The 61506-nt window shown below is 29.7% G+C and overlaps 6 protein-coding genes across 6 annotated transcripts; 3 read left to right on the top strand and 3 right to left on the bottom strand.

Moving 5' to 3' along the window:
* Positions 1 to 4642: 4642 nt before the first annotated feature.
* LOC137809856 (precursor of CEP3-like) lies at positions 4643 to 4906 on the bottom strand. Its single transcript, XM_068610920.1, has one exon. It carries the CDS (start codon positions 4904 to 4906, stop codon positions 4643 to 4645), a length of 264 nt encoding a protein of 87 aa, XP_068467021.1.
* Positions 4907 to 10822: 5916 nt separating this feature from the next.
* LOC137810127 (uncharacterized) lies at positions 10823 to 15697 on the bottom strand. Its single transcript, XM_068611262.1, has 6 exons — positions 15219 to 15697; positions 14203 to 14438; positions 13869 to 14127; positions 11841 to 12020; positions 11611 to 11766; positions 10823 to 11298 (listed from the first exon to the last, which is right to left on the bottom strand). Exons 1-6 carry the CDS (start codon positions 15246 to 15248, stop codon positions 11131 to 11133), a joined length of 1029 nt encoding a protein of 342 aa, XP_068467363.1. The 5' UTR covers positions 15249 to 15697; the 3' UTR covers positions 10823 to 11130.
* A 7674-nt stretch (positions 15698 to 23371) lies between these two features.
* LOC137810126 (patatin-like protein 3) lies at positions 23372 to 25802 on the top strand. The gene is made up of 7 exons (XM_068611261.1): positions 23372 to 23585; positions 23691 to 23878; positions 23973 to 24159; positions 24241 to 24405; positions 24537 to 24836; positions 25354 to 25529; positions 25618 to 25802. Exons 1-7 carry the CDS (start codon positions 23454 to 23456, stop codon positions 25673 to 25675), a joined length of 1206 nt encoding a protein of 401 aa, XP_068467362.1. The 5' UTR covers positions 23372 to 23453; the 3' UTR covers positions 25676 to 25802.
* Positions 25803 to 28422: 2620 nt separating this feature from the next.
* Positions 28423 to 30595, top strand: LOC137810124 (patatin-like protein 3). Its single transcript, XM_068611259.1, has 7 exons — positions 28423 to 28648; positions 28749 to 28936; positions 29103 to 29289; positions 29380 to 29544; positions 29630 to 29929; positions 30102 to 30277; positions 30365 to 30595. Exons 1-7 carry the CDS (start codon positions 28514 to 28516, stop codon positions 30432 to 30434), a joined length of 1221 nt encoding a protein of 406 aa, XP_068467360.1. The 5' UTR covers positions 28423 to 28513; the 3' UTR covers positions 30435 to 30595.
* An 859-nt stretch (positions 30596 to 31454) lies between these two features.
* On the bottom strand, positions 31455 to 37105 carry LOC137810125 (methionine aminopeptidase 1D, chloroplastic/mitochondrial). The gene is made up of 10 exons (XM_068611260.1): positions 36656 to 37105; positions 36478 to 36547; positions 35938 to 36166; positions 35408 to 35569; positions 35291 to 35332; positions 34782 to 34853; positions 33768 to 33847; positions 32915 to 33012; positions 32345 to 32392; positions 31455 to 31670 (listed from the first exon to the last, which is right to left on the bottom strand). Exons 1-10 carry the CDS (start codon positions 36771 to 36773, stop codon positions 31525 to 31527), a joined length of 1065 nt encoding a protein of 354 aa, XP_068467361.1. The 5' UTR covers positions 36774 to 37105; the 3' UTR covers positions 31455 to 31524.
* A 19835-nt stretch (positions 37106 to 56940) lies between these two features.
* On the top strand, positions 56941 to 58636 carry LOC137810118 (cyclin-dependent kinase inhibitor 7-like). Its single transcript, XM_068611251.1, has 4 exons — positions 56941 to 57450; positions 57600 to 57655; positions 57948 to 58118; positions 58262 to 58636. The coding sequence occupies exons 1-4, from the start codon at positions 57145 to 57147 to the stop codon at positions 58329 to 58331; spliced, it is 603 nt and encodes a 200-aa protein (XP_068467352.1). The 5' UTR covers positions 56941 to 57144; the 3' UTR covers positions 58332 to 58636.
* The last annotated feature ends 2870 nt before the right edge of the window (positions 58637 to 61506 follow it).

The raw sequence follows: 61506 nt of genomic DNA, 5'->3' as shown, positions 1-61506 counted from the left end.
GCCACAGAAACATTAAATGTGGACCAAGAACAAATATGCGCGTCACTTTTATGTCTTTATTATCCTTTCCTTCAACCTTTTTGTGACCAACAACACACCAGAACTATTTTCCTGGAGTAGTGGGTCGAGAGGAATTTGCATAGTCTGCACCTGAACCTCCACAATCAACATCAGCAAATTCGTAATTCTGTGCAATTAGTGCCTCAGTTACTGTAAGTTGATCTTCTGAAGGAACAGGAACATAATGGTGGCTCTGAGTGAGGCCAGTGTAGGGTTTCCGTTTAGCAATGAGCGTTGGTCCCAGTGGTTTAATGTGCCTTCCATGCCTGAAAAGAGAACCATGGCAGGCAACTAGTACAACAAAAATGGTAAAATATTTGTGCATGCTCTGAAAGTCACCTATGTTCATTAGAGAACAAGGAAGTAATTGTGAGGGGCTTTTTAGTGAGGCTTGTGCAAATGGAAATGATATGATGATAGGTCCAGGAATCTTTGGGTATTTTATAGTGTTAGATTTTCGTGTTAATGTATTAACACCTCTTTGTATATATCGATTAAAGATGAAAATATTTCATTGTATATAAGTGGATGCAAACTTCACCTCATGAATTAGTTTTATGAGATTGAATTAGACTTAAAGTCTACTCTATAATATGGTATCAGAATCATTTAAAGTCTATTATAATTAGTGTTTGTTGGACTTATGTAATCCACTTTGTAATAACACCATTAGCTTTTGATCAGTTATGAACACAAATGTCTACTTTCATACTTCTCTAAAAGTCATGGCATTTAATTTTATTAGATAATTATTTTGAAGTTAAAATATTTGCTTATAACTCTTAATTCATTTCACATTTTTTTTAAATATTTCAAACACTTATCTTTATTTTTCAATATAATTTGTAGAAATAAATTAAATATTCATCCATAAAAATACTATTAATTTAGATCAATTAAATTTAATATCTTTATCTCTTATTTATTACCATTCAAAACAAAATTTATATAATTTATCCCGGATGGTGGGAAATAATCGACACAAACTTCGAGAAGGATGGCTCCTCGTACCGGGGAACTCCTAGTTTACTCATATTTCTCCACAGAACACATGGGATCAGCTATTCTTTTCGAATAATTAGGTAAAGTATGTTAAGGAGAAAATAATATTATAATTAATCATGCCACTGTCCCACTACTTACTCTAATGACTTATTTATTTATTCATATATAGTACATAAAGTATTTTACTTTATAAATGAGATATTTTAATATTACATTATTCTTTTCCAAAAGTAATAATTAAATGGGACTATAAGTTCGACTGATTTTTGTTTTTAAATTATTTAATATTACTATATTTGGAAAGTTATCAAATTTCAATCTTTATTGACATAAAACACAAATATTGATTAAGGATGGAATAGACTTCCTATAAAACTGTTATCGACAATATATAACTTTTTGTAGTATTTAATGATAATTAATATTTTCTTTTTAAAATATGTATATAATAATATATACTTTTTTTTATTAATAATAAAATTAATTTAGATATCAATAATTTTTTAATCTTTAAGATAATATTTAATTTAATAAATATAAAAACTAATTGTTTTTTACTTTTAAAATAAATTTTTATTTAATGATTTTTTTCATAATATTAGTTCAATAGTTGAATTGATATTTTTTTTATAAAATAATTGATGATGTAATAATTAATATTTTTACACTAAACTTAATAAAATTATATTAGTATTATTTTTTCTTAATTGAATGTTGGTTGTAGAGATTTATGTTTTAGAAATCCTCTTCAGATGCAAAGAACTTCAAATTCGAAGAACTTTGTGAAAAATCATGTAAACAGATGATTTCATTGTATAGTTTATATATATATATATATATATATATATATATATATAATATAATACAATATAAATGAAATAATATTAAAATTATTTAAATAAAATATTAATTATTACATACATTTAACTAACACAAATATTTAATGATATTATTAATAAAATTATAATATAATTAAATTTTAATATAACATAAAAATATATAGTTATTTATATTAAATAAATTATATAAATAATACTATTTATAATACAAAATTATATTATAATTATACTTTTTAAATTTATAAACATTTATATTATTTATTTCTATATAAATTTTTACAATTTGACATATATTGATAATTTTACATCTGAATATTTTTCGTCAAGTAACTCATTGTATTATGAAAATAGTTATTCAACCTATCAAAAATAATTTAAAATTTTTTAATTAACTCAAATCAATACAAAAATATCTCATATCTTATTATTCAAATATTTTTAAAGATAAAGTAAATTTATAATCTTATATTTTACATATTTAAAAAATAATTCAAATTCATTCACTATCATTAATCGACTTTCATCATACATCTAGTTTTTCAAATCCATACACATCCTCTTCCAATAAACACACCTAAAAACTTTTGAACCTGTGATCGATGTACATTTACATTGTGTTTCTTTCCATAATTTTATTATTTGTAAGGATGGAAGAGAGAGTAAGTTGGGTGTTTGTTTTCATGGGTGTAAGAGTATTTACATGTGAGTGAGTAGCTTTATGATGATTCTTTTTTCCATATGAAAAACAATGAAAGTCACATAGACAATGTGGAGTTACATCTTTACTCTAAATCTTTGCTTGAACCTTTGCACAATATAGCTTTGTTTTTTATTTTCAATGGAGTCAAAGTTTTATGCAGAACATTACACTTGCAAGACCCCTTTCGATGTGTGTTATGTATTAAATTTTATAAAATAATAATAATATTTAAAATTAATTTATAAAATAGTGATAAAAGTACAAATAATAATATTAATTAAAATAAATTTTAAATAATAATAATAAATATAAATTAATAATGATTAAATAATAACAATTATTATTTTTATTTTATTAAATATTTACTAATATTATTAATAAAATAATAATTATTATATTAATTATAAAAATAAATATTAAATATTATTATCATTTAAAGTTAATATAATTTTTTTTAATTAAATTTCATAATTATAAATATTAAAAGATTTTTTATTTTTATCTAATAATTTTTTTTCGATAATTTTACATAAATCGTATTTTTTTCCGTAGTCAGCTCTTACACCATATGGAAAATAATGTATTAATTAAAAATAATTATTCAACGCTATTTGAAAATAATTTGCAAAATTTTAATTAATTTAAATATATAAAAAAGACATTATATTTTGTTATTCAAATATTTTAAAGATAAGGGTAAATTTGTAAATTTTTATTTTAGATATTTTTTAAAAATTAAAAAATTTCTATACAATTATGAGGTGACTCTTAAATCTCAATCATTTTTTCTTACATATCCCGTTTAATATATCTCAATCTAAACATACTCATTTTTTTAAAACTTTTATTTCAAATCTCCATACTTCCACTCATATCCAACCTTATAAACGAGTATGATTATAAATTACAATCCAAACTACAGTAATATTATATTAATATTAAGGTTTAAGGTTAGTGTTAGGTGTTTAAGTACTAAATCAGATGTTAATTTAATATTATGATGAGTTAGAAAATTAATCAGATAAAACAATCATTAAAATATTAAAAATAGGCCAAGTGTTATGATATCTATTATGTTTTTATTACCTTGTCTATTTATTTGCTAACTTATCTTAATACATGAGCTCTATGAAGTTCGGACACTCCTCTTAAATGGTCTGTCGGTGTCCGATATTCGTATCGGACACCGACATTCGTATGATACTTGTAGGATACGTATCCGTGAAGTGTTCAATTCAAAAAGTATTTGTTAGATTTCTGACAATTCTAGTACGGTTCTAACACAATTTTAAAGAGGAAAAATACATTAATTTTCTTTATTGTATAAATTATTATTATGATTGTAAAAATAATAAACAAATTCTTGTGAACCAGTCATGAAAAACATCTTTCTGCTCTAAAAAATAATTTAGAACATACTTGTGCACATAAATATTTATTGTCAATTTATATAATTTATAATTATATAATATATAGATCCATGTCCCCGTATCTTACATTTTTTAAATTTTACATATCTCCGTATCTGTGTTGTATCAGTGTTTGTGCTATATAGAATAGCATGATAGTATTATTAGAGGCATACCATCAATCGGGTAACTAGACAAAAGGAAAAAAGACATACTGGAGTGTCAAAACATTAAGGAGGAAAAAATTCTAATAAATATATAAGTGAAAGAGATGATTTTGGTATTGTGAAGCAGTTTTCGCTCATTGTAAAAATAGTTGTATTTTCTCTTATGAGATAATGATATATATTCTAAAAATAATTTAAAAAACTTACAAAACTATAAAAAAAAATATTAAGGGTGAGACAATAATACTAAACATTATAAAATTAGTAATATTAAGTACATATGTAATAATAAATTTTTAGCAGCTATATCTAAATATAGAACAACAGCATCTCTAACACTAAGCCACACACGCTGCGGAGATATATATTAACCATTACTAGCTACAGTGCTTTCCAGATTTTATTTCCCTCTCCTTCTTCATAACAAAAATAAACAGGGAAATTCAAATCATCCACATACATTTAGTTGTGAACGGAGTGTCCAACTCCGGGGCTGTGACCGGGTTCGGTGGGTCGAAAACTATCAACGTCGCGACCTGGAACCGCCGCAGAGGGTGGCGTTGGTGGAGAAACATCCGCATCAAGCGGCGCCACATTTGTGGCCAAAATGCGTGTATGCATGGTTTCTTCCGATTTCAGATGCCTTCCTTCAATGGACTGCAATCCCTGCCACGAAATTATTAATGCCAGCAAAATGAAAGACACCATGAACTTGTTTTGTGCCATATTTGGAAGGCTAAAAACCAAAGTAATACTTAAGAAGCAGTGTTGAAGAATGATTTGGGGTTTGATGTATGAATTGAGTTGCTTTGACAGAATCGATCCCAAAGGAGGCCTTATATAGAGCTCACAAGCTAAAGAACAGTGCGCGGGAGACCTACGCCTGCACTTGTGGCCTCCTACGTTGTGGGCAATTTTTTAATTACCTTAGATTCTGAAGAAGAAAGAAAGAGGATTTATTTTTTAACAGCACATTTTATATAGTTTTTCTGAACAATTTTAATTTCATGTATATAAAGAAACTAGGCATCTTCAGCCTATCTGTATTTAAAAAAATGTACCAATGAGAGAAGTTAAATAGAAGAATACTAATTAATTAATAAAAAAGGTAAAAGTATTTAATGAAAAAAATTATAAAGTCTTTGGTATAATAGTTATAAATTAGGGTTTTTTTCACCTACTTAAGTAATTCACCTCAACCGAAGGGTGTTTGCTAAGAGAGAAAAATAAATAAAGGAAGAAGTGGGTTGAAAAAGAAAAAGAAATATATGTGAGAGAATAAGCCGAAAAAAATTAGAAATATAAATATTTTATACTGTAAATAATTGATTTTTATAAATATAATTTTTCTAAATGCTCAAAAACAAAAAACAAAAAATTTCACCTGATATATTTTTAATGATTTTCAATCATTGAAAAATATAAAATTTGTTCATTTTATTTGTATGTTGGATAAAAAGAATCACTACAAGAAAATCATGAAATAAAAACCATTGTTTAGAGACAAAAATAATCAGTTTCAATAGTAATTAAATTAGATACCATTTTAAAAATTAAAAAAAAAATTGTTTTTAAATTAGTTTTCATTGTTAAATAATTTCTAAATTGGTATCTAATTAGCAATCAAGATTTTAGAGACCAAATTTAGAAACTAAATAATTGGTAGTTAAAACTTTGGTTGCTAATTAAATACCAATTTAAAAACTATTTAACCATAATAGAAACTAATTTAGAAACCAATTTTGTTTTTAGTTTCTAAAATGGTTTCTAATTTAGTTACTATTGTAACTAATTATTTTGGTCTCTAAAATTTGGTTTTTATTTGATTATTTTTTTTTAGTGAATAATACTATCACTTCAATTAACCATTTTTTAAAATATTAAAAGTATCACAAACTATATTGCCATAAATTATGGATTTCAAGACTCTCACACTGTTTTCCATTCATTTCATCATGAAAGTTTTATTAAATGAGTCTTACTCTTTATTTCTTTTATAATGAAATTAGTTGAAGGTATAAAAAAAGACTTAGTTATAACTAATTTCAGAAGGTGGTGTATAAGGGTTATTATGTGTTATTTGTGGGGAGTTTTTTTTTTTTTTTGTATGTTTTTGGGATGGCTTAAGAATAAATCATGTTATTGTAATTACTGTGAGTTAAATAAATCTTTGAACATGATCAACATATCACGGGAGATGGAAATAGTTTCAATCTATTTTGTATACTGCTTAAGAGACTGATTAGTTTTCTAATTTTTTTTTATACAAATTGTAACATTCCTCAGATATTCTGTTTCCTTATATTTAGTTGGTAAAAAAAAGTAACTTAGTTACAGTAAGAATTACGCACACATTATAAAAAAAAAAAATATATATCTTAACCCAAATCTAATAATCTAAATAAGTAAAAAATTTCAAACAACTACAAAAATTTTCTTACAACTTACAAAAACTCGTCCTTAAACTAAGGATAGTTTTAAATGGCAGATGAACCAAGAACTATAATTAAATAATGTATAAAAAATCTCACCAACTTTAATGCAAGAAGAAAAAGATAAAATTCTTTTAACAACTATCTCCAATTTCAACTTTTACCTTCTCAAGTTCTTTTCATATTATAATAAAATAAATAAATAAAAAATTTAATTATAATTATTAATAAGTATTTATTAATATTTAATATTAATTTTTGTAATTTAATATACTTTTGCTGAAAGAAGTAAATTTTAAATTCATTGATTAAAATAAAATTGAATAACACATTTTTTACTTTTATTTTAATAACTATGTGTACTTTTTAATTTAAAAAATAAAAAAAACTTATGTTATAAAATATTAAAATTTATTGTGTATTTCCAGAAAACTCCAGTGGGAAGAAGTGCGTCTGTGTCTATATTCGAATGGAATAAATGTATTGGTAGAACTGGTGTAATGGGTGTCAGATGCATGGGTGAGTGGCAGTTAAGTGGTGGTGGTTATACACTTTTCTGCCTTTAATTTGTGGGTCAACACAAATTTAAATTTACATCACATGACTGCAAAAAGCTATTGTTCTTGGGCATTGAAGCCATTTTGTAATCATTGTTCAGGCTTCTGTTGAGTTCAGATCATTAATATAAAGGGACAAAAACTGAAACATTGTACTTCAAACAATTATAATATAATGTGTGCACTGCAGCTAAGGTATGGTGTTAGCAATAAACACTAAAATGCCAAGTTGCAAACTTTGTCTCCTTCCTCTGCTTCACTTTGTTATTCTCCAACTATGCTGCAACTTTTATTACTTTCTAATTTTTAATATAAAAATATACTATGCATTTCTTTATAAATTTTTAATTCAATAAAAAATGATAATTTTTTTAACTATCTTATAAAATTAATGTTTAAATATTTTTTTTCTTATATATATAAAAATGATTTTTATTTCTAGTATAAATTTTAAACACTAATTAAACATAAAATAATTAAAATATGTCATTTTACAGTAAAATTGATTTAGTTTAAAGTTTCACTTTATCAACCAGATTATATAATCAAAACAATATTAAATTTTGAAAAAAAAAATTAACAATCTTTTAAAAAACTAATAATTATTTTACATATACTCTATTCTAATTATTGTTATATTATAGATATCTTTGAATGATCTAAAAGTTTAAAATAAAATAAAAATCATTTTCATATTATTATAGTACATAAAAAAAGCATATTTAACTCATATTTAATTATGAAACTAATTATAGTTCAGGTATTAATTGTTGAAAAAAATGTTACAACTACATTTTTCAAAGACTTAATCTACTTTCAATTATTATAAATTTATATCATTAAAAAAATTTAATAAAAATTTAATTTTTAATATTTTAAATTTCATCAAATATTAATAATTGCATGTTAGTATTTTTGTCAAAAATTGGATAACATTAACAATCAAGTTGAATGGCTGAATCTTAAAATTTGAACGACTTATAATTAAATCTGTGTAGGTATTAAAATTATACGTTCAAAAAATTATGGAGAACAAAATCCATTTATGGATTTATAAAATTGTATTTAATACGAAAAAAAATTTGTATGATATTATATGGTGTTTGTGTTTTAAAATTCTCAGAGAATTTAATATAAGATAATTAATTAATTTTATGATTAAAAAAACTTAAAAGAAGGTTAAATGTTGATAATAGTAATTAACATTTTTGATCTGCAGTGAATATTTTCATACATCATAATAAATTTAAGAGTAATAATATATATATATATATATATTATTTTTAAACATCTAATCCATATTTTTTTCTTCTTATCACAGTACTAACGCTTATGAAATCTATATTTTTTTTTTATCTTTTTCAAATGTGATTTGGGTCAATGAATTTTCATTTATCATTTTTCTAAATTTAAAAGACTTAGTTTCTTTTCACCTTCAAAAAAGTACATTAAGAATAATAGTTAAGTCCATTGAATGTTTTTGTTTTGATATGTATTTCTTAAATTATCCTCAAATTTTATTTTTTGAAAATAATATTTGGGATTAGAAATAAGGATATTTTTGAAATAGAAATTAAATAAGATTTAGAGAATTCAAAGATACTTATAGCCCATTAATTGTGTGTGTTTATATTTATGTTTAGAAGGGAAATACATATAATTTAATAATTATGTCCGAATTTATTCCCTTCACCTAATTCATATTTTTTAAATCAAAGTGCAAATTTTTAGGCAAAATATAAAAAATATTTAGCTGTAATAATAATAATAATAAAAAGCACTTGATAGTAATATTAAAAAAAATAAAATTTGAGTAAAAATAATTGAGAAATTATAAATACAAGTAAACATAGGCATCATGATAAAAAATTGTTATCTAATTTAATATTTAATAAAACTTAAATATTCATGGCCACATCTGTATAAAGCTTGGGTGTTGAATAGATTTATTGTTTTATAAAAAGAAGAAAAGTGGGACGTAAATTGATGGGTTTATTATTTAATTTTATGATTAATTACATTTTGTCACCTGTTCATGGGTTCAATATATAATAAAACTGAATAAGTATATTCTTAAGTTGTTTAATGAGTTTTAATGACGAGGCAAATTACTTTTTGTGACAAGAACTATAACAGGGTTTTTGAATCAAAAGCAATGCTGATGTATATTTCAGCGCAACTTTTCTTCCATTCAAGTTTCTTTACGAGGTATCTTTTTTATTCAAATCTACGAATTACGAATAGTTACTTTTACTATTGTTTTATTAATGTTTCAGTTTTCTTTCTTTTAAGAATATATTTAGAACAACTTTTCTATAAAGCTTTTCTAAAAAAAAAATTAATTTAATCACGAACTAAAATTAACTTTTGCATGAACCTTGTTTTATAATGCGCTGCTTTCATTTATTATATCATTATAACTTTCCAATTATATAGAAACTCCCATGAAATAAAAGTTGAGAAAGCATACTTCTTTCTATACCATTCTTATATTTAAATTTTAAAAAATTAATGTTAACTTTGTGTCTAAACTCATAGTTAAAATCATAATATTTATTGTACCGGTCGGGCACCGGACGACCGAATGTATTGATAAATAATAAATAATATCAAATGATAAATACATGGCAAAAGCTCTCAGCATTAAACAAGTCAAAGGCATTTTGAAACACGTTATTTGGGGAAACCACTATGCACGACTTGGAAATCACTAGCCATGACACATGTCTTAGCAACCAACTATCCAGCCCACGTAGGAAGAGACTCAAGTCAACCTATATAAGGGAGAAAATGTACGTTTTTTAGATCTCGAGAAACTAGACTAATCACTAGCACTGACTTGAGCGTCAGAGTGCAATCGCAGGTACTCCGACAACTGGACGAGCGCATGCGCGAAGGAGAAAGAAGTTAAGGAATTAAGGAGTTACTAATACGACAACAAATTGTGGATCAACATTACTCTAGTCCTGAGATCCACACAGAGATCCACACAGGTACATTTATTATACATGTATTATTTTTTGCAAAAGTATATTTTGTGTTTTAGTTTAATTTTGTTTACCTACATGGAGATTAATTTACCTTGGAGAGTGGATCTCCGATAGGATTTCACTCAGAGTCAGCTTTCCAACTGTTAAATAGAATTTGTGCTGTGGTTGGTTAATGATTGCAAGTAGCCATGGTTGTTGCTGTAACTTTTTTTACCATCTTCACATGCAAAAAATAAAGAATGAACGTCACCTATGGTGGTATTCATTTGCTGACATATGTTCCAATGTCATTAGGGTCACTACCTAATGAACTTGACCTAATGCAATTCTACATATACAATTAGATTTTCTCAAAATTTTCCCACGAAAAATGGTTTCACGTGACGTTACCAAGATATTTTAATCAAGCACGAAGCCCGATTGGTATTTGCTTGTTCACACCCATAGAGGAGGACCAAGATCAATAGACTATTTTTTCTTAGAATCAACAACTTTTAATTTTGAATAGAGTGTCTTGGTCCATAACGTGAGTGGAAAAGAAGAGAGTTACAAAGGACTTGATGCCCGTGACTTTGAGAAGCTAAAAGCCTAAAAATGGGATGCCAAACTGCCATTTCAGAGGGTTAAAATTAACAACAAACCAAACAAATCACTGAACACAGGTTTGAACAAAACAATGATGATCTTTACTTAAATCAATTAGCTGGCAAAGACATGTACATGTTTCCCAGAGCAAAGGGAGGAAGAAAGAAACAAAAAAGACTACAAAGGAACAAGAAGCCTTTCATTTCATCAACGAGGTTAGTAGATCACGAGGGGGCGACCAAAAAAGGCACAGAACACTGAGGTAATGTTCCAGAAACCAAAGCAAAACTTTTGAACCCTGAGGCTTTACTGGGGCAAAAGATGAGCGATGTTGGTATGGTATTTACACCTTTCTCCAGCAGTCAGAATAGAAGAAGAGACTACCACTAATAGTCAGCTTCAAGAAAACTCTCATAAACGGTTCCTTTCAGCGTTTTGTTAACGTCATCCCAGTTCTGAATGTGGTCTGACAAGGGTCCTCTATGTATCTTAACATGACGGCTCGTTAACTCCATCTGTGGCAATCCTAAGAACCCTTGAACATCTTTTAGTTTCTGCAAGAAACACACACAGTGAATACCACCATGATGCAATGAAGAGTGAAAACTAGGAAGAAATGAATAATGCAGTGTTTGGTTGAGGAAAAACATATAGAAGAAATATGTTGAAAATATTGAAACATGTAATGTTTAGATGCTTGGTAGAGTAGAACTAAGTGAAAAATAGAAAAAAAAGTTCTGTGAAAATAGATAAGTATTTAGCTAAACTAAAAATTTTAAGTTATCACTGGCAGATTGTGATAGCATTACATCCAAAAGGATTTTGCAACCTTTTAATGATTTAAGATTTTATGATGAGGTCCTTACAGTGTGATTTCTCATAAGATCCTCATAGTACACAATAATATGCCGAGTGCTGTTGAAGTATTCTAAAGCTTTAGCAGATCTCATCTCCATATCCTTCAAGTCATCCAGCAAGGATGTCGAATTTATGATAGGCTTGTACTTTGAAAGAATATCCGCCTAAAAGAAACCAAATATGAGCCACATTCCATGACTACAATAAGAAAAATCAAATGAAAGATGGATCGAGAGACCTCTTCTGCAGAGTGCACATGAGCCTTGTGTGTTCCATTCAATAGCTTGGCATAACGATCATATGAATTGGCTAGCATTGATACCATCCTGCGTAGCAAGTTTCTCCGGAAAAGAAATATAACAGAAATACGCCTAAGATCGAAATACTCCGCTATTTCCTCATGGTGTTCCATCAATCCCTGCAAAATCCAGATTTCTCAGTTCTTTTATTACTTCAAGACAGATCAAACATCAACATAAACTAGATGGAAATAAACAGAGTCTGATAGGGAGGGGAGAAAGAGCAGGACAGCAGGTAGATGTGAGGTAGACAGCATATGCCAAATTCCACAATTTCATAGCCACAAGAAAACTCCAGTCCATAAATCCATCCTAAAGATGATTGCTTTCACATTTACGTTTCCTGATCCTGAAGTAACAGTAGAACTAGAAGTGCATTTTAAACACAAGATGATTCAAGGTCAAAGAAATAAGTAAAGCAAAACAAAACTATAGAGGAACTTTGAATTTTAAACATTATGTTTGGTGGAGAGGAAGGGAGGGAGATGAGAGAGTCAGTTTCGTGTTGGTGCACAAGGAGGAGACGGATTTTAAAAAATAATTTACTTTTGTATCCTTACAATTTTAAATTTCAAAACATAAGTAGGGGTATTTTAATCATTATAGATGAAATGTTTTAAAGCCTCTTCCTTTCCCCTTCAAATGCCCCCCAACATTGGAAGGGAGCAAAAATTAGATGAAGATGGATTTTGCTCCCCTCTGAAAAATTGAATCTAACAACAAAAGTTTAAAATAATCTCTTCCCTCCTCTCCATTTTCCTCCAACCAAACACTATGTAAGTAAAGATACAACAGGAAAGAAACTACAATTCTTCACACCAAACATTCTTAATACTATTTCTTGGCATTACACAAATTCTCAAGAGCACTTGAGGAGGATAAATATGTAGAACTTAGTCTTAGGGAATCCAGGAGATGCTAGAATTCCACTCGAAGCATCCAATGGTAATAACTACCAGAAATACTTGAATGGCATATTCTCATCTTTCTAAAAAAATAGGGCGATAGGTAACCTGTACGACACTCCTTAAATAGTATACAAAAATATTTAAAAAGCAAGTTTGCAGCACAGACATATGAGTAAAATCATTTTAATATTCAATGCCAGTAAGAAAAATTTGAAGAACAAGATGTTGTAGTCTCCAATCTTTTTGAAAGTACTTTTATTAATATTTTCATAAAGCTGATCAGGTCTATGAACCCAAATTTATGTAAAAATTAATCATCAAGATTTCGTGAGTCCATTCAATCTCCTTTTAGTAAAACTTGTCACTGCTGTGTAATACTTGCATTACAAATTTCACAGCTCAGATTATATTCATGTGCAACTACGTAGCCCATTTCTATTCAATGCTCATGGTGACAATAGAAATGGCTGATTCCAGATACCAAGGGTGAAATCGTAATGAAGCTAAAGTATCCAGAGGTTTTCTATATCTTAAATCCTCCCCGACAGAAAATACACGGAATAGTTACGGGTATAAATTGAGATGCAATCTAAGCCAGTGACATATAATGCAAGGCAACTATGCCTACTAAAAGAAATAGCATTATTAGTGTTTTTCTTCTTGAAGCTTCTATAACAAAACATAAGCTCAATTGTACTTCAACAGACTCTAGGAGTTCAGTTTTTAACCAATGAGTTGATAAATTGTAACATATTTTAGGATTGACATGTGATCTTCTAGTAAGATTTAAGGTGAATGGGGAATTACTTTCAAAACAATTTTGTAAAATTTCTAGACAAACATTTAGGCCAGTACATGTTCAACTGCAGAAAATAACACAACACTACAGCATAACCTTACAAAATCCCTTTGACAGATAATCAGGCAATGTTTAGTGGCAGTATCTATAGCAGGAAAAGAAAACGACATAACTTGCCCAAGCCATTAACTAAATCAATAAATGTGTGGATCTTTCGACAACTGTAACTACTAAGAAAACTTAACAAAAAGTATGTATACCTGATTAAGCATCCACTTCAATCCAGTTGCAGCAGAGCACTCGTTCTTCGAAGCACTGTTGAACCAGTCCAAATTGTAAACTTTATCTAAAGTCTGCAAAATTGAAGACACATTTTTTCTTCTCTCTCTAACAGAAAATATCTCCCCATTCGAGCTTACATTGGTGTGGCTATTCAAAAGGGTCTCAAACCACCCACTACCTGATCTCTGATTGGACAATATGGCAAAGAACAGTACAGGATTATGAGCACACTCGTTCCTGGCAAACAACATGGCAATCTATGAGCACCTAACTAAAGCCAACTGATAAAGATTGACAGAAGCTTCTCACTACCTGCTAAAGGATGCGGGTTTAGGATAATGTAGTAGGTGAGGAGTATTCATTAGCTTCAATCTACTCTGAGCATGGTTGTCAATGACTTTAAAATCCACAAATGTAGTCCTAGCTTGAGTGCTTATCTGCTTTAGACATGCAGAGAAGATAAAGACGCCACAAACCATCGAAAACATTACAACTGCTGTCCTTAACAACATCGGTGATCTCTTTGGAGGCTTCATAACGAGAACTTCCTGCAACCACATACACGGAGAAAGTTACTAAAATGCAAAGAATGAGACAACTTCCATTGCTAGGAAAGGCGTCAAATCGGTAACTTCATGGAGCCCTTCCTTCACTCAAAATCCCAGAATAACATAAATGAAAAAAAAAAACACACTGGATATTCTCAAAATGGTGCCCAGTCTAATACCATCCAGATGGATTTTTTTCCAAAAAAAAGAAGATATTATTCTAGGCTTTGTTAGGATATTAGTAATTAAAAGAAAACAACCAAAAAAATATCAACAATGAAAACTTTAGAGGCATAAAGAATTAGTCTCGGTAACGCATGAAGCAAAAAAAATCCAGCAAGGCAAGTCCCTGACACAACAGATGCACGCATTTGCAAATAATTAATAAACATTTTAGAGTATAATGAGCACCCACATCCAGATAATAACCCAGAAACATACAAAGGAGCTTAAAGTGTTCCTCTTTTCTTTTAGTGCTAAAGTGTTCCACTTTAAACCCATATATCATTTTGAATTTCTCTTTTCCCGAATCCAAACCAGTCTTCTATGAACCCGCGTGATTATTTCCTCTTCCCCTTGTAACAACAAACTCCCAGGGTACCAGAATTAGAGGATAAAGTAGCAGAAGACACTCTAAGTTGAATTTTTTAACATAGAGAAACCCCCCAAAATGGTAGAAAGTTAGAATAATTGGCAAACAAGAGAAGAAACACATTGTGCAAAAAGTACATCTGGGTTTAACAGTAGAAAGAAGCAAACACGGAACTAGAGAGCAAGTACCTTGTAGAACAAACAGATGTCTTCTACCATTGTAGTTCTGAAGAGAGTGAGAGAGAAGAAGAAGAAGAAGAAGAAGAAGAAGAAGAAGAAGAAGGTATGTGAGTGAGAAGTGAGAGAAAGGGGTCAGCTTTGGAGCTTGATTGCCTGAGAACGGAACCCCAAATGGCATTCAAAGCCCTAAAGCCAACCCAAGCGAAGCAGACGACGAGGACAACACCAGCACCAACAATGTGCCCTTCTTCACGATTCCCTATGCTTGTTGTCTTGTTTCTTCTCTCTCTCAAAATCAAAATACTTTTATTTTATTAATCTTCTTCTTCGTTCTTTCCTTTCTTTTATTTTCTTTCACTAATCTTATTATCATGACGATGGCGATGATTAGTAGTATTAACAAGTTAAAATATCAGTAACAAATTTGGCGTGCATAACGGTGGTGGTTTGGTAGGTGGGTGGAGTCCCACATGCGAGCCGAGAGGCGTGTCAATTATGAAGAAAACGAGAGAGAAAAAGAAGAAAGAGTTACTCTATTTCTTTATAATACTATCTCACCTAAATTAAAATTTAACTTTCTACTTTTAGTATATTCTTAAATAAATTACTTATTTATTTTCAGTTTTTATTTAAATAATTTATGAAACATTCTAAAAATATAAAACAGGGTATAATTAGAAAAAAAAACCCTTTTATTTTGAATTTTAAAAAATAGAAATAAAAAGGAGCAAATTTGCTTACTCGGACCAGATCTTTTGACTTTGGCTTCCTCACAATGATTTCTGCGCAAAATTTACTTTTTCTTTTCTTATTTTGCCCTATTGTTAATTTCGTGTTGGATTCTAATTTTGACGGGATTTTGATCCAAATAGAAATATAGTATTAAATAAGTAATGATTTCTATTGAGTAGATTTGGATTTCGTGTTCTTCTTTATTGTAGAAAGGTGTTACGTGGATAAGTGTTGCTCCTAACTACTATAAAGTAAAATGAAGAAAAGTATGAATATTATTGTGCTAGTTTCATATGAATGATATTACTACATCACATGGATCCTTTCACAAGTCTTCTGTGGAATTAAATCCTTCGTAAAATGCTGACACACAGAGCAAACATTAAATATAAATTTACTAGTCTTTAAAAGAAGTGGTCAGAAAAACGAGTTAGTTGAATAACACAAAAAAAAAAACAACAACAAATAATTAGTCTTCGTTTGGAGGGTGATGGATGGTGAGTTTTCTTGTGATTGATTGACCTGTAAATAAATTAAAACGAAATATGTTTCGATATGTATAGAAATATATTAAATAAAAGAACTGAGATACATTTTATATAAATTTTAAAATTATTTTTACTCGTTCTTATTAAAAATAGTTTTTCCAATTCTGATTTTCAGTTAGAAGTTGTTTAGTCTCTTTCAGTATTTTTATCAATATTTTAAAATTATTTCTATCTCTCAAATTATCTTTGCTAAAAAAACCACAAAGTGAGTTGAAGCAGTTTATTTGAAATATTCATTTTTGAGCTATGTACCAAAAACACTACACACGGATAAGAAGATAAATAAAATCTTTAAAATGTAGGATACGAAAACACAAATCTATATATTATATAATTATGAATTATATAAATTGATAATAAAAATTTATGTGCATAAATATGTTCTAGATTATTTTTTGGAGCAGAAATATGTTTTTCATGACTGATTCACAAATATTTGTTTCTTATTTTTATAATCATAATAACAATTTATACAATAAAGTTTGACTTTTTAGAAAATTATTGTATTTTTCCTTTTTAAAATTGTGTTAGAACCGTACTAGAATTGTAAAAAATCTAACAAATACTTTTTGAATTGGACATTTCACGGATACGTGTCTTACATGTGTCATACGAGTGTCGGTGTCCAATACGAGTATGTAGACACCGACACGCCATTTAAGAGAAGTGTCCGAGCTTCATAGTTTTTGAGTGATGTCTAGACCCTGGACAGTGTTTGGCTGTTTATTAACGTTTAGAAGCTCATGTGTCTTGGCATGTTAATTTTTCTTGGTTTTACTTCATATGAATAAATATTGAGTTTTACTTCATGCACCTATATTATTACTAATGCATCCACATAGAAACAGAGACAAACTAAAATATCCTTTCTCACTGGACCAAGTTAGTGTTGGCGTACCAATGTTGCTGTCTCTGCTATCGCTTTCATCATCGTTGGTGCACCTCCATTCTCCAATGTACTGTTTGAGAGGAAGAAGATAAAACTCGTTCTAGAAAAATCTCGTTCTGAAAAGCCATTCTGGAAGTTATGATATATGTTCCAAAAAAATTGTTTTGAAAATTTGTTTTAGAACGCATTTCAACTTATTCCAAAAAAAATCATTCGAGAAGGTATTATTTATAGTCGGAAAACTTTTGGAAAATTTATTCCAAAATATATTTTATGTGTTTCAAAAAGTTTATTCTAAGAATCCTGTTTTAAAACTTTTGTTCCAGTTGAAAATTCTCAAAAAAATTATTTTGGAAATTCCCAAAACAGAAAATCTGTAATTAGAAAAAGTCACTTTTTCAAAAAGTAAGAGGTTAGTTTAAAAATTATGGGAGTGTAATTAGCAATTATGAAAATACAGATAAAAAAAGCTTAAATATTTATGTGCCTTCGTATTTATACTATGTATGTATGTTTTTTTTTCTGCACTCTTATACTCAAATTATTTTTGACAGTTTTAAGTGATTCTTGAATACAATTTTGTAAGCAAAATGTGTGTCTGAAAGAAAAATTTCAGAAAATAAAAAAACCATTTCAAAATATATTTTTCAGAACATATTTTTTTACTTTCAGAGATAAATCTAGAATTCATTAAAATATGTTAAAAAAATTATGTTTAAAAAAGTATGCTACCGAAACATTTCGAAAAGAGTGAGCTGTAAGTTATTTTAAAAAAGAATAAAATAGTCTTTTCAAAAAATATAGGGTGCAAGAAGAAATGTTTTGGAGGTGCAGGAAGAAGCAAACTTGTTATTAGAGGTATTGTTCATGGGTTGAGAGAACGCTGTTTCTTCTTGCACCTCCATATATTCTTCTTCCACCTCCATAAATTTTCATATTTTCAAAAATATCTTTCTAATATTTTGGATTATGTAATTTGGAAGTCTTTTTTTAAATTCATAATTAGCTTCTGAATTACATAATCCAGAAACTTTTTTCAGATGTATGATTAATTTTTGGATTATGTAATCCGAAAGTCTTTTTTCAAATACGTGTTCGGATTACATAATCTGAGAGCTACTCTATAGGGGTGACAGAAGAAGGTTATAAAAGAATTTTAACCTTGTGTATGAAGGTGGCAGAAGAACCTATGAAGGTGCAGGAAAAAACAGTCTGAGAAGAAATGCAAGCAACTTGTTTGATCCAAGCCTCAGCTCAATAAAATGTTGGATCAATATTTTGAATTTAAATATTAATTAAATTTAAAGTGGTTCAGTATGACAAATACACAGTTTGACTTAATCTAAAAAAACTAGAACAAGGTTTTTTTTTCACTATATTTAAGAAGCTTAAAGGGATAAAAATAATATTGTACTAAAATTTTATTTGTAAAAGTCAGCTTTTAAATTTAATTATCAAATAAAACATGAGATTAAGACTTTTGTGTTACCAGTAATTTTAATATCAAGTTAATAGTAAATTAATAATTAATTAACTAATGAGGTAGATGTCACGTTAGAATAATATAGTTACGATATTTATCTTCAAAAACTAATAACAAATAATATAATTTTTGTTCTATTATTTAGAACTTCAAATTAACAATAGAATATGATACTGTTATAAAATCTAACCTAATATATTTGATTAGTGCATGGCTTAAAAAACTTATTTATTTAATGTCATGACCAATTGTTAATTTTATTATAAAGCTTAAACACATTAACAAGAATATTGATTGATTCTTTTACTAATCATTAATTTAATAAGCCTTTACTCAAATTCAATTTTTATTTGAATAATGTACTAAGACGTCAGAGGTGTGGTATTAAAGTATAATAAATATTTATTAGCTATGGTACTTTGAATTTAAAATAAATTGTTACATTTTGTTTTGATAATTTGTAATAATATTAATCATTAGAAATTTTGAAATTGAGTTATCACATTTATATGTGTATAATCTATACGTAAATTAATAAATAAATTATTTTAATATTTATGATTATCATATTATATATACATGTATATTTTGTGGACTTGTTCAATTTGTTGACATCTTATTTATAACCATTTTGATTACAACTGTAAAATATTTCTCATTATCATATATTTTACCATAATGAGAAGTCTCTAATTTTAATAAACCGTTTTATCAAATTACAAATGATTTAATTAATGAAATATAAAAAAATAGAATAAAGAATAATTTTTATTTTAGATTGATAACATCATGTATTGGGTCTTAAACGTATACATTTATCCCAACATAATGATTTTATAAATCTAATTTTTAGCTGAAAATTAATTTTTGAAGGTACTTTTCTAACTCTAACTCTAACCTTTTTATCAATTGATTTAAACCTAGCATTTCCCTCCTCTTATTAATGTTCTCAATTTATATTAATATGGTATAAAATATTAATTTATCTCTTACTTTTTTTTGTTCCTGTGCTTTTAATCATAAATAAAATAAAAATTTTATATATAAATATAATGTCTCGCGCGTTGTGCTTCTCCACCTTTAGAATGTTTGGAGTAACGTGTACTTTTGTTACACATATAAAAAGTATACAATGAAGTGAGTCAAATACTCAAAATAGTTGAGTAATAAATTAAAAATTGAAAGTAAGTATTCAACTCTTATTTACAATTAAATATATTTTTATTTATTTATCAAAGAGTCTTATTAAAGTTTATCCTATTAAAAACTATATATATATATATATATATTTGTCGAAGAGTCTCATTTAAGTTCATCCTATTAAATTTTATTAAATTCACTGTGTTATTTGTTATTGATATTTTTGTATACTTATAGTTTATACTCTCAACATGAGAACGAGTTAAATTAGTTTTGAGAAAGTAAGTTAATTTTTTTTTCCTTTTATTATTTTTGCATGATAATATAACTTCTGGTAGAAACTAGAAAACAAGTGGGTTGAAAAAAAAAGTATTATCCAAACTTTACAATGGAATTGAAATGTTCTTCTTAACAAAAAAAAGAGAGAATATCCCTTTATAGATAGCGTAAACAAAAAAGGTCTCCTTCTCCACTAAATACTTTAATATTTACTTTGGATTAGACAGAATGGATGAGTAAGGAACAATAATAAATATAGTTTTTATATTTGTGGTACACGTAAATCCTACTATAAATATATACTTATACACATGGTGATCAGAAAAAAATAATAAAAAATATTTAAAAAATACTCCAATTCTTATATAATAACACTACAAGAAAATCATGAAATAAAAATCAAATTTTTAAAAATTAAAATAATTAATTATAATAGTAACTAAATTAGAGACTAAAAATTAAAAATAATTGATTTCTATTATTGTTAAATATTTTAAATTGGTATCTAATTAGCGATCAATTTTTTCTATCAAATTTAGAAACTAAATAATTGATAGTTAAAACTTTGGTAGCTAATTAGATATCTATTGAACAATAATAAAAACTAATTTAGAAACCAATTTTGTTTAGTTTCTAAAATGATATCTACTTTATTACTATTGCAACTAATTATTTTAATGTTTAAAAATTAATTTTTATTTTATGATTTTTTTTAAATGTAAATTTTAATAATATAATTTATTTTTATATGTTCAATTTAATAAAACTTCAGAAAAAACAACTCCTCAAATATAACCTGGTTTCCGGTAGGTTGTGATAATTATATGATGTAAAACATAAATTAATACGATTTTTTTTATTAACTTTATGATGAACTGTTCATGAGGTTCTTTCATCGTGTGTAGCATTGTTATAGTTGCTATACATCTTTTATATCCACTGCATCCCAAATTTAGAGAAGAAAGTTCAGATAAACTACTGAATAAATGAATCATCATCCATTTTCTTTTGTTATGATTTTACACTATTCTTACAAATAAATAAATATTATTTGTTTACCTCTTTATCCTCTTTTTAAATATAAAAATATGATGATTGATCATGTCATATATTAAAGTGGTTGATATAAACTAGAATGAATATTTTAGAGTCCTTACATTTTCTTAATTAGATATTGTTGTTTTGAAGGTGCATTTTTGGATCCATTTGCTTAAAATTAAATAAGAATTAATTTAAATATCAAATAACTAGTGGTTATTTTTTTGTGTGTGGAGATTTTAATAATAAAATTTAATTCATGTTTGTTTACAATAAGCAAAAGTAAATTTTTTAAGAAAATAAATAAATATTTTAATGAGAGGCGGCTTTGAATAACTTCTGATTAATAACATTTTTAATTCTTTTATGTTTCTCTTTTTGGTGAGAAATTATTTTATGTTTCTGGTTATTTAAAAAATGTTATAAACACAAAATAAACAAAAATGTTATTATTATTTTTTGTAAAAAAAACTTTTAAACAAATGGACTTTTTTCACACTACTTTCTTTCAATTTGTCCTCTTTTATCTTTATTTCTAAATTAAATTCCAATAAATTTTAAAACAATTATGAATAGCTAAAAAGATATTTATATCACAATTTAAATTGTTTAATGGAATTATAAATATTCAGTTATACATATTAATTATCTAAAAGTAACACAGAAAATTATCAAATAAAAAATAATTTTTATAAAAAAAATAATTAATTATTATTAAACTAGATATGGTAACTAGTTTATATATTTTTTTAATAATAGAATTATTTTAAATATCAATAATTCCATTACAAAATATTAGGGATGGATGAAAATGCCTCTCTCAGAAATCTCACAAACATATAGGAGATCCCATGCCCCAAAGATGTACGAATAACATCTGTTGTTAATTTATAACTAGAATTTTAATCATCATAAGTTTATGACTTTAAAAAATTATTAAATAAAAACTAATTTAAAAAATAAAAAAATTAATTAAATACTATTTTTTAAAATTTTTATAGTTTTAAATAATTTATTTTCTTAATTAAATTTTAAATAATTTATAAATTGAAATATTTTTAATTAATTTTTTTTAAAATATTATTTTTATTGAATACTCAAAATAACTTTTATTTTTATTCAAGTATATGACATTTAAATTTGTTGTTAATGAGATAATTTAATAATTGTTTTCTTCGCATATCCACATTCCCACATTTCCTCTCAAATCTTCTACTAGTTGAATAAAATTAGGAAAAAGAAAGAAACAAAATGATTGGTGACTTAGATAGAAATAGAAAAAGTTAGTATTAGGTCATCTATTTAACGGTAACAATTAAACAACATAACACCAAGAAGAAAATAAAATATATTTTCAACACTTACTAAAATGAATTTTTTAATAGAAATTTAATTGAAAATTTCCTTATAAAAGCCTTAAATTTAATTAAGTATTATTATTATTATTATTATTAAACTGGAGGCTAATTATACTTGAAACGATTGTTTGACTCTGAGATAAACCATATTAAGCTACATGAAAGACTAGCTGGTAGCGTGTATGTATATAATACTACTAATTTAAGCACAGATCTGGGAAATTTTTAGGGTTTTTTTTTCACGGGATAATCTTTTAAATAGTCAATGACTTCACATAATCATTCTCTCATATTATTTATTATCACTAATTATCCCTGTTAGTTCCAATTTGCAGGACAAAGTTTTTCGTACATACTTTATAAAATTAATTATTTTATTACAAGTCATAGTTATTTATTTTAATTTTTAAAAAATAGATGAAACAACGTTTGCTTTAACTTATTTTCTTTTTCCACATATATTTATTTACGATAATATCTTTGTGTGCGTGGAATAACATGATAAACTCAACAAATACTCGCTAGGATGCACCCACCTATATACAATACAATTAAATGTTCTTATCTCTAGTCGATGTGGGATTTTCAACACAAGCAGTCATAAAATTTGAACTAAAAAACCATGTAAACCAAATTCAGAAGGTTTTTAATTGCCACTAGCTACCACATGGTTTGCGTGAAATATATATTATTAAAGTCTACACATAATCTTGCAAGGAACATCTTCACATATCCATATTGTTAATCACTGAGTTTGACATAGTTTTTCAAACAGCCATGGAAAATCCATCTCCACCCGAAATTCAGGCGCCAAAATATGATACCATCACGGTTCTCAGCATCGACGGTGGTGGTATCCGAGGAATCATTCCCGGTGTTGTTCTTGCGTACCTTGAGTCTGAACTTCAGGTTAATGTATATGTAGAAGCAAATATTTGCAGTAAGCACACACCTGCTTCATTAACTTGTTCCTAATGCTTTGGAATGTGTATCTCCATACTAATATATATGCAGGAGTTAGACGGTGACAATGCAAGACTTGCAGATTACTTTGATGTAATGACTGGAACAAGTACAGGGGGTCTCGTTGCTTCCATGTTAGCAGCTCCAGATCCAAAGGCCAATAATCGACCTTTGTTTTCTGCCAAAGATATAGTGCCATTTTACCTTAAAAATTCTCCACAAATTTTCCCCCAGAAAAGGTGCGTACTGTCACATACATATGATCATTATGCTATATTTACACATTATCATTTCCTTGTGTGTAATCTTTCATATATTTTGACGTGCATGCAGGGGAATATTCACTCCGCTGGTAAACATAGGGAAAGCATTGATGGGACCTAAGTACGATGGGAAGTATCTCCATGAGTTGATAAGAAAGAATTTAGGGGACACAATGTTGCACCAAACGTTGACAAACGTTGTTATACCCACGTTTGACGTCAAGAAGCTTCAACCTACCATCTTTTCCTCGTATCAGGTCATTAGTTAATTCTATTTCTTATGTATAATTGGCTTGTTTTTTCCTTGAAATAGTTGTAAATTCGGTCATGTTGTGCAGTTGGAAACTGAGCCAGCTTTGGATGTACCACTGTCTGATATTTGCATAGCAACTTCGGCTGCTCCAACCTTTCTGCCGGCTCACTATTTTACAAAACAAGATGCAGAAGGGAAAGTCATAAAAGAATTCAACCTCATTGATGGTGGTTTGGCTGCTAATAATCCGGTGAGATTCTTGAGTTGAGACAAAAAGAAGGGAGAAATTATTGCTATATACTACTATAATAGTAAGCAATTATTTTGTTGATGTTATTAATATAAGACTTAAGATGTTTGTTCATATATATATATCTGCAGACTTTGGTTGCAATTAGAGAAGTGACGAAGCAAACCATAAGGAAGCCAGATGAAACAACTATTAGCCCTTTGGACTATGATCGTTTTCTTGTGCTCTCATTAGGGACTGGATCAAACATGAGCGAGCACAAATACAACGCGAAGATGGTTTCGAATTGGGGAATTTTAACTTGGTTATTCAACTCTGGGTCAACACCCATTATAGATTGTTTCAGCGAAGCAAGCACTGATATGGTTGATTACCACAACGTTGTGGTTTTTAGTTCGCTTCAATCTGAAGACAACTACCTCCGGATTCAAGTAAGTTACCTTCCACACTTTCTGTGTTCAGTTTGCTTCAGTAAAATTAAGCAAATAAATGAAGTCACCATTATATTTCTCTCGTATAGTTTTGTAGAGAAAAAGGTGATGAGCATATTTGAAACATTTCATATTGTTGTTGGATATGAACTCAGAACTAATTGGATTGTATGACTAGACATCATGTTTAGTGAGTGAGCTTAATTATTGTGTCCCTTTTATAATCTTTATTTAAAGATATTATTGTACTTGTAATTGGTGTGCAACATGATAGAATGAAAATTGTACTTGTAATTAGTGTGCAACATGATAGAATGAAAACCTAATAGTTGTATGTAGGTTGCAATTGGCGACCGAGCCACCTTAAATCCTATGTTGTTTATTTTCTGCAGTTGATTCGTGATTACTTGTGTTGCTTCCGCGATAGTTCTTTCTATCAATTGTGTGGTTCTATTGTTGTATATTTAATAACGGTGGTAATTTGTTTAAAATGAATTGTAATGGTTGGTTGTCTCAGGAGAATACATTAAAGGGAGATTTAGCATCTGTGGATATTGCTACAACAGAGAATTTGAATAATCTGGTGAAAGTGGGGGAGAATTTACTGAAGAAAACAGTGACGCGAGTGAATCTTGATACAGGTCTCTATGAACCAGCTCCAGATAAAGGCACCAATGAGGAAGCACTCAAAAGGTTCATTTTATTTGTATAATCTGTTTTTAATTTGATTTATTTTGTAGCAGTAACCGCGAAATCTAAACAAATTGATTGATGTTTGCAGGTTTGCAAAATCACTGTCGGAGGCAAGAAAGAACAAAAAGTCCAACTCCACAACATGAGAATTGAATGATGAGAACAATGAATCACAATCCATGCTTCAAGCTTTTCATATATTTACTATAATTCCTATATAATTACAATATAAGTGTTAAATTTTCTACTATATTCAATGTTGTATTATTTTAATTTTTATTTGCATTTAATACTCTCTTTTTTATCAGTTATACTCTTATGTATTTTATAATCTTTAAACAATATATATATTGTGTGTCATATAGAGAGAGAAATGTATAATTATATAATCATTTTATTAAAATATAAAATTTAGTATATTTTTTATCCCTACAAAGAAAGATAAAAGAATATAATAAAGAGAATAATTATTAATCACTTCTTAAACTTAAAAGTAAAAGTAAAATTTATCATTTACCCTTAAGCCTACCTTTCGTTTAAATAACATTCTTTAAACAATATTTCCATATACATTCTAATCTTATATCAACTTCAATGAGGTTTATTAATATTTTTAGTTTTAAAATCTTAAAATAAATATGTATTATTAATGTTATATATGTGGAACATTTTTATTAAGTTGTTATCATAAATCTCAGCACACTATAAAAAAAATCACTTTTAGCGACCACCAAATTTGGTCGCTAAAAGCACTATAATCAGTCGCTAAATATATTTGCGACCGAAACAGTCACCAAATAAAGATGAAAACGAAAACTCTAGTCGCAAAGCATTTAGCGACCGAATTATAAAGTGGTCGCAAATTTGCAACCGAAATTTTGGTGGTTAAATCGGTTGTAGAAAATTTGATCACCAAAATTTAGAAACCAAATTAGCAACTGAAATTTCGCTGGCTAAATCGATCGTAGAAAATTTGGTCACCAAATTTCAAAAACCAAATTAGCGACCAAACTTTTATAAAAAAAAATCGGTGGCTATATCAGTGGCTAAAATAGAAGGTGATTGCGACTACCATTTTCGATCGCTAATGGATTAAAATAATTAATTAAAAAAAAAATTTTGGTGGCTAATTCGGTGGCTAAATGGAGACCCTTATACGATTTGATTTCGGTAGCTAAATATTTTTTTAATTACAACAACCGATTTTGATTCGGTTGCTAAATAACAACTTTGTAGATATAGTCACCAAATCAGTTTCGGTGGTTATTTTAATATGTATTATTAATATCTATTTAAAATGATATTTTGACTATTTTATAAAGAAGTTCAAACTTGCTTATAGATACTTAAAAATCAATCAAGCTAAATAGGAATGAACTTCAAATACATACTTTAATAAGAAGTTGTACTCAAATTAAAAGTAAATCGTATTACACAACGAAAACTATTGAAAACTAGTTAAAAAAGTCAAATATATTATATAATTCAATATACAACTAATATTCTTCTGAACTGTCATCTTTAATGTGATCTCCTTTATGAAATCCACTGATAGTAAGATCTGAAGAGTCTGATTTGGGATTATTCATTTGAATGTGTTCTATGATGAGTTGCAAAGCTCGATACGAAAGTCCATGGTACGATAAGGGAACCTTGAATCCCTTCATATTCACCCACAGGTTGATCCAAAATCATTCATGCAGAACATCATGGATGAACAGGTGTCATCTAGTTTCAAGGTACATAAAATTATCCCTCTTTTTGGAGTAGGTGATTGAGAACTTTATCTCAAAACTTTCCATACACAAATGCTTATCTCTAGTGGTTAAAACACAGAGTGATGGAGGATTTTTGTAAGAACCTTCCCGGGAACCGTCCTACAATGGTTGAACAACATATCTAACCACTCAATTCCCTCGTACCAAAATTTTAGCATTCAATTTTAGAATCTAATTAGTTGGTAACTAAAATTTTGGTAGTTAATTAATTTATAAACTATTTATTAATAATAGAAATCACTTTAGATATATTAATAATTTTTTAGTCTAGTATCTAATTTAATTAATATACTAACTCATTATTTTTTATCTCTAAAATTAGTCTCTATTTAATTATTTTATTTTATTTATTTATACATATATATATATATATATATATATATATATAATTAAACACGATACTTTCACATGTTTATTGGTTATTTCTAATGGATACAAGAAAATCAGTAAGTAAAAATCAATTTTAAAGATAAAAAATAATTAGTCATTATATTGACTAAATTAGATAATATTCTAAAAACTAAAAGAATAATTGGTAGATAGAATAGTTTCTATTATTAATAAATAATTTTTAAATTGTTATCTAATTAGTTACCAACTATTAATAAATAATTTTTAAACTGATATTAACAACCAAGGTTACTAAATATAATTTTTTTAATTTCTAAGATAGTATCTAATTTAATTAATATAATAAAAAGATAATTTTTATTTTTAAAATTGATTTATATGTAATGATTTTATTATAGGATTGAACCTTTAAATCTTACGTCCACCTCATCATTAATCAGAAGTTGATTATGGAGTCTTGTTTTTTCATGAGGTACATTAATTATATAAATCACATAAGTTAAAGAGATAGAATATAAAAAGAAAATATTAAATGTTGTAATAAAGAAAAGGAAACGAAATAGGAGTGGAACGAAAGCGTGAATGTCTGATTAGTGTTTTCCTTTTAATTCACGTGAATGCCATAACAGCTAGAATTATTATGTGTTGTCATTTAGCACGTCATCTTATTCTTCAGGAGAAGTTTACTTTGACACCGAAAAAAAGTTTGCAGACATCAAGAACAACATGATTAAGTCTAAACTGAAATGCAGAGTTCTGGAAAAGAAACAAAAACAAAGCAAACCCAATTGCGAAATTCTTTAACTGATATGTACAGTTTCCTCAAGACTTGTCCATTCTAGTTTCCAAAGAGCCATGGAAAATCCATCTTCTCCCGAAATTCCGGTTTCAAAATACGAGAATTTCATTACGGTTCTTAGCATAGACGGTGGTGGTATCCGAGGAATCATTCCCAGTGTTCTTCTTGCCTACCTTGAGTCTCAACTTCAGGTTAATATGTACATAAGCAAATGGCACTGATCAGCACACACACACATGTTTAATTCTAAGTAATGCTTCTGAATGTGTATGCATGCATATACTTGTGTAGGAGTTAGACGGTGAGGATGCAAGGCTTGCAGATTACTTTGATGTGATTGCTGGGACAAGTACAGGGGGTCTCGTTGCTGCCATGTTAACAGCTCCCAATCCAAATGCCAACAAGCACCCTTTATTTGCTGCCAATGAAATTGTGCCATTTTACCTCCAAAATTCTCCGCAAATTTTCCCTCAGACAAGGTCCAATAATATATATATTACTCTTATCATCACATGCACATGATTCCTATTCACTGACACTGTTGTGTAAATATATAGTGCATAGACTTAACAATTATATGGTATGAGTGTGCGTGTACACATATCCTTTGGTTATTACACTCTTTCATATTTCACGTGCATGCAGGGGTCTATTTGGGTGGCTGAAAAACATAGTGAAAGCATTGACAGGACCAAAGTACGATGGGAAGTATCTGCATGAGTTGATAAGAAAGAAGTTAGGGGACACAAAGTTTCACCAAACCTTGACAAACGTTGTTATTCCAACTTTTGACATCAAGACACTTCAACCTACCATCTTTTCCTCGTTTAAGGTCATTAATGAAATTTTGAATGCTTAGTTATACATATACAGTTAGCTTATTATGCTGTTGAAATTGTGTGAATGGAATCATGTTGTGCAGATTGCCACGGAGGCAACTTTGGATGTAGAACTGTCAGATATTTGTATAGCCACTTCGGCTGCTCCAACCTTTTTACCGGCTCATTATTTTACAAAACAAGATGAACAAGGAAATGTCGTAAGAGAATTCAACCTCATTGATGGTGGTGTGGCTGCAAATAATCCGGTGAGACTCTTGAGACAGAACAAAAGAGATAAATGAAGGCTTATTCTATATAGCTGCTAATAATATATAATGAATGGTTGTGCAGACTTTGGTTGCAATTAGAGAAGTGACGAAGCAAATCATAAGGAAGCCAAATGAAATAAGTAGCAGCCCTTTGAACTATGATCGCTTTCTTGTTCTCTCATTGGGGACTGGGTCGAACAAGAACGAGCACAAATACGACGCCAAAATGGTGTCAAAATGGGGAATTTTAACTTGGGTATTCAGATCTGGATTAACGCCCATTATAGATTGTTTCAGCGAAGCAAGCAGTGATATGGTTGACTACCACAACTGCGTGGTTTTTAGGGCGCTTCAATCTGAAGACAACTACCTCCGGATTCAAGTAAGCTAGATGAAGTTCTGTGCTCAAGTTTTTTCTCTAAATCTTATGGCAGTACAATGTTAAATTAAGGGCATTTATAGATAAATTTTTGAAGTACTTTTGTCTGGTTTTATTGCTGTCTGTGTATTTAATAATGGTCGTAATAATAAATTAATTCGGTTGGTGCAATCAGGACGATACCTTAAAGGGGGATTTAGCATCTGTGCATATAGCTACTACAGAGAATTTGAATAATCTGGTCAATGTTGGGAAGCAGTTACTGAAGAAAAGAGTTACGCGAGTGAATCTTGATACAGGTCTCTATGAACCAGTTCCAGATAAAGGCACCAATGAGGAAGCACTCAAGAGGTTCATTTTGTTTGTAAAATGTTTTTAATTTAATTTATTTTGTAGCAGTAAGCAACGCATCAAAACAAATTTGATTGATGTTTGCAGGTTTGCAAAGTCACTTTCGGATGTAAGAAAGAAGAAAAAGTCCAACTCACAAGATGGGCATCAAACCTGATAATGACCATCCTTGGTTGAAGCTTCTCATAGATTTGCTACAATATCTGAGATTACAACATAAGTGTTAAATCTGCTACTATCTTAAATGTTGCTACTTTCGAAACTTGAATAAAAGAATTCAATTTAAATTTGTTGATAATGTAAAAGATTATTTAGTTTGTCATATAATTTATTTACTTAAAAGTGTTGGTTATATATCTTTACCCGCAAAAAATCCAAATTTCCAAATAATTTATCTCGAATTCAAATTTATATTTTTGGATTTTAAGTTTAATCTATTTAATTAAATATGGATTAGATATAAATTAGATAATTTTTGAATTATTCTGGATCATGTCTTAGTTAAATAAAATAAATATAACTAAATTCATGTGCTATTTCCTAAATATAACTAAATTCATGTGCTATTTCCTTAATTCAGTGAAGGCCGTTCAATTCTTTCCAAATTTTTGTACTTAATTAACTTTTGTAAATAATTATGCTTTATAGTTGTGATTTAGAATACTTGCTAAAACGTAGTTGAAAATTTCAAATTGTTGAACAGGACACATCTAAATGTTTGCAATCGTTCTCAATGTCTAAAAAAAATGCCATGGTAAAATTATCTCCCAATGTTATAGAATTTAATATCTTGCTCATTTCTTCACTATTAAGCTCTTTCTAAATTCTTCCTATTACTATTTCTAAAACCATCAACAATCAATTTGGTTACCCTTTTCTTAAAAATCACTCAATATTCCTAGACCCATTCTCTCCCATCACCCCACCCCACTCTAAACTGGTGATTGTCGAGATTCGTATGGACCTCTGCCAGCAGCTTCATGCATCCTGGCCACATTTGTGCCAGTATTTTTTAATAGTTTATCTCCTTGCATGCACAAAACCCATGAAACCCCAGTGTGTAGACCTACAGCCATTGAACAATCCATTTGGTATAAGCTTTTCCAAGAGCACCAACATCCCTCGCCACCCGCCCTGGTAAGTTCCAGCAGAAAAAAAATTGATCTGGAACTAGAAGTAATTAAACCAATTGCATCTAAATAATTAAGTTTCTACATGTGATACACAATTATGAAATGTTGTATCTGTCAGCATTGAGTCATAATCTCAGCCCCATCGGGGGTTATGAGAATTGTGTGTTCAAACTGTGCGGAAAGGCTTCCATCTTTCGTTACGATTGTCCAGTCGTCATTCCACGTCACATGATTGACGCTGCCAATAGTCAGCATTGGTTCTGTAAAATTTACCATGTACACAAAAGAGTTACCGATAGTGATATAATAAAAGAATGATGATAGGTTCCCAACCATACAACTTTATACCACCAATTTAAAATCATTTATTGAATAATTTAATTTATATTTTAATATTTTATTATTAAAAGGATTTGTAATGTAGTTGTCAAAATACTTTTTTCCTATAACAAGACCTATCACAAGAAACTTGGCCGTATAAACGTAAATTTTCCATAAACACTTCCAGGAAAATAAAATTAAAAAATAAACATTTTATAAAACTAAAATTAATTTGCACATAAATTAAAAAGACAAATCTCAAGGAAACAAATGCGAGAAAGTTTTTATAAATAAATTTAAACAAGCAAATTTCAAGTTGTTGAGAAGCTTGGGTCAGCAGATCCAGTGAAACAGAGAAAACATCTGAGGTGGTTGGGAAGTGGACTGATGTGAGCTCCAATTTCATTCCACTAGTTCTATAATGGGAAAATGAACTGGAAAAAAGTGTTTTAACTGAAGTCATTTTCATCAGTGCCAACAAAATTGACTTTTTTTATACTAGAACCCATTCCATGCAACATAATCAAGAGGCAAAAGTGTGCACAGTTTCTAATTCCTCAAACAACAAATCTCAAGAGTTCATAGCATTCTATGTTGTACAAAATAAAATTACCAATTGTAAAGGTTTGATTCAGCACCATTCGTCCACTTCCATTGTTTCCTGCAGAAAATAACAGTGATTGTTACAGACACCAATAGTTAGGAAAGCTGATGAAATTTTTAACATTTTAAATATAAAAAATAGGGTGGCAATAAAAAAACCTTTGAAACACTAATAGTTCCATGAACAAATTAGTAACTTAAAACTGAACAGCTAAATTAAGTAATATCTGCAAACAGCAATGGAAGTTAAGTGAAAGTTAAATTGTTTTACAGAAAGGGAGCAACAAGAACATATAATATGTTTTATTAATTATATTATTTACAATAAACTTTTTCGAAGAAAAATAATAACTTCTGACTTATTCAATTCATTAATCAATACACAATATAATTTGACAAATCCCAAATCTAAACTTAATTTTTCAATAATTATTAATGATAATCACTTTTCAAATTAAGAGACACACACTGACTTCAATATTCCTTAAGCCAAAATGATATTCACAAAACTAAGCACAGGTTTGTTGCTTTATAGAATTTATATAGAGCTAATAATGACAAAAGGAATAAAGTTAATTACTATAATGGAGAACAACTGGATCAGCGTGAAAAACACGTCCAATTCCATGGCCAACAAAGTCTCTGACAACACCATAACGGTATTTATCTGCATGATCACTAAAAAGAAAAGAGAAGACGTTAATTATGAATCATTATATAATTAAGAATAAACTTTTACTTGAGTTACAGTCAAAAAATACTAGCTCATATTGACACGAATGAGTTAATAGCTTAGATACTGCTTGAGGAAGAAACAGTTCAAGGTGGATATAGCTTGAGGAAGCCATTCATGGAGGAAGTAAACTACTCCTAGCTTCTCGTTTTCTAGCAGAGATATAAAAGATGTAACAAAGACATGGAGTAAACTCATTTGTTATGCTTGCAACTTTTTTATCCTTACCATTTAAATCTATTTATACCTTTTTAATGATTTTTATGTTACGCTCTAACAGTTTTAGTAAACTAGCTATTTGATCTTAAACAATTAAAATTAATAAAAAATATAGAAGGGAATTCATAGAAAATATATAACAATTTATACAAAAAAATATAAATAAGTCTTTTTATATCGTTTAACATATATCACCTACTTCAACTAGTTTTACCAAATACTCAGCTAGCTCAACTTTTAGCTTGCAGTTTATAAGATTATCGGCTAATTTTGTTAAACTGAGTCTGAGAGTGGAAAAGGTGGTTTTTGGGAACTAAAATTATTCCTGACAAGTTAGATGTAAAAAGAAAACTAAGGGTCATGACTCTAAAGCTATTTATTACATTGAATTTTATTGCTCAAGTGTTTCTGGCTTTCTGCAGTATAGGGAAAATGAGGGAACAAGGGAGAGAACAAATGGAAAAGGGGAGTGACATCTTACTGAATTGTTTTGCCAATTGTCTTGAATTCCACTCCCGGTGCACATATTGATATTGCTTTATCTAAGCATTCTTTAGTTATCTGTATTAACAAATAAACATTCCCCATTAAGCAAAAAAAATGACGAGGACAATATCTCAATTCTCAAGAACAAAAATAAAACATTTCACAAAAGCAAAGCCACATAAGAGACTTCTAGAACAGTACTTTAATTCAACTAGAAGCATAACACTGTACGTTGTAAAAGAAAAGTATAAACAAAATTCATAATAGTAGACCAGAGGTCAGATAAATAATATTATGGGGAAATAACACTTATAGGAATAAATAAGTGGCATGTCATAATGTGATTAGACAGTATAAAGCCATAAACAAATAATAGGGATAGTCTTCCTTATGGATCTTGAATACAACAAGAACAATAATATGAAAAATCTAATACCGGATATTCTACCTTATAGCTTTACATCTTGGTACCTATAGTTACTGCTCTGCTATGGTAACATAAACAATGTCATCAAATTCAATAAAGTAGCTCTCTTTCTCTGCTAATATTACAAAGTTCTAAAACAAAACTTAACATTATTTTCACCAGTTATCTATGCCTAAGAAAATCCAGCCACTTCACAGTCAGTCCTTTCTTTTTAGAATGAAAACCAAAGCAGAAAATAATAAGAATTCCAGGCCAACCCGTTCAAAATTAAAAATTGAAATTCCAATTTCCTCCATAACCCAGCAACACCAGAATCGAAAAAAAGAAAGCTTCAGCCTTTTTTGCTTGTCACAACTCACATGCCACTACTAATAAATAGTAAATATAGTCGTGTAGCTTTTTCACTCTTGGTGGGAAAGAATACATAAATTATACTTAAAAAATAAAGGAAGAAAGAAACAATGAAAGAAGTACATTATATTAAGAAACAGATTGAAGTAATAAATTTCAGAATTATAAAGAGTGTGATGCATTATGAAGAAACAAATCACAGCCATTGGTGGCATGAAGACAAATCAGTACCTGAACTAGTTTTTTAGCCTCATCGTCAACACCTCCACAATAGAAAGTTGCTGATGTGTCCCCGTGATAGCCCTGCCATTCCAATCTTTACATTTCATTCACTAAGCTATAGCTTAAAATGTACAAATATTAAAAGATGTAATTGCAAAACAAATAAAGAATGGCAAAATAACTGACAAAGCAGTATGCTCAACAGCTCAAATAATGAGATGCAACTCGAATTCTAATTTTCACAAAAATTGATACAGTACAAAGTTTAATTGAAAAAAAAACTAATTATGTGCGCATAATAAATAAATTGCAGCCTCTACAACCCCAAACAATACACAAGAGGGTATCAACATAGTAAACAGAGATGTTGATGATGTCATCAGGATGGCTTTACGAAAAGAAAAATGTAATGGGAACAAGCCAAATGGCAAATGAAATTTTATGGCCATTCCATTCTCACCATCTCACAAAAGCAAAATCAGCCCCATAACCCACCCCCGGAAAAAAAAAAAACTTACATTTAGATAAACAGTAACATCAATGTTGATTATATCACCATCCTGCAAATAAAGAATGCGTCAACAATTTTTGTTAACACAGGATGTTTAATTTGGAAAGAAATTGACCAAAAGCACCTCAAGGGGACGGGAATCTGGTATTCCATGGCAGATGCATTCATTTACAGATGTGCAGACACTCTTTGGAAAACCACCATAGCCAAGAGGAGATGGGTATGCACCATTATCAACTATCATTTGGTGAACTGCTTGGTCAATTTCATCTGTTGTTATGCCTGGCTGTCAACAGAAGTACAACTTTTTTGGATAAAAACATAAAATAGGCATTACTATACAAAATGATGAGGATTTCATAGATTTATATTATACTACTCTTTAAAAATTGTATACTTATAATATCCTGCACTAATCAACAATAACAAGCGACAGTGTTTCCTTCCTAACTTCCTTAGGTAATTTGGACTTATAACCCTCATAATATAAGCAAAGAGCGAGACCAGGGAGTGGAAAGGATAATATATCATCCAAAAAGAATGAATAAACTTTTTTTTTTACATAAACATTTCATAGCAAACAGCCAAGCTTTTATGTAGGATGTATACAATTAAAGAATGTGCAATTATTAAACAAAAGAATGAGGAGCTCACCTTGACTAGGGTGCCAGCATATTGAAGAACCTGAGCTGCAAGCCTTCCAGAAGCTCTCATGCATTCTATTCCTTTCTTGTCATGCACTTGAGGTCCACTCACAATCCCTGCAGGAACCATAGAATCCACATAAGGAGGCCTCAGTATATGCTTCGGCACCTGTCGCGGTGGAGAAACTTTTCCAGGCCTCAGTCGTTTACGATTGCTGTTAGGCACTTCATCCACATTTCTGCAAAGCCAGCCATCACCAAAAACTTCATAACCAAAAGGCAAGCATTGTGAAATGGACAATATGTAAAGATCCTTTCATCCAAGAGTTCAATAAATTGACTAGCATAAACTTCTGAAAGGTATTACAATTTAAATCCTACAGAAAAAATAAAGAGAAATCGAAAAACAAAATAGCAGTGCCGTAGAGTTATGAAATAACCAACACCCGACATCAGGGAATAGAATCCTTGAACAATATAAATTACACTACAACACAAACATCATTAGTTGCGTCCATTCTTTTTGCAGAAAACGTATACGCGCACATACCTTCTATTGAAAAAGAGATTGGTTAAGCCAGAAAGCGTTCGAGATAACTGCATCGAAACATGCTTGCTTCCTATTAAAATAGATACACAGCGATGTTAAAATAAAAAAAGGAAAACCTAGAAGCTAAAATGAAGAAAAAAAATGGAAGAAGAAGCAGAAGGTCGGAAAAAGGGAGAACCAGGGTTGAAACGGAATAGTTGAGGAAGTGATTGGTGCCTTGAACACCGTACGAATCGATCTCCGATGAAGGAGGATTTCAACCTCATTTGCAGTTGCGGTGACACTCCGCTAGTCATTCTTCTTCCTTTCTAGTTTCTTCCCTGCTGCTCCTCTCACTCCATTCTTGTTATCCGTTAGCGTAAATTTTTTGGTCCCTTCAATTTTCTTTTCCATATTTTAAATCTTTATTATTTTTGTTTGCCCAGACCATTTTCGGTTCTCCCCATGGGCCCTAATCTTATGCTCATAGGAAAATGGGCAAATTCTTCATACACTTCCATGATTTCATCATCCACCCTGTATTTTCTAAAATACCAAAATTACCTTCCTGAAAATTAACTTAGGTATTGATGAATGTTTTGGACTGTTTAGTTTGTTCTGGAGGTTGAGGCGTGAAGCACAAACTCAAGGCAGTTTCTTCCTACACCCCTACATTTTTCTTCCAGCACCCCACAATATTGTGCATGAATGACACTGTTAATCTAAAATAATAAAAAAATAGAATATCCATAATTAAAAAAAAAAAACATTTTGGATCCGCCAATCCGTAATTCAAAATATTCATTATGGATTCAGAAATTCATAATTGAAAAAAATCATTCCAAATCCACCAATCCGTAATAGAAATTAGGTTTATGGATCAACAATTTATGCAAACTTTACTTTTGGAACACCCCTCTCATCCAGAAAGCAACATAATTCACTTATGGATTGATGAATTCGTAGCACACTCTCAGATTCCGATTTCAAATAAAAGGTGAAGGACAATTTTGAGATTTAAAAAATTGTGGGGGTGTAGGAAAAGATATGTAGGGGTGCCCAAATTCAATCTATCTATCACCGTGTAGACCCAAATACAAGGAATACACTCTAAATTCTATAATTTAGAATACAATTTTGTATATCAAATTTTAAAGTTCAGCAAGTACTTTTATGTATTTGAAAATGCATTCTAAATTATAGAATTTGAAATATAAAATTGTATTTTGAATTCTAAAATTTAAAATGTGTGAATCCAAAAAAAGAGAGAAAGAGAAATGTCAATAAAAAAATTAAAAAAAATGGCAAAATTATTATTTGACATGTTATATGGAGGTGCAGGAAGAAAGCATGGAGGTACAGAAAGAAATTGCTCCTAAGTCCTTAAAGAGTGGCCCATTGATGAAAAACTGTAAACTGAAATTCTGTCGGGGTTATAGACCCTCTAGATTTAAAAATGGAATATCTATAACATAAAGAAATGAAAAGAAAATCCCCATATAAAATACTTCTGAGAGTTTAACAAAATTAAAATATCAAAATTTTGTTGATGCGAAAGGCTTGCACGTGCACGCCGATAAACACAAGAACAACTCAGCCTTTTTGTTTGTCACGAATTTTTTTGTATAGAATATTTCAGCGAAGGCGTGGATGTTTCTGACCCTTGTTTACTAGTTTGGTGAATATATATTATTTATTATTAATGAATAAGTGTTTATAAAGAAATTGGTATCTACGACTGAGTGAATCTGTTACGAACACCACTTAATAGCAATGAGAAGGTTACATAACGATACGTGACCATCAATCCTGACAACGAGTTATGCATTGGTCAAATCAGTATGGTTAATCCATAATTAAGGGTTGTTTAATACAACCATAAACATGAACTAACCTTCTAATTCGGTCCATCAACGAATACTCATTAGGATAATATAAATAGCACACATTCAAAGGAGAAAGGCAAGTTATTATCTACAATACTCTGACTAACTTGAGCGTTAGAGTGTCTTCTGCAAGTACCATTCCCATCTGTGGGGCCAGACGACCGAAAGGAAGAAGGAGAAACAGAAAGCTCGAAGCGTCAATGACCGACCGAAAATATAGACAGAAAGAATTGTTCTCTAGACCCTAAACCCGTTCGAGAACATTATCATTAACCAATTTTGCTATCTCCTCTTGAAAATATATAAATTATCATTAGTTTATAATTGAAGTTATAGTAATGAAATGAGAAAGACTAAAGGAGAAGATGGTAAAGGTTAAAGAGTTGATGGATGGAAGTGAGTTAAGAAAAACTTGGTGTATTAGGTCCCCCGCCCAAAATGCGGCCAAGCCCATACAAGCACGACAAGTCCTTTTCCCCTTTCTTTCCTTTCATGGCCACACTTTTTGGAATCCGATGCCCACTTCCCCTATCCTGTGGCCCCATCCAATCCTTTTCCTTTTTTTTTTTTTCTTTTCATTTTTATCATCTTACCTTCACTCATCCATCAGATCACAATCACACATAATATCTAATTCTCTCACACACCAACAACTATTCTCCTTTACGTCTTTTTTTACACTTTTAATCATCCTCTATAAACTCAAAGAAAGATACATTTTAAACGACAAATGAAACTTTTCAATGTAGAACGGCCCAGATAAGGTTATATCATTTTATAAATACAACGATCTCTAATTTTTCGACAACTATATATCTAAATGCTCTGCAACAATCCATGATTTGTTTGGATAGGACAAAGTGTCAAAAAAAAAACACACGGTCAACAGTTGACTTATTTCAATTGAGAAAATAAGCCGAAAGTGAGTATTATTTTTAAAATATAAATTAGATTTAAGATATTTTTTCTAAAATAATTCTTTATAAAATTTTAATAAATAAAATAAGTTATATTTCAAAATAAGAATATATTAAAATAAATTAATTTATTAAATCAAAATTTAAATTAATTTATTATTGTCATGTTTATTATTGTAAGAATAAGTCATATGATATAAAATATTGTAAGTATATATAATCTGATTTTAGTTAATGAAAAAAGGAAATTGAATTTAAAAAGAAAAGAAAAGTTTATCCATAAAATAGTGATGTAAGAATAAGAAGTGTGGGACCAAAGATGATGATGATGGGGTTTACCATCTGGCTGCCTTCATTAGTACGCACTTCCCATCTGCAATGAATGAGCTTTTGGCTGCATGCAACTGCGCAAAAGTCCACGCACTCCTCCTTCCACCTCCATTTCACGTCACTTCAACTTCTTCAACCGTCACTAACGTTTATTTTTCATACCACATTGCGAATAAAGATAAATTAAGAGTTAGTTTGCTTCACTTTTTCTTTTAACAATCATTTTCAATAAAAAAAACTATTTATGTTTTTATAGATTTTAAAAATTTAAATATAAGCTAAAATTAAATTATTTTATAACTTATTTCAAGTAAATTATTAAATAAGTTTGTGTAGAAATTGTTTTTAAAAATTTAAAATGACACTTTCAATTAAAAAATGTTTTTTTATCTTCATTTTAAATATTTTATTGGCACAATGTTAGTATTACTGTAAGAAGAAGTGGGTGTTTTGTATTGATTATAAATATATGTGATATGGTGAAAAAAAAATATTCTAGATTTATTTGTGAGTTATAATATTAACATTCAACGAAGTAGTATATAATTCAAATGATAACTTAAGTCTTAAGCAAGAGAGAAGTTGAGACAATTCTCTTTTATTTGGAATGAATATCAATTAAATGATGAGAGGTCACTCTAAGAATAAAGTGATAATGATGTATGATAAAATTTTGGAATATGAACATACAACTAAGTTTTAAAAATAAAGCGATGATCACTCAAACGTTGATTAGTAGGATTGTTTTTTTAATACATGTTGAATCATAAACAAGTAATATAACTCAAGTGTTGGAATTATATTAATGATAATCATTCAAGAGTTTGACATGTGCTTGATTTGCATTACTTAAGTAGCTTAAGGTCGCTCAAGTGATGATATCTTCTTCAATTTAGGGAGATAGGATCGTTCTAACAATATATAGTGTATGTATGATGATAATATTGATGATTAACATGTAAATGTATATGTAATTACATATGTGATCAATATGTTGATATGCATGCATTTGTAAGATATACATTACGTTATGTATGTGATATTTCTAATATGTTGTCCTTTGGGGTATGTTACACCTTCTAGGTTTATCCCCTTTTATAAGTGTATGGTAAAGATAAATGAGATGATGTTGTGAGTTCAAATGTCGAAATTAATTATGTAACTTATTATGAAAATAAAATTTCATATATTTCAATGATAATCTAACCACAAATATAAGACTTTAACGTTGAAGGAAGTTTTTGTATCAAAACTTTTTATAACTAATTCAAATAACTACCCTCACATAACAAAAAAACTCATTGATTTGCATAAATAGTTTTTTGACGAATCAGACATTAGACTATATGAGAACATACTTAATATGAGTACTCTCAAAAATATTATATGGAATAAACTACACTATTTCATCAGGATGCATTTTAGAATTTTACATTCTCTATTAAAAGTGATTCATTATAATTTGTTATACACATGTTATGTTAAAAATTTGATATTAATGATACATGTATAAGTTATATATATATATATATATATTATTTTAAAATAATTAGTATACAATTATATAATATTGTAGAAGTTGATAAAAAAAATATTACAGAATATTTTTTATCAATAATAAAAAATAAATTAATAAAATTTATTTAAAAGATACTCCAACCTTTAAAAAAAAAAAAGTTACTTGCAATAATCTTTAAAAAAAATGATCCCACTACCCTGGTATGGATCTACATAATCCAAATAACCTGTAAAAAAAACTTAGTAGTTCCAATAATAAAACAAACATAAATATCAGCTAAATAAACAAGATTGGACCTGTTGATTCAAAATATGAAATCATTAGATAAAAAAATGTACTTAAATTTACTGTCTCACTCTCCTGTGTCTTTCATCATCTCTTGTCCATAAAAGCCTCATGCTAATATTGCATAATGTAATGGAAGATATATATAAAGATAATTATATATAGTTTAAATTTAGTAAACATTATAATACATGTTTGTGTATAGCCTTTTGAACTAAATATTTCAATGGTTTATAAATACCTTTCATAATATATGTTAAGTAGAATAGATATATTAGATGGGAAATTACAAAATTAAAAATAGTGTTTGGTAATTTTTTTTTATCAGCAAAAAGTGTTTGGTTATAATATCATTTCGATTCATACAAAAAAGGAAAATGATTGTTAGACATTTTAATAAAATTTAACGCATACCGCTGTTGTCTATTTCATAAATTTAAGGACGTTATCTTAATGTAAAATGGGACCCAATTATTCTCCCAATTTTTTATATCTGAACTCTACATTCAAGTTGAGAATTTTATCCCTAATTTTAATTAAAATTTCGAAGCGACGAATCACTTATAAATTACTTTTGTTCTGAATTTAAAGATATTATATATTTAAAAAAGTTAAATATCTTGTAAATATGATAAATAAATATTTCATTTACATAGTTAATTATTACCGCTTTTAAAGTGTAACATATGACTCATACATGGGTTAGTAGATTATTTGTTCATTATGATAATACATGGGTTGGTAGATTATTTGTTCATTATAATAAGGTTGAACAACATTTTGAACATAAAATCAAAATTATAGAACAGGTAGTTTGGGAAATAGCATGTGGAGATGTATATGGTTGCTGTTATATGAAAAATTTGGAATCTAAAAAATAGACTAATCTTTAATCACGCAGTGCTAGATCCAATAATTTTTTTTAATATGACTCAAGTCAAGAATTTGGCATGAGTGAAATAAATTTTCCAAATCAAATTTCTCATATTGGAATTGATGTATTAATTTGGTTACATTTTTAAATTTCATTTACTGATATTTGCCTTGGCATTTTTGTTTACATATTTTTTGAAATTCACTTATTGACATGTTGAGAAGAGACATTGCACAATGATATAGTGAAAACACAAGAAGAAACATGACTTGAAGATATTATAGATATTATTTTCCAAAACAGTGTTGTTGTGCTTATTTTTTAATTTATTGACATGTGTTAGAAGAAACTTATTAATTATGTAAGCTAGGTGATTGATTATTTTTGTTGTTTCTACTCTCATAGATTTTTTTTTATATCAATTGGAGTTCTGTTGGTTATTAATTCAGATTTTATTATTATTAATTCTGATTTTATTATTCTTAAACTATTTTACCGTTATATTGCATTAATGGTCAGTTTACAGACCTGTTAGTATTGTTAGTCGTGATGTTACATTTGCCAAAGATGAAGAATGACAATGGAATGCAGCAATGATATATTTACATTTTGAACGATGATGCGGAAGATGGAGTCACTCTTGAAGCACCTGCAGTTCAATCTGAAGTTGTAATTCAACCTGAAGTTGCAACTCCAATTGCAACTATGATGGAGCGACCAAGAAGACAGCAACGACAACATGTACATCTTCAAGATTGCGAAGTAGATCTTGATGATGAAGTTGATGACAATGGAGATTTGGTTCACTTTGCTTTTCTTGCAGAATCAGAACCTGTGAGACTTGTCGATGCCATTCAACACCCTAAATGGCAAAAATACTATGAATGAAGAATTGATGGCGATTGAGAAAAACAATATCAAATTAGGAAGGTTGTTCCAAATTAGAATTAAGGAAGAATGTTGGTTATTAATTCAGATTTTATTATTATTAATTCTGATTTTATTACCCTTAAATTATTTTATCGTTATATTGCATTAATTGTCAGTTTACATGCCGATTAGTATTCTTATTTTATAGCTTTCAGTAATTGTAATTTATTATATATATGATTGAGTAAATCAAAATGCATAACATCAGTTCAGCAGTTTTGTAATCTTATGCAATTACCTTCAATCAGTTTCTACAACCTTTGGTCTTTTCTTATTTCCTTCAATTAGTTCTTAGTTCCTTCATTATATTATTTTTTATTATAATAAAATATTATTAGGATTATTGAAAGGCATTTTACCCTACAAATAGTTTTTTTTTGGAAACAAAGAAAGTGAGAAGTTTTTTTTTTTTTTTTTTTGGAAACAAAGTGAGGGGAAAAAGCTGATGAAGTGAGGAAAATGCTTGGGCCTCAACTCGTCTCCCATCACTCCAATAGTTTCCATGAAAGAAACACGGTTTACTTTTACACTAACCAATAGTAATTTTGATGTTCAGTTAAATATATATTATTTTCTATTTTAAATTCCTTTGAAATATTTCAAGACAAGATGTTAATGTAAAATGCATGATAAAGAAGTGTAATAACTTAAAATTTTCCTAAATAAAAATAATAATTTAATTTGCTTAAAAACTATAATTACCAAAATATGTTTTATCAAGGAAATAAAATTAAAATGATATATATATATATATATATATATATATATATATGCACCCACCATATTCTTTCACATATATAAGTTATTTTAAAAATTAATTAATATTGTTTTATAGTTTAGTAAATTAGTTTAAAACTATCAAATACCAACAAAAATTACTTCTTACAACGCAGTACACTTGCCATAAAAAGTCATCAAAACAAAAATTGAAATTGATGAACACGTCACCCCATGTCCAGATCTTCTAACCTATGGTTCTATTAAAAAAAAATAAGACTAGTTTCCTTTACTTGAACTTGAATAAATGCTCACTAAGAGTTCCAAATCTTCAAAAGCTTAAAGGTAACTTAATCTGCACCCCAAAACTCTGGTAAAAAATCTAACTATAACACTAGGACCCTGAGCCAACAAAGATTACACTACAGAAAAATCATGAAATAGAAACCAATTTTTAAAGACCAAAATAATTAGTTGTCATAGTAACTAAATTAGAAACCATTTTAGAAACTAAAAAAATTTGGTTTCTAAATTAGTTTCTATTATTATTAAATAGTTTCTAAATTGATATCTAATTAACAACCAAAGTTTTTGCTACCAAATTTAGAAACTAAATAATTGGTAGTTACAACCTTGGTTGCTAATTAGATACCAATTTAGAAACTATTTAACAATAATAGAAACTAATTTAGAAACCATTTTTTTTTAGTTTCTAAAATGGTATCTAATTTAGTTACTATTGCAACTAATTATTTTAGTCTTCAAAAATTGGTTTCTATTTCATGATTTTCTTGTAGTGTCAACCCTGAAGCTAAAAGAGTCGCATGCAAAACATAGACAAAGACAACCTAACAAGTTTAAAATTTGACTCAAAGAAAAGAGCAAAAATGAACTTATTCTAGATATTATGATTGGTTAATCTTGTAGTTTCGCTGCCAAAAGTCTAATGGTGGACTCCGATCGTCAAACTGATGAGCGAATGGGTCAAAATCTTAGAGAGAAGGGAGAGGAAAGGAAAAAGAAAACTTCTAAAGAGATGATGGTTCTTTTAAAATGAAAGATGAATAACTGAATTTTCTATTTATATGTTTTTTTCATTTTAATAATAAAGTATTCGGGTGTCATTTAAAATATACTACTTCTCCTCTAAGGTTATTTCGTGGATCCTTACACTAGGTACCATGATCTTATCAAGAAGGAAAGTTGAGTTATTTGGACATGGTGTTGAAGCTATCAAGAATGCTTGATGTGAGTTGATTTTAGGATTGTTCATTTTTTGTGTGATAATTTTACTTAGATTGGGATTTTAAGCAAGAATATGGTGAGAACTCTAAGAAGATCCCAATTGGACACGAACTTAACCAACTTAACCAAGTGATTAAGTAAGTGTGAAGGTTCACTTCACAAGAGAAAAAAAGACAATTATAAGGTGACAATGATGCTAAAAGGTGCGGAATTAAAGAACATGGAAAGGAAAACCAAATAGAATTGCCGAATGAAAACAAAGAAAACCAAACAAGAACATGATACAAAGAGTAAAAATGTATGACAATAGAAGAAGAGACAAAGGAAGGAGAAAACTTATCTGATGGATTTGAGAAGTGGAACACACCACTTGGAGTGTGATTGGCCTCCAAAACAAGTGGATTTAAAGTATTAAAAAGAATATAGGATTTCTTCCAAAATTTATAATTTGATGTCTTGAGTTCTGGAGCTGCAATAAATGCTTAAAAAGTATATGTTTCTGTTAATAATGATTTCACCTAGTTTAGGCATAACTATTTTGAGTACAAGATATTTATGATTTCTAAGAAAAGGCATTGAACAATCGAAATTAGTTTAAGTCAAGTTTAAAAAAATAAGGGAAGACTTAAGGTGTGTGAAGGACTTAAGGCCTTTAGCTAGGGCAGAATGCTAATGGTCCTGAAGGGTTATGCTCCTTTTCAGATGTTCCTTCTACGTGCCAGTTTGTTTCACTTATCAAGTTATAAGTCTAAGACTGTTGTGGCTTTTCTCCATATATCTTTCCATTTTTTCTTTTCCATGTTTCAGATCCTGGACCACTCCTTGTAAATAATATTGTAAAGTTCTTCGTGGCTTCGAGCACTGCACGCCATGTGCTAGCTACCTATTCAAAGTGTGTGTGCTTCATCTACCAGAGGATGTGGAAAGCTCTACTATTGTATACTATATACGACCCTTGATTCAAATCTTTCGTCCTTTTCTTTTTTTATTCATCTCACAAAATAATAACAAGAGACAGAAAAAGGTCTTTGCATTATAAAGTTCATTTGGACATGATCAAAGAATTGGCCAGACCTACTTATGAGTCTATAAAAGATACTCTTATCATATTATTTATAGTAAGGTAATTCCACAACTCCAACCTTTTTATTCAGTGATCATAACTCGATCGGTAAAAACAAAGTTTTTATCTTTTTGTTTTTGGGTAGACACAAATATTAAAACCAGTGTATTTAAAACCCGTTTGGGGTAATATTAGGGTTGCCACGTACTTCGCTTCTACATATGCTAGGATAGTTAAAAAGGAAAAAGAAAAGAAAAGCTCAAACTATGTATTTTACAAAAAATATAAGTATTCATTACTGACATTACGGCTACATGTTTAATTAGATCTGCATTTTGAGCCTCATTACTCGCAAGAAAATGTGGATTTAGGTGAATTTACATTGCATATTCAAACATGCTATCACAATCCTATTTAGACTCATCAAATAGGTGGCCAAAGTAAAGACCAATAATGTCAAAAGTTATGGACTCCTCAGATAGCTGGCCGAATAAAAACTAATGTCTATCCTCTTTAAATATCCTCTTTAAAACCCTAACCTCATATCCATCAAAGCCTTAACTATAAAATTTTACAAATAATTTATTATTTTAAATGTCATGTAAACCTTTGGTGGAATAGAAAAAATAATTTAATAATTTTGTTTGAATTATAAAAAAAAATCATTAAATAAAAACTAATTTTATATACTAAAATAATTAGTTAATATTTGACTAAATTAAAGATCATTTTATAAATTAAAAAAAAAGTATTAGTATTTAAAGTAGTTTTTTATTATTAATAAAAGTTTATAAAATAATTTATAGATTGGTATCTATTAGTTACCTAAATTTTAGTTATTTACTACTTTATATTCTAACTTAGTTTCTACTAGCTTTTTTAAAGACTAATTTATAATCTAAAATATTAGTAACTAAAATCTTGGTAGCTAATTTAGATAACAATTATAAAACTATTTTATAAACTTCTATTAATAATAAAAATCACTTTAAATACCAATAATTTTTTAACCTATAAAATAATATTTAATTTAGTCAATATAATGATTAATTATTTTTATTTTATTATTATTTAATAATTTTCAATGAAAAAACTAGATAATTGGTTTTGAGAAAAATATAATTGGAGGACATTAATTAATCACTTAAAGAGTATTATATAATTTACAACTTAGTTAATTAAGGTGATAAAAAAACTACTTAATTTACACTCATATATATATATATATATATATGGGGAATTGAAAAATTAGTAGTTATCCTAAATCACTAAAACAAAAAACTTGAAATGTAAATCAATTTTAGAAATTAAAAATAATTAGTAGTTATAGTAACTAAATTACCATTTTAGAAATTAAAAAAAAAATTGGTTTCTAAATTAGTTTATATTATTATTAAATGGTTTCTAAATTGGTATCTAATTAGTTACCAAAGTTTTAACTACCAATTATTTAGTTTCTAAATTTGGTAACAAAAATCTTGGTTGTCAATTAGATACCAATTTAGAAACCATTTAACAATAATAGAAATTAATTTAGAAACCAAAAATTTTTTAGTCTCTAAAATTGTCTTTAATTTAGTCACTATATCAACTAATTATTTTTTATCATTAAAAATTAATTTTTATTTCATGATTTTCTTGTAGTGAATGAGATATAAGTAGTTTGTGATTTTTTTTAAGAGTTAGGGTGAATAGTAACTATCTATGTCCATCACCCACATATTTGTATATGGGTTGAACACTGCTTTGTATATTTTTCATACTCAAAAAAGTGAAATAGAAAAATTATATATCATCAAAGTAGTGACAAATGCAAAAGGAGATAGTTTTTTTTTTAAAAATTATCAACAAGATCTAACACAGTTGTTAAAGAACTAGGTTTTTTAAACATAATAAGATGTTTGATTCTTAAATATAGTGTATACATGGAGAAGATTTTATTAAAAGAGATAAATTTATTTTAGGTATGGAAAATAATTAATTTTTTATTATATTTCATCCATCATATGGATATGCTTAAAAAAAAGAATATGAAATGTTTGAGGATGACTAGTGATAAAAGAAAACAAAAGAAAACGATGAAATGGTCTGGTGTCCGAAACAATAATTATATTGTTCTAAATTTTTGTACTTTTAATGCAATGTCGGTCCCACCACAGATGCCAAATTAATCGAATAATAAGTTAATTAACTTAATGATGTGTATTCTAACACCATTGTCTATTTCTATGGGTTTTGAGAGAGAGGAGAAAGAAAAGTTATTTTAAACCTAGGATTTGGAGAGGTACAAAAGCTTGTTAGCCTAAATATGAGAGGGTTAGGGGAGGTATAGAAGCTTGTTATTTTAAACAAATTCTTGTTAAGAAAGGTGCATAAATTTTATGCCTAAAAGAGACAAAAATAATTGTTTTATGTGATGTCAGATGTTTTTCTTTGTGGAGAGATTCTAATGTTGATTGGATACATAATGAGGGTATAAATGGTGTCGGGAGCTTATTAACTATGTGGCATAAAGACGTGTTTTGTTGCGATGATAAAGTGGTGGGAAGGGGTTTTATAGCTTTACCCGAGCAACATATCAAGTCAAATATTAAGTGTGCATCGATCAATGTTTATGTAGCATATATGTAACATGATTGATAAGGTTGCTTTGTGGGAGGATTTGTCGAATATAAAAAAATGTACATCAAAATATAGTGTGGTGTTTATGTGGTGATTTTAATGTTGTTAGACATGCATATGAAAGGAAAGGTACAAGGGAAAGGAGCAGCAAAAAGAACAAAATTGTTGGCTTTAATAACTTCATTGAAATGAACTTTTTGGTGGAATTAACGATTGTAGGCAAGAAGTTTACTTGGTATAAAAAAAATGGATCAACAAAAAGCAGATTAGATAAGGTGCTCGTTTTGAGCAAGCAATATATTCAATCGAGAGTGATGTTAGACCACTGTGCTATAGTGGTAAAATCTATGGTCAAAGATTGGAGCACAAAACCCTTTAGGACCATTGATGCTTGGATGTTGGAGCTTGGGTTCAAGGCGTTGGTCAATGATAAATGGAAATCCTACTCAAAATGCTAAAAATGCTAAAGACTGACCTCAAAATGTGGAATCGTGAGGTGTTTGGGTGTTTGGAAACGAATAAGAAGAGGATTCTGAAGGAAATTGAGGATTTAGATATCCGAGATGATTATAGTGATCTCGAGGAAGAAGCTGAGTTGAAAAGAATGGAGCTTATCAGACAATTGAGAGTGACTGACAAAAAGATTGAATCTCTTTTTAGGCAAAAAGCTAAAGCTTATGGGTTTAAGCATGCTAATTCCAACTCAAAATTTTATCACTCGATAATCAGATGGAGAAGACTTAGGAACAAGTTCAAAAGGGTTGAGGTAGGAAATCAATGGAGTGAGGACCCTCAAGTTGTTAAACGGGAAGCCAAAAAACTGTTCGAAGAGAGATTTGCAGCTACACATGAATTTAGGGTTAGACTTGGATCTATTGAGTTTAAGACCTTGTCATTGGAGGATAGTTCAAGCTTGATGATGAGTATATATTTATTCACACACAATAGCATTAATCATAGATTATTGGACTATAATAATAAATAAATCTACTGTTTTAATTAATATTCATATAATTGGGTTTATTTGGGCCTTAACTATTATCTTTGGTACTTTTGTGTTTTTAGAGTAAATGATCTGAAGCATCTACCTTTGCGAATGGGCCAAACATGCAAAAGTTCATGTTGCTTCTTTCAATCAAAACAAAAAACAAATTCTGAGGAGAAGAAAGAGAAAATAATAGCTATAAGATTCCATAAACAAAATTGGAAGCAAATCTTCTGCAAAATAAAAAGAGCATTAAGGTATTTTCTTATTTCTTTTTGAAACTTGCTCTTTTCTAGGTTTTTTAAATTTTTCTCATCCATAACATCCTTTGCAAGTTGTTTTGCTAAAACAATAAGCAAATTTGGTTTCTCTGAGAGTAAGAACCTTGGATTTATGTCTTTTTGGTATCCTTGGTTTGATGTATACAAAGGTCTTCCTGTTGTTTTATGTCATGTGGTGGGGGGAGGAGCTTTTAGAAGTGATTCTAATATTATTTTAGCCTGTGAAGCTACAATATTTTGTATTTTGACAAGTTATGGTCCAATGGTTTGAGCTATTGGTACATGGGTTGGAGTACTCCTACTTATTAAGATTCTTTATTGCGCTAAAAAAAAGGACCCAACACTAAAATGACTCACCTGATATGGGGAGACATATACCACATTTCACTCAACTGGGGGCAAAATATCTTAAGTCGTTACGGACCACAACTTGGACCACACCAAAGTATCTTGTACAACTCTTTCAATTGTTGACTAGAGTGGAGTAACTTTTGTTTGTGTGGGGAGGGTGTATTGGTGTAGGGACACATTACATATGGCTTTGGCTACATCTTTGTAGTGGTATTGCCCACAATAAGGAGGTTAATTGCAAGCAAGAGTCATTATAACTAAGACTACAACTTTTTTAATTACATTTTGCAGTGTTGTATGCTTCAATTTTTGTAAAGTTAGTCCATTATGATACATCAACCCTATATACTATTTTGTATACGAATTGTAACATCCTTCAATTGCTCTAATTTTTTAATTTATTCTTTGTCGGTTAAAAAATATCCATTGTCATACTAAATAGTAGTGTATTATAAGACTAAGACGATCACAATTTATTCAAATAAAACTCGGTAATGGCAATTGGACGAATTCTCAATAGTAGGAATGGACAACAAAATTTTGACACACCTTAATGTAATGTGCCATTTTAGATAATTAACCAAATTATGATTAACAAACATTATGATCTAAATTATTTCAAAATTATAATTAAAGAATATTTAGGCTTTTTCCATGAGTTTGTAAAAAAAAAGTCTATAAAAGTTAGTATAAACACATGGTATCTCAAGGTAAGGATTGTTTTTTGGATCCAGAAAAATCAATTTGCATAGTTAGTTTAAAATTTCATTTTGATCAGTATTGGCTTGAGTGTTAAAGTACATTTGGACCTGCCCTCTTTTCTAACGTGAGAAGGAATGTGAAGACTGAAAACAAAGAAAACTAAAAATGAAAATGACCGAAAGAAGATCGAGAACAAAGAAACTTAAATCTTGAAACACACAAATTGAAGGAAGAAGTGGTTTTATAAAGTAATCTCAATCTTATAACAACAAATAACAATGTAAAATTGTATATTTATTCATCCACCCATAAAATTATTGGATTTATATATATTTTTGTTAATATATATATATATAAAAATTTGTTATTTATTAAAATCAAAGACAAAGGATTTGATTTAGAATGAAAATTAGTAGTCAAGTATTTTTTTACAAATAAACATATATTTTTTATTGTTTAATTTTATTATTGAAGATACAAATGTTTATATATATAAAAGAAAATACTATTCAATTCCCATTTATTTATTATTATTATTATTTCAAAAAATTATCAACTTGAAGGTTATGTTATTAATCTTCCATTAGAACTCTTCCTTAAATAACAATAAAAAGTTTGAAAAAACTTAATTCATTCCCCTTTATTTAAAGCAACTCATCCCCACCTTCTATGAAGAACATAATTATATAACAATTGTGGTACAAAAGCAACTATGCTAACAAAAACTAGGGCTAATAAAAAAAGTCAAAAAAGGACCAATTGCTGAAGTTAAATAAAGGGCTGTTTGGATTGCAATTCAACCACGTTGTCTGAATTTAGTACGGGAAGAGGATATTCGCGTTTAACATACCTCAAAAACTTCATTTTCTGTAAAGCAAACACGCTAATGATCCCATCTCCTTCATAAATTAATTATATAGATTTTTTTATAAATAATGTAAGAAAAAAATTAATATCCTAGGTAGTATTCACAATCGAAGTCAATTCATATTTAAAACCTAAACAATGTAAGTTAGCGTATACTGGATTACGATTTGAAAACATATTCCATAAAAAATATGGTAATCAATCAATACTTTTAAACAATATAGAGAAATCTTGTGATATTGACTTAAAACTTATAGAAAGTTTATTAACATTAAAAATCTAAATTTCAATGTCCTGTTTGAAGAATGATTTTTAGTTGGGTGTATAGGTACCATCAAACAGTCTCATCCAAATTCTTAATTTTTGTTGTTTTTCATAACTAAACTTATATTTTTTACTATATATTAAGTGTAATTAATCATCTATTTCTCAGAAATGGTAAAAACATGCATAAGCTGTTACATTCGAATTAACTAGCAGCCACTGTATTTGTATTTTTTAAATATTTTTTATATGATATTATTATATTAAAAATTATAATAATTTTTAATTAATATGTAATAAATTTGTAAATATCATTACACATTATAATATAATCTATATATATATATATATATATATATATTCTAAAAATTGGAGAATTATTTTTATATATTATTATAAATGCATGCATATAGTGCTCTTGATTAATGTTGTTGGCGAAGTTAATGTTGTTTGAAGTAGTGTTTAGATTGTTATAGTTAGTGAAATCTGGAAACACAAAAATAAACATATTTTTTAAGGTGGAGTGATCGAACTTTTGAAAGTGTTCACTTTGGCACAATTAAGGGTTTGGTCCTGGATAACTTCAAAATCTGTTTTTGCTAGTTTTTCTTACTCTGAATGGTGCATTGATCTGTAACTTATATGTTTTCTATTAAGTGAGCTTTTGTAAGGTTTACTCCTTTAGTTGGGCTGTTTATTGTTCTAAGTTTGTGAAGGTTAAGTTGTTTGGAAGAGGTGTGAGGATTTATTGTGTTATAATTTGTATAAGGGTTGGATTACCCTAAAGTGATTCATATTTATTTATTTATTTATTTACCATAAAAAAAATTATAAATGCATGTCGAGGACACCGTTAAAAGTATTGCCCATTAAAAGGTTAGAAAATAAAATCAAATATAGTTTTGTATTGAAGATGTACATTCCCAGCAGAGATTTGGTGACAGGCAATAACTGGAGTGAGTGAACAATATTTATCTGGAAATTGTCTTGTAATGCTTTGTAAGTATTCCTTGCATGCAAATCATGGTACTTTGTGGCTGTGCATGCAATGGGACCGTGCAACTGGGGTCTAACACACTACGGGCTTCAACTTCAAACCATATTAAAGATAGTGCCCAACAAATTAACATGAAAAGTAATTCAATTCAGAAGTTTTCAAGGAAATAAAGAATACGTGAAACAAAAAAGTTTGCTTTGATTTTTGTGGAAAATGTGATGACCTGATGATGAAAGGACAAATTCCTTTTTCTTCCCTTGCCTTTGCTGCCTTCGTTTTACTTTATCATCTGTTCCCCACTCACCAGCATCACGCATAGGTTTTCAGAGCCTTTAATTTCAAACACAGTATTTTTTACTTCTATTCATATACACAAATTTAAATTATGTACTATATTTCATACACGTGTACACTAATAAATATATATGTTGTACAATCAATTATTGAATTAAAAGTCAATTAAATTTAAGTGTAGTAATTGAAGATCTTTTGCAATCAAAAGCTTTAGATCAGGGAAAGTATTTATAGAAAAGGAAGAGTTCTGGTACCATAAGTAATAAGTTGTATAAACTTTATAAAGAAAACCGCAACTTTCATAACCAGATCATTGATTTCGCTTAACCGTGTGGTGCTCATATCAAAATCAAATCATCTCATCCCTTTTTTATTATATATTTCATTTCATTTTAATGTCTACACTTTTATCTCTTTTTGTCAAAAGCAAGAAAAAGAATTGTATAAAACTTCGGGATGAGAATAAATGTAGGTAGTCTAGATAGGGGGATTTGTGGTGTTGTTTAGTTTAATTTTAAGTAAAAGTCATTTACATCAATACATTCTTTTATTGAAATTAGTTAACAATCGAATCAAATCAATTATTGGTTGAAATTTCAAATTTATTTTCTGTAATATAAGTTTTTAGTAACTTTATGTGTTGTCATTATTTTTTATTTTTTAATATCTTAAAAATTATAAATTTATGAATTTATTCATTATAGACCAATGAATAGAAAAAAAATATTTATTTGTTTGGAACATTTGGCTTGCATGAGGATGGTCTCTTGATGTTTGATGTTTTCAGGATTGTGTTATTAGGTTATGCTTTTGTTGGTTAGGTAGGCGGTCTTAATTAGAAGCTGGGTTTATATGTAACTTTGTACAAGAGTTGAATCATCCCTAAAGTAATTCTCATTTATTTATTGTTTATTGTTGATAAAAAAAAATAGAAAAAAATATTATATTGATCTAATCTAATATAGAAAATAATTTAACAAATTTTGCAAAATTAATGCATTAATTTTTTTTATTAGGTGTCATTTTCAAGGTTATATATATATATATATATATATATATATATATATATATATATATATATATATATATATATATTATAATCTTGCATTTATTTTATTATAATAACATACTCATTGTTATCTCAAAGTTATTATTGTTTATATTACATTAATAATAGATTCATAAATTTAAGTATTACTTATTAAAATTAACTGTGCTTTATTAAGTATTTTAGTCACAATTTAACTGCTAAAATTCTATGAAACCATTTTTACTAGGAATAATTTTAAATAATTTACTGAATAAATATTATATTAATTAATATTTTATTTAATACATTGAAATTTTGATGCTAAAATTAATTTTTTGTATTTGTTTTTATATTTTTGTGACATACCATTTTTGTATACTACACTGTATAAACTAGAAAGAGATGTAGAGATAACTTACCATTAACGTAAGAAAAGAGGGATGTGAATAGGAAAACGTGAATGGGCTGAGTAAGGCAAGAACCTTTGACGAATGGACGAGGCTGACAACGAAGATCATTGGGCACAAAGAGAAAAGTGCAGCGAATAGTGTTTTGTGGTAGTTTTATACTATATACGACAACAGTTCGAAACGACACTTCTTTTATTTAACTGTAATTGAAAGTGGAAACGACGATGGATCAAAGTCAACCATTTTCAAAAGGTTGGAGCTAATTTAAAACATGCCACTGCACTCACCATTTTTTACTGCAGTTGCTCAATACCTATCATCAAATGTTGGAGATCTGTTAATGACTTATTTTGATGTGGAAGATCACACACACAAAGAACTTACTATTTTGCACTTCGTAGAGTAACTAACTAACAGGTATAAAAAATATAAAATTATTTAAAAAAATGCAATCCGATGAAGTTTGAGTTTTTTTTTATAATTTACGATTTTGTAATTGAAATTTAAAATTAGGTTGAATTGGTTTTGAACTTGGTATGTATACTTGGTGGCAATTGATGTTGGTGACCCACGTGTATGTGGATGCACATTGCAATATGCGTATCCCAACCGTATGTGATCCAATCCTACATTCAATATCTATACTTACCTCACATATAGAAATCGGTATGGTCCTAAATTAAATGACCATGTGTCATGTCCCCTTGCTCTTTTCTCCTACACTTAATTTGTTGTATGTCACCATTTCAAAATTTATTGTGATCAATTAAGAATGTAACACCAGAAAGGAAATACGAGCTTCAACAAACAAAATACCCCTCCCAACAAAACGCGGTGTATTCATCACGAAGTCTTAATTACTACTCACGAAGTAGTAAATAAAATGCTAAACTACCATATGTTTTTTTTTTTTCATTTCTCAAATTAGATTCCATGCTTCATCAAATAGTAAAATTTTGAATCAATTTGAGTCAATACATGTTTCTACAACTCAGTGTCTAAAGAAAAAATATAGTGAATTAAATGAAGATAGATTGTGTGGCCAAAGACTACAGGGAGAATATTAATTCAAAACTCGGTTTAAGATTCTTTTATTTAATATGTTTTAATTAGTGTCGAAGGACATGCAGTTGGATATCCTACATGTAAGTAACGATTGAAGTTTTGTTTTCTTTCTTCAAGAAAAAACATTAGAATTTTATTTATTTTGGTACAATAAGTTGGTGTAGCACAGTAGGGAGTAGTGACCACTCGCTTGTACGTACTTCATGGCTAAGCCAAGGAGAAAAATAAATAAATAAATAAATAAATAAAAACTGTGCATCTGAATTGTTTAAGGAGGAGAAAGGGCAAATCGTAGTGTACTTGACACGCAGACAGGATTATGGTGGTGGGGAGCATAGAATGGCATTTTCGCGTTTCACTGTTTATAGGAAGGATAAATCCGTAATTGGGGTTTATAACGCCATTATAATTTATTTTGCTTGAGTCGGAAACGGAATTTCGGAAGAAACGCAGATACCTGATGATGGTTTCATTAGAAGCGCATGATTCTCATTTGGCACTGCAGAATCAACGTTACTCTTTTTTTGTAGTGTGTAATATCGTGATAATCCCAGCTCAGCCTTGATTTTTGTCTTAACCTTAAACCGTTGGAAGCATGAGATGCAAGACGCGGAATTGGGCACTCAACGGCGCAGAGTAGAAACTTGAGTGGTTCCATATATATAACGGCGCCGTCAGATTTCCCGTTTCTAGATTCCCCGTCACTGTTAACAGAAAGTGGGCCACCACCACGATGCAAAACACACTACTCACACACACTTGCCAGCACCACTAAGAAAAAGCAATTGCCCAATCCCAACCGTTGAAGCCCTTTCGTCATTATCACAATTTCGTCGTCTCCGTACTACACGCGCGCACCAACTTACTACTCTCACTCACACAACACCCCCTTCCTTCCCTCATTCTCTCTCTCTTACATTAGCAAACCGAACCAAACCCAACCCCGAAAAAACGCACAACGCAGCATCGCGCACACCAACACCTGAAAAGGAATCAGCTCGCGCGAGGACGCAGTATTAGTTGTAGTACTTAAAGGGACTCACAGTGCACGTCAATGCCTGCTCACGTCGGTGTCAGGACACGAGCCCGAGCCGCATTAGCCATGGAACCTGACACTTCAGCTCGACCAACTCCCAAGAGAAAGACCATCACCCGCACCAACCAAGATCCTCCAAAATCCTCCAAGTCTCCCAGAACCACTTCTTCGTCGCTTCTCAAACCTCCCACGCTTCTCCCGCAGCAGCCGGAGATCAACCAACGCTGCCTCAGCCCTACCTCCACTGAAATTCCTGCCTCTTGCTGCTCCAGCAATGGATCCACCAGCCTCGATGAAGACAAGATCAAACTCTTAGATCTGGAGGTAACGGATTCACATTTCTTATTTACCTGTCTTTCATACATTTTATTCATTCAACTGTTCCTTTCGCGAATTTAGTCTGTGTATAGCCTTTCGCTCATTCATTTTTCTTCGCCTAAATTAATGCACCGCATTCCACGTTTCTTTTACAGGTGGAGAGCGCGCAAGTTGAAACGTCGACGTGCAATGGTGCTTCACAAATTGAGAGGTCTTTTAATCAATATCATTTTGTTTAAATTTGAATTTGCTTCAAGCCATAGTTCCATATCCAGGACCTTTTCCTCCTACCCTTTTTTTCTCCATAATTCAAGTTTCAGTTCAAAAAAAGCACGAAATAAATAATGTCTCACCAGTCATGATAATTTCCTCCCTTCAAAACTCAAAGTCGTTGTTCCTCTCTCTCTCTCTCTCTCGTGTGTGTTTGTGTCTTTTCCCGCACTGCGCATTGTATTCTATCTATAATTCTGAACCGTAACAGTTTTCGTGTCCGGACATTGCAGGAAAGAGATGAACCGTTCCAGCGAGCTTCTTGAAAATTCGGAGGAGCTAGAGTCAGTGGAGATCAATTCTCGCCGTGACTCGTCAAAGGCGCGGACTATGCCATCCGAGTTGGAGCTGGAAGAATTCTTCGTTACCGCCGAGAAAGACATTCAGAAACGATTTCAAGACAAGTAAGTCATAATTGGTAGAATTTTCTTCTTTCTCTCTCTCTCACTGTTTTTTCTTTTTCTTTTTTTAGTTTTAGTTTTTGACACCATAATTAGTATATCAAGTAGCTCCGTCATTCCTTTTTAATTAAAAAATTGTTTTGCAGGTACAATTATGACGTCGTTAAGGATGTGCCGCTGGAAGGACGCTACGAGTGGGTTCAGTTGAAGCCGTGAAGGTGTGCGTCTCGCCACGGAAGAAAAAAAAATCCGATCAATTTGAACATGCCATTTTGTTCTCTTTAATTATAATATTGTTTAGTCCAGTCTAGGTCTTTGGTTTCTTCAATGTTAATTATCATTTACACCAGCCAAGACTCCTTTCTCTGGTCTACAGCTTTTTTTTTTGTATTTCGGCGTGGTTAAGGTAAACAGGTTGAGCTTCGTTTGTTCCCTGTACGGAGAAGCAGCTTAATGCTCGCTTGTGCAGAATACTGTAAATTTCCTTTGTGAAGAACAAACGCTTCCATTACAGGCTTCAACTTCTCTCTTTTTCGCTCTAAGCGCTCCCCTAAAACCCTGTCCATTTATTTTTTTAAACTTCGCTTTTCTGCAGAGAGTACACTGAAGTCAGTGACTGTATGATTGTGTCTACTTTTTCATTTTTTTGCATATTTTTTTTTTAAAAAAAATAGATAACAAACAAAAATGAGAAGGAAGAAGATTAACCAACTTATAGCGAAATTGGAGAAATGAAAGGAGTGGGAGTAGGTAGTAGGAAGAGGGGAGGCCAAGGTTTTGCTTGGATGTTGAACATGGGAGGGGGCAAAGACACGCACCATGCCGTGTAAGTTACGGGCACGTGTTTGAGAGGGTGAGAAAGCTGATCTTATTATCCCCTCCACGCCCCACCATGTGAGAAGAGTCTTCCAAGCTTGCAACAAAATCCACTCCACTTTCACAAGTACAACAAATATAGGTAACGGACTAAATATTGGAATATTATTGTTATTGTTGTTTCCACATGTACCATTCTAGTTTCTTCTTATCTACTAAGATACATAAAACGGAAAGTATCTGGTCTTGATCAGAATTTTAAATCCACAAAGAGAGACACACGCTTATCATTAATTAGGTGGGTTGTTTTGTTTAATTACTAGAATTTATGGCAGAGGTGGGTTCATTTGAAAGAGATAGAGAAATTAATTAGAGAGAGGAAGAGAAGGAGAATGGGAATGGGGTGGTGAAGATGAGAGGAAAGGGTTGAGGTAGCAGAAGAGTGGTACATAGTTGGGTTGAGGAGTTGTGGTCCTGCTGCTGCATAGCCATATTGGGATGTAGAGATGGAATGGAAGGTAGCTAGTGTGACCTTATTCGGCCGTCGTTTTGGTTTCGCAATTTTTAATTTATTATTTTGCCATGTAGCGCGGGAGGAACGTGTTTGTCACTTCGTACTAGCTAGGCGGCTTATTAGGGCACTGAGATAGTGCAGCAGTAGTACATGGTTGTGAGGATTGAGATTCTCTGCTGCAGCTTGTGGATTCCGTGATTTCCCTTCCGCCACTGCTGCTTTCCGTTATGTTTTACTCACTGCACTGCGAATCAAACACTATCATTCGGATGAGATATCAGTCTATCATCAGATTATATCAGATATCCTTCGACACCACAGGATCTTCATTCTTACAAACTTTTCAATCTCCAGCAAGCTTTACCTTTACCTTTACCCTCCCCTTTTACCCCTACTAACATGTGCACATTTATATAAATATACTGTTGTGTGTGGTTTTCTACTTCTCCCAAAAGTGGAAACCAAACACCCATTCATCTCATCTTTAATTAGAAGACAATGTTAATAAAGCACGTCCAAGTTTCAGTGGGATCATATGGTAGTATATGAACATCGGATTGTGTGGCACTTTTTTATTTCTATCATTTTATATACGGTCATAATTAAGTTGTGCTCGTGCGTGTCTTTCAGAGCATAATTATTTTATATCCTCCAATCATATATTTATTTAACAGTGAAACTATTATTACCAACCAGGCATAGGTAGGACAAGAAAACAGGAAACCAAATTCAAATTAATGAAAGATACAACAATTTCTCTCTCTCTCTCTCTCTCTCTCTCTCTCTCTCTCTCTCTTTATATATATATATAATTAATTATCTAGTAGGTCCCCCTGGATATTCTTTTACATGACACATGTCACGACAAGTGGATGAAGGAAAATGTAATTCACAGATGAAATAGTATATTGCTTATCCACACCTCATCTGTCCTTTCCCCTTGCAGTCCGTGTTAACCAATAATTAACAACACAATTCGCAACCTTAGGTACAAGGTACGTAAAACAGGTCGAGATTCACGTCCACAAATTAGTAGCAGTACTGATTTACTTTTAGAACAAATTCAAGGCCACTAATTATTTTATTTTGTCTCCGTGTCTTTATTGTTGCCGAGAGAAGGCATCTGCATGATAACAATTTGGAAAACATCGTGGTTGGTATTAAGGAAATAATATTTGGTGCGATTCACAGATGTGGGCATAATGTAGGCGTCGGCAGTAGGCAGGACTGAGATATTGATATTGATATTAGTATTATCATTATTAATGAAAAGGGAGAGAGATTAGAATTACATAACATAGGATCCAATTATTATATATATATATAAAGAGATATATATATGTGTATATATATAGGAGACAATGCCATATGGGTTAACATTATGTTTGAATTGAATGGATCAAAAGACAGGCTTTAATACATATGTTGTGGAAGGATGAGCCATAAGAAAGAAGAGAAGGAATAGCAGAGGGAAGTACGATGGATCTAAAGACGCAAAGTGTGGTTAAAATGGTAATCCGTAGCTAAAACGAAGATTGAAGGTACAAGTGCACGTGGGCACTTGAAATAGGCATATATCCCCGGAAAAGGGAAGCGGCAGTAAATTAAACCCACAATGCTGGATCATAAAGAAGAGAGAGGAGAGTTAGGCTTGCGGGCCCTCCCAACCTTCAATGGTACGCTGATTTGATGCATCAACGGTTGATAGCGAAACGTTCTAAAATGGTGTAATTCGTGTCAGGGAGTAGGCTGAGGTTGAGAATAGGGACAGTGTCTGTTTTGGGTTGGGGGCGGTTCTAGGCTGAAACTGAGGATAAGGTGAAGAAGATGAAGATGATGACGACGATGTTGTTGAAGAAGAAGAAGAATAGGGTGATGAAATATTGGAAGCATGTTTATGTTTTATTATGTTAATATGGTTGTGGCAGTTGAATGAGTGATGAAGAAGAAGAGAGTGGTAGGTAGCTGGGAGGAATAGGAATAGGAATAGGAATAGGAATAGGACGATGGGTGCAGTAGGAATAGGGGTATTAAAGAAGGGAAGTGGCACAGTGTCACTGG

Source organism: Phaseolus vulgaris, chromosome 2 (assembly GCF_000499845.2).
Source record: "Phaseolus vulgaris cultivar G19833 chromosome 2, P. vulgaris v2.0, whole genome shotgun sequence".
NCBI classification, from domain to species: domain Eukaryota; kingdom Viridiplantae; phylum Streptophyta; class Magnoliopsida; order Fabales; family Fabaceae; genus Phaseolus; species Phaseolus vulgaris.
This window is presented reverse-complemented; position numbering and strand designations above follow the sequence as displayed.

Bases quoted from the DNA above. Each gene is read 5' to 3' on its own strand.
- LOC137809856 (XM_068610920.1), bottom strand. From the start codon at position 4,906: ATGGCACAAAACAAGTTCATGGTGTCTTTCATTTTGCTGGCATTAATA.
- LOC137810127 (XM_068611262.1), bottom strand. From the start codon at position 15,248: ATGGTAGAAGACATCTGTTTGTTCTACAAG. The intron at 12,021-13,868 runs GTATACATACTT...TGGATTTTGCAG, and splicing joins TGAAGTGGATGCTTAATCAG to GGATTGATGGAACACCATGA. The intron at 11,299-11,610 runs GTAAGGACCTCA...TGTTTCTTGCAG, and splicing joins ATCTTATGAGAAATCACACT to AAACTAAAAGATGTTCAAGG.
- LOC137810126 (XM_068611261.1), top strand. From the start codon at position 23,454: ATGGAAAATCCATCTCCACCCGAAATTCAGGCGCCAAAATATGATACC. The intron at 24,837-25,353 runs GTAAGTTACCTT...TGGTTGTCTCAG, and splicing joins ACAACTACCTCCGGATTCAA to GAGAATACATTAAAGGGAGA. The intron at 25,530-25,617 runs GTTCATTTTATT...TGATGTTTGCAG, and splicing joins AATGAGGAAGCACTCAAAAG to GTTTGCAAAATCACTGTCGG.
- LOC137810124 (XM_068611259.1), top strand. From the start codon at position 28,514: ATGGAAAATCCATCTTCTCCCGAAATTCCGGTTTCAAAATACGAGAAT. The intron at 28,937-29,102 runs GTCCAATAATAT...ACGTGCATGCAG, and splicing joins CAAATTTTCCCTCAGACAAG to GGGTCTATTTGGGTGGCTGA. The intron at 29,290-29,379 runs GTCATTAATGAA...CATGTTGTGCAG, and splicing joins CCATCTTTTCCTCGTTTAAG to ATTGCCACGGAGGCAACTTT.
- LOC137810125 (XM_068611260.1), bottom strand. From the start codon at position 36,773: ATGACTAGCGGAGTGTCACCGCAACTGCAAATGAGGTTGAAATCCTCC. The intron at 33,848-34,781 runs GTACTGATTTGT...TTGTTAATACAG, and splicing joins AGGCTAAAAAACTAGTTCAG to ATAACTAAAGAATGCTTAGA. The intron at 32,393-32,914 runs GTAATTAACTTT...TATTTTCTGCAG, and splicing joins TCCAGTTGTTCTCCATTATA to GAAACAATGGAAGTGGACGA.
- LOC137810118 (XM_068611251.1), top strand. From the start codon at position 57,145: ATGCCTGCTCACGTCGGTGTCAGGACACGAGCCCGAGCCGCATTAGCC. The intron at 57,656-57,947 runs GTCTTTTAATCA...CGGACATTGCAG, and splicing joins GGTGCTTCACAAATTGAGAG to GAAAGAGATGAACCGTTCCA. The intron at 58,119-58,261 runs GTAAGTCATAAT...ATTGTTTTGCAG, and splicing joins CAGAAACGATTTCAAGACAA to GTACAATTATGACGTCGTTA.